The 60,948-nt window shown below is 62.0% G+C and overlaps 4 protein-coding genes and 1 long non-coding RNA gene across 8 annotated transcripts in view; 4 read left to right on the forward strand and 1 right to left on the reverse strand.

The window, feature by feature from the left end:
- The window catches only part of LOC102447046 (septin-4-like), a 25,432-nt gene extending 6,589 nt beyond the window's left edge, over window positions 1-18,843 (forward strand). The window contains exons 6-13 of one of the 3 annotated variants that reach the window (XR_012897113.1): window positions 6,414-6,548; window positions 6,918-7,035; window positions 8,186-8,287; window positions 8,677-8,773; window positions 9,022-9,184; window positions 12,813-15,070; window positions 17,670-17,769; window positions 18,605-18,644. Coding sequence is in view for 1 of the 3 variants with exons in the window: in XM_075904974.1 (XP_075761089.1) it covers window positions 6,414-6,548; window positions 6,918-7,035; window positions 8,186-8,287; window positions 8,677-8,773; window positions 9,022-9,184; window positions 17,670-17,769; window positions 18,605-18,664 (775 nt within the window). In the remaining 2 variants the exon portion in view is untranslated. Of the gene's footprint in view, window positions 1-6,413; window positions 6,549-6,917; window positions 7,036-8,185; window positions 8,288-8,676; window positions 8,774-9,021; window positions 9,185-12,812; window positions 15,071-17,669; window positions 17,770-18,604 lie in introns of all 3 variants that reach the window. The other 2 variants (XR_012897114.1, XM_075904974.1) reach the window with 2 other exon arrangements.
- Window positions 18,844-33,127: 14,284 nt separating this feature from the next.
- On the forward strand, window positions 33,128-43,140 carry VPS37D (VPS37D subunit of ESCRT-I). Its single transcript, XM_075904975.1, has 4 exons — window positions 33,128-33,285; window positions 41,507-41,678; window positions 42,079-42,161; window positions 42,260-43,140. The coding sequence occupies exons 1-4, from the start codon at window positions 33,172-33,174 to the stop codon at window positions 42,746-42,748; spliced, it is 858 nt and encodes a 285-aa protein (XP_075761090.1). The 5' UTR covers window positions 33,128-33,171; the 3' UTR covers window positions 42,749-43,140.
- Window positions 43,141-43,889: 749 nt separating this feature from the next.
- LOC142819277 (uncharacterized) lies at window positions 43,890-44,720 on the forward strand. 2 transcript variants are annotated; one of them, XR_012897115.1, is made up of 2 exons: window positions 43,890-43,982; window positions 44,422-44,720. It is a non-coding gene; the product is annotated as an uncharacterized LOC142819277 (long non-coding RNA). The 2 variants fall into 2 exon arrangements; XR_012897116.1 differs by lacking the exon at window positions 43,890-43,982 and adding an exon at window positions 43,998-44,301.
- Window positions 44,721-50,083: 5,363 nt separating this feature from the next.
- On the reverse strand, window positions 50,084-51,264 carry DNAJC30 (DnaJ heat shock protein family (Hsp40) member C30). The gene has a single exon (XM_075904981.1). The coding sequence runs from the start codon at window positions 51,262-51,264 to the stop codon at window positions 50,722-50,724; it is 543 nt and encodes a 180-aa protein (XP_075761096.1). The 3' UTR covers window positions 50,084-50,721.
- An 87-nt stretch (window positions 51,265-51,351) lies between these two features.
- On the forward strand, window positions 51,352-60,598 carry BUD23 (BUD23 rRNA methyltransferase and ribosome maturation factor). Its single transcript, XM_075904979.1, has 12 exons — window positions 51,352-51,547; window positions 52,517-52,554; window positions 53,290-53,385; window positions 53,977-54,059; window positions 54,203-54,299; window positions 54,555-54,651; window positions 55,576-55,626; window positions 56,134-56,219; window positions 56,457-56,502; window positions 56,960-57,021; window positions 59,639-59,728; window positions 59,951-60,598. The coding sequence occupies exons 1-12, from the start codon at window positions 51,500-51,502 to the stop codon at window positions 60,003-60,005; spliced, it is 849 nt and encodes a 282-aa protein (XP_075761094.1). The 5' UTR covers window positions 51,352-51,499; the 3' UTR covers window positions 60,006-60,598.
- Window positions 60,599-60,948: the final 350 nt, after the last annotated feature.

Below are 60,948 nucleotides of genomic sequence, written 5' to 3' on the forward strand. Positions count from 1 at the left end.
AACAGGAGGGTATGTCTACACTACCCCGCTAGTTCGAACTAGCGGGGTAATGTAGGCATACCGCACTTGCAAATGAAGCCCGGGATTTGAATTTCCTCGTGGAATGAGGAGTTACAGTAGTTCGGAATAGGAAGCCTAGTTCGAACTACCTAGTTCGTGCCGCGTGTAGCCGCGCTGCACGGGGTTCGAACGAGCGGGGATTTAAAAATGGCAGAGCCCCGCTTATGCAAATGAAGCCCAGGAAATTCAAATCCCGGGCTTCATTTGCAAGTGCGGTATGCATACATTACCCCGCTAGTTCCAACTAGGAGGGTAGTGTAGACATACCCGGAGAGATTAAAGAGACTGGGACTTTTCAGTTTGGAAGAGAGGAGACTAAGGGGGGATATGATAGAGGTCTATAAAATCACGAGTGGTGTGGAGAAAGTGAATAAGGAAAAGTTATTTACTCTTTCCCAAAATATAAGGACTAGGGGCCACCAAGCAGGTTTAAAAAAAATTAAAGTTTTCTTCACACAGCGCACAGTCAACCTGTGGAACTCCTTGCCTGAGGAGGTTGTGAAGTCTAGGACTATAACAGGGTTTAAAAGAGAACTAGATAAATTCATGTAGGTTAAGTCCATAAATGGCTATTAGCCAGGCTGGGTAAGGAATTGTGTCCCTGGCCTCTGTGTGTCAGAAGGTGGAGATGGATGGCAGGAGAGAGATGGCTTGATCATTCCCTGTGCAGTTCACTCCCTCTGGGGCACCTGGTATTGGCCGCTGTCGGCAGACAGGACGCTGGGCTGGATGGACCTTTGGCCTGACCCCGTCTGGCCGTTCTTATGTTCTCACGTGTGGCACAGAGAAACGCCAGAGCTTCAACCAAAGGAAGTGACGAAACCAACCTACTAGTTGTAAACAACACCCAGGAGGCAGATCTTCAATTTACAGAGGGGGACCTGAGGTAGTGACAGGCTGGAGGCCACCCAGACCATTCGCCGAGGAAGAGAGCTGCCGTAAAGCCAGACTCGAAACTTCCACAAGCCAGCCGCCCGTGATCGGCCGGGCGCACTCAGCACATGCTGTACTAGGCCAGCCACCCGTGATCGGCCGGGCGCACTCAGCACATGCTGTACTAGGCCAGCCGCCCGTGATCGGCCGGGCGCACTCAGCACATGCTGTACTAGGCCAGCCGCCCGTGATCGGCCGGGCGCACTCAGCACATGCTGTACTAGGCCAGCCACCCGTGATCGGCCGGGCACCCTCAGCACACGCTGTACTAGGCCAGCCGCCTGTGATCAGCCAGGCGCACTCAGCACACGCTGTACTAGGCCAGCCACCCGTAGTCAGCAGGGCACCCTCAGCACACGCTGTACTAGGCCAGTGCTCAGCACACGCTGTACTAGGCCAGCCGCCCGTGATCGGCCGGGCGCACTCAGCACACGCTGTACTAGGCCAGCCGCCTGTGATCAGCCAGGCGCACTCAGCACACGCTGTACTAGGCCAGCCGCCCGTAGTCAGCAGGGCACCCTCAGCACACGCTGTACTAGGCCAGTGCTCAGCACACGCTGTACTAGGCCAGCCGCCCGTGATCGGCCGGGCGCACTCAGCACACGCTGTACTAGGCCAGCCGCCCGTGATCAGCCGGGCACCCTCAGTACATGCTGTACTAGGCCAGCCGCCTGTGATAAGCCGGGCGCGCTCAGCACACGCTGTACTAGGCCAGCTGCCTGTGATCAGCCAGGCGCGCTCAGCACGCACTGTACTAGGCCAGCCGCCTGTAGTCAGCAGGGCACCCTCACCACACACTGTACTAAGCCAGCCGCCCGTGATCGGCCGGGTGCACTCAGCACACGCTGTACTAGGCCAGCCGCCCGTGATCGACTGGGCGCACTCAGCACACCCTGTACTAGGCCAGCCGCCTGTGATCAGCTAGGCACCCTCAGCACACGCTGGACTAAGCCAGCCGCCTGTGATCAGCCGGGCGCGCTCAGCACACGCTGTACTAGGCCAGCCTCCCGTGATCGGCCGGGCGCACTCAGCACACGCTGTACTAGGCCAGCCGCCCGTGATCGGCCGGGCCCACTAAGCACACCCTGTACTAGGCCAGTCGCCTGTGATCAGCCGGGCGCGCTCAGCACACGCTGTACTAGGCCAGCCGCCCGTGATCAGCCGGGCGCGCTCAGCACACGCTGTACTAGGCAGCCGCCTGTGATCAGCTAGGCACCCTCAGCACACGCTGTACTAGGCCAGCCGCCTGTAGTCAGCAGGGCACCCTCAGCACATGCTGTACTAGGCCAGCCGCCTGTAGTCAGCAGGGCACCCTCAGCACACGCTGTACTAGGCCAGCCGCCCGTGATAAGCCGGGCGCGCTCAGCACACGCTGTACTAGGCCAGCCGCCCGTAGTCAGCAGGGCACCCTCAGCACACGCTGTACTAGGCCAGCCGCCTGTGATCAGCCGGGCGCGCTCAGCACACGCTGTACTAGGCCAGCCGCCTGTGATCAAACGGGCGTGCTCAGCACACGCTGTACTAGGCCAGCCGCCTGTGATCAGCCAGGCGTGCTCAGCACACGCTGTACTAGGCCAGCCGCCCATAGTCAGCAGGGCACCCTCAGCACACCTTGTACTAGACCAGCCGCCCATAGTCAGCAGGGCACCCTCAGCACACGCTGTACTAGGCCAGCCGCCCGTAGTCAGCAGGGCACCCTCAGCACACGCTGGACTAAGCCAGCCGCCCGTTATCTGCCCGGAGCGCTTAGCGCACACTCTGCACCAGGCCAGGCACCCGTAATCAAACTAGCGCGCTCAACGCACACTCTGCTCCAGGCCAGCTGCCCGTTATGAGCCCGGCGTGCTCAGCACACACCTTAATAGGCTAGCCTCCTGTAATCCGTCCAGCGCTCAGCACACGCTGTACTAGACAAGCTGCCCATTATCAGCCCAGCGCGCTCATCGCACACTCTGCACCAGGCCTACCACCTGTAATCAACCCGGTGTGCTCAGCCCACGCTATACTAGGCTTGCCTCAGCCTGGCGCGCTCAGCATACACTATACAGCACATTGGCTTGATTATGGGGGGCTGGCCTGGTGTGGAGTGTGCACTGAGCATCCTGCGCTGATTGCAGGTGGCTTGCCTGGTGCAGAGTGTGCGCTGAGCGCTCTGGGCTGATCACGGACGGCTGGCCTAGTTCTTGGGCTGATCACAGGCGGCTGGCCTAGTGCAGAGTGTGCACTGAGCGCACTGGACTGATCGCGGGCGGCTGGGCTGGTGCAGAGTGTGCGCTGAGTGCGCCGGGCTGATCGCAGGCGGCTGGGCTGGTGCAGAGTGTGCGCTGAGCGCGCCGGGTTGATTGCGGGTGGCTGGCCTAATGCAGAGTGTGCGCTGAGCACGCCGGGCTGATCACGGGCAGCTGGCCTAGTGCAGAGCGTGCGCGGAGCACGCTGGGCTGATTACGGGCGGCTGGCCTAGTGCAGTGTGTGCGCTGAGCGCGCTGGGCTGATCACAGGCGGCTGACCTAGTGCAGAGTGTGCGCTGAGCGCGCCGGTCTGATCGCGGGCGGCTGGCCTAATGCAGAGTGTGCGCTGAGCACGCCGGTCTGATCGCGGGTGGCTGGCCTAGTGGAGAGTTGCGCTGAGCACGCTGGGCAGATCGTGGGCGGCTGGGCTGGTGCAGAGTGTGCGCTGAGCACGCTGGGCAGATCGCGGGCGGCTGGCCTAATGCAGAGTGTGCGCTGAGCACGCTGGGCAGATCGCGGGTGGCTGTCCTAATGCAGAGTGTGCGCTGAGCACGCCGGTCTGATCGCGGGCGGCTGGCCTAATGCAGAGTGTGCGCTGAGCACGCCGGTCTGATCGCGGGCGGCTGGCCTAGTGGAGAGTGTGCGCTGAGCGCGCTGGGCTGATTGTGGGCAGCTGGCCTAGTGCAGTGTGTGCGCTGAGCGCGCCGGGCTGATCGTGGGCGGCTGGCCTAGTGCAGTGTGTGCGCTGAGCACGCTGGGCTGATCACGGGTGGCTGGCCTAGTGCAGTGTGTGCGCTGAGCGCGCTGGGCTGATCATGGGCGGCTGGCCTAGTGCAGTGTGCACGCTGAGCACACTGGACTGAACGCGGGTGGCTGGGCTGGTGCAGAGTGTGCGCTGAGCACGCCGGGTTGATCACGGGCGGCTGGCCTAGTGCAGAGTGTGCGCTGAGCGCGCCGGGCTGATTGCGGGCGGCTGGCCTAGTGCAGAGTGTGCGCTGAGCGTGCCGGGTTGATCACGGGCGGCTGGCCTAGTGCAGAGTGTGCGCTGAGCGTGCCGGGTTGATCACGGGCGGCTGGCCTAGTGCAGAGTGTGCGCTGAGCGCACCGGGCTGATCGCGGGCGGCTGGCCTAATGCAGAGTGTGCGCTGAGCGTGCCGGGTTGATCACGGGCGGCTGGCCTAGTGCAGAGTGTGCGCTGAGCGTGCCGGGTTGATCACGGGCGGCTGGCCTAGTGCAGAGTGTGCGCTGAGCGCACCGGGCTGATCGCGGGCGGCTGGCCTAATGCAGAGTGTGCGCTGAGCGTGCCTTGGCTGATCGCGGGCGGCTGGCCTAATGCAGAGTGTGCGCTGAGCGCGCCGGGCTGATCACGGGCGGCTGGCCTAGTGCAGAGTGTGCGCTGAGCGCACCGGGCTGATCGCGGGCGGCTGGCCTAGTGCAGAGTGTGCGCTGAGCGCGCTGGGCTGATCGCGGGCGGCTGGCCTAATGCAGAGTGTGCGCTGAGCGTGCCAGGCTGATCACGGGTGGCTGGCCTAGTGCAGAGTGTGCGCTGAGCGCGCTGGGCTGATCGCGGGCGGCTGGCCTAGTGCAGAGTGTGCGCTGAGCGCGCCGGGCTGATCGCAGGCGGCTGGCGTTACATTCCTAGAGCTCTGAGGGTGTGTCTACACTACAAAGTTAGTTCGAACTAACGGACGTTAGTTCGAACTAACTTTCCTAGGCGCTACACTAGCGCTCCGTTAGTTCGAACTTAATTCGAACTAACGGAGCGCTTAGTTCGAACTAGGTAAACCTCATTTTACGAGGACTAACGCCTAGTTCGAACTAGCTAGTTCGAGCTGCCAGCCTGGCCACCCAGGAGCAGGTGTGCATGAAAATCAAGGGGGTCCACTGAGACCCCCGACCCTGAGCCCTGAGCTTACAATGGCCGTCCTGGGTCAGACCAAAGGTCCATCTAGCCCAGTAGCCTGTCTGCCGACAGCGGCCAACCCTAGGGACCCTGGAGGGGATGGACTGAATACAGTGACCAAGCCATTTGTCTCGTGCCATCCCTCTCCAGCCTTCCACAAACCTTGGGCAGGGACACCACTCCTACCCCCTGGCTAATACCACTCCGTGGACCCAACCTCCATGACTTGATCTCACTTCCCTTTAAACTCTGTTCCAGTTCTAGCCTTCACAGCCTCCTGCAGCAAGGAGTTCCGCAGGTTAACTATTTGCTTTGTGAAGAACAACAACTTTCTCTTACTAGTTTGAAGCCTGCTACCCATTCCTTTCCTTTGGTGCCCTCTAGTCCTTCTTTATGGGAACTCAGGAAGAACTTTTCTGAATGCACCCTCTCCACCCAACCCCTGCTTTTAGAGACCTCTATCCTGTTCCCCCTCCGTCTCCTCTTTTCTAAGCTGAACAGTCCCAGTCTCTGTAGCCTCTTTTCATCTGGGACCTGTTCCCAACCCCTGATCATGTTAGTTGCCCTCCCTTCTCCCAGCCTTTCTCTTCCCCTCTCCCACCTCCTTTTCCCAGTCTCCCCCAGTTTTTTTCAATAAAGACAGAGTCAATGTTGGAAGAAACGTTATCTTTATTTTGTACATCAATAAGAAGGGGGGCTAGGGAAGGGTACGTGGAAGGAGGTGAGGGAGGAATGGGGTACGAGCCCCCGATGGGGAGGACTGGGCTGGCTCTGCGGGCTTCTGGGGGTGGAAGCTCTCCTGCAGCCCCCCAATTGCCCCCTCTCCCCAGATGGCAGCCTGCGGCAAGTGTAGCCGGGCTGATGGCCGAGTGGTGTGATGTGCACAGTGTGGGTACTCAGGGCACTCCAAGCCAGAACTTCTTTGCAAGCGGGGCACCCCTGAGAACTGTCTGTCCGGAGTGGGGGTCGGGACCCTTTAAGCGCAGCCCTCGGCTAGCCTGAGACAGCATCTCCATGCTCTAAGTCCTCCTCTTATGCCCTGCCGGCACTGCTTCTGGCCATCCTTAAGCCCGGTTCAGAGTCCACTCAATGTGGACATGCTAGTTCGAATTAGCAAAACGCTAATTCGAACTAGTTTTTAGTTCTAGACGCGTTAGTTCGAATTAGCTTAGTTCGAATTAACTAATTTGAACTAAGTTAGTTCGAACTAGCGCTGTAGTGTAGACGTACCCTGAGTGTGCCTGGTGTGGGCTCCATGGCTGTCTCTAGCCGGTCTCCTCTCTTCCCAGCTGGAAGCCCGTGGCCGATTACATCGATCAGCAATTTGAGCAATATTTCCGGGATGAGAGCGGCCTGAATCGGAAGAACATCCAGGACAACCGTGTGCACTGCTGCCTCTACTTCATATCGCCCTTCGGCCACGGGTATGGGACCACCCTGCCCATCCCTCCCTCCTTCCCTGGGTGTGCTGAGAACCCCCGCACTCCACATGGGCCCTGCGCCTGCCAACGAGACCTGCTGCTCCTTAAGCCGTTGCTGGCCTGGCGGCCGGGGGCAGAGCATGGTGAGACGCTCCCGGCCAAGCACTGGCCGGCACTGCTGTGGGAATGCTTGCAGTGCCGGGGTGCCCGCTTGCAGTGCCGGGGTCCTAGCTAGGAACTGGCCGGGCACGGCACTGGGACGCTCACGCTGCAGTCCCGGCTGACGCTGCCAGGGCCGTGCTGGGCAAACACTTGGTCGCTAGGGAATTGCAGCCGCGGTTTCCACGGGGTGACTCTGCTCTCTGTTGGCAGCCTGCGGCCCCTGGACGTGGAGTTCATGCGGGCTCTCCATCAGCGGGTGAACATTGTGCCCATCCTGGCCAAAGCCGACACCTTGACGCCCTCAGAGGTGGAGCGCAAGAAAAGCAAGGTGGGAATTTCCGCTCCCCCTGCCCCAGTAATGGGCCGCTCGGCCTTCCCCAGCCAGCACAGCCTCTGGACTCTGCTCGGCACCGTTCCAGCCAGCCCAGAGAGCCGTTGTTTGCTCCCTGGGAGCGTGCCTGCACTGGGGGCCCCGCCTACCCCACCTGTCCGCCTGCACCAGGAGGCCCGTCTGCCCCGCCCACACCGGGAGCCCCGCCCACCCAGCCTACCCCACCTGACCGCCTGCAGCAGGAGCCCCACTTTCCCCGCCCACACCGGGAAACCTGTCTGTCCCGCCCACCCCACCTGACCCACTCACACCGGGAGCCCCGCCTTCCCCGCCCGCACTGGAAGCCCCACCTACCCCGCCCACCCCACTTGCCCCGCCCACCCCACTTGCCCCGCCCACACCAGGAGCCCCATTTTCCCCACCCATCTCACCTGCCCTGCCCACACCAGGAGCCCCACTTTCCCCACCCACACTGGGAACCCTACCCACCCCACCTGCCCCACCCACACCGGGAGCCCCACCCGCCCCAGGAGCCCCGCCCGCCCTGCCCACTCCACCTGTCCTGCCCACACTAGGAGCCCCACTTGCCTCGCCCACCCCGGGAGCCCCACCTGCCTTGCCCACCCTGGGAGTCCCGCCCACCCCAGGAGCCCCACCTGGCCCCCCTGTGTCACCTGCCCCGTCCGCACCAGGAGCCCCGTCTGCCCTGCCTGACTGCCTGGCGTACATGTCCGAGTGCAGCAGGTGCTTTGAGCGCCTCTCTGCCACCTCCCCCCCCCCCCCCCCCCCCCGGTGTCCTGCAGGGGAGCCAGGGCCTGTGGGCACCAAGGGTTCAAACCCAGGCACACGAGTGCCCCCTCCCTAGCCAGGACGGCTTGTGCCCAGAGTCAGGAGAGCTGGCCTGGGGCGAGTTAGTGGCAGGATCCTCAAGGGCACAGTGGGTGGAGAGAGACAGAGGGGAGAGCAGAGGGACCCTGGGGCAGGAGACCGTGGCCTCTGTGCCACGCTGAGGACCGGCCCGTGTGACTCTGTGGCTCAGCGCGACCTGGCCGGACAGACAGCAGGTGCCTGCAGGTGAGCCCAGCGAGGCGCTGCCAGGCCGAGCTGAGCACCAGCGTGTCCCTCGGGGGCTCCTTTCTCGGCCCAGATTCGAGAGGAAATTGACCGTTATGGGATCCGCATCTACCAGTTCCCCGAGTGCGACTCGGACGAAGACGAGGATTTCAAGCTGCAGGACCAGGCCCTGAAGGTGAGCGGGGGTCTGGCTGAGCTCTGGCCTGGGGCACGTGCTGCCAGGCACGCCTTTGCCCACGGAGAAGGGCCGCTTTGTGTCCAGCTTTGTTGGGAGGTCTCACGTGGCAGAGCGCAGGAGCCCTGGGCTGGAAGGGTTACAGGCCACGGGCAGGCAGCAGGGTGGGGGAGGCCGGCACATGGATCAGTGGCCGCGGGAGGGGCTGCTCAGCTCTGACACCCGTGGAAATGCAGCGTGGGGGGGCAACGCGACCGGCGGCTCTGGGACTGCTCTCAGGCAGCCTGGGCACAGCCCCAGCGCCCCGGGGGAGTCAGCCAGTGCACACGGACCCCGGAGACCCAGAGCACCTCTGCTGGGCCAAGGCTAACCCTGCAGCTCTGTTCCAGGAGAGCATCCCTTTCGCTGTGATCGGCAGCAACACGGTGGTGGACGCCAAGGGAAGGCGAGTCCGGGGGCGGCTGTACCCCTGGGGGATCGTGGAAGGTATGGCGACTGGGCGGCTTTCGGCCTGGAGCCCCGGGGCTGCTCTGGCCCCGGCTCTGGGCTCTAGTGCTCACCGCGTGGCCGTCTCAGTGGGGCTGCTCCGGGGCTAAGATTCGTCCCACCTCCCTGTGATGTGGGGCATGGCGCCTGGCCTGCTGCAGGCCCTGCCCAGCTCGGCATCCCCTCACGAGGGGATGTGCCTGCCCACCGGTTCTCCCAGCCGTCTGAGCCGGGCCCCTCCCCTGCAGTGGAGAACCCGGCGCACTGCGACTTCGTCAAGTTGCGCACCATGCTGGTGAGGACCCACATGCAGGACCTCAAGGACGTGACACGCGAGACCCACTACGAGAACTACCGGGCCCAGTGCATCCAGAGCATGACCCGCATGGTGGTGAAAGAGAGGAACCGCAAGTACGGGGGGAGCGGGCACAGTGGCTAGGGGGGCCTGGGGAGGGGGCGCAGCAGCTGTGGGGGGAGGGGCACAGCGGCTCTGGGAGGAGGGGGCACAGTGGCTGGGTGGACGGGGGCGGGGGGCACAGCAGCTGTGGGGGGAGCGGGAACAAGACCTGACTGCTGAGGGACAGTAGGCCGGGGCGGGGGGGGAGGATGGGCACAGGGACAGTGGGTCGGGGCGGGGGGAGGATGGTCACAGGGACAGTGGGCCGGGAGGGGAGGATGGGCACAGGGACAGTGCGTCGGGCCGGGGGGGAAGGATGGGAACAGGGACAGTGGGCGGGGGGGGGGGAGGACGGGCACAGGGACAGTGGGCCGGGGCGGGGGGAGGATGGGCACAGGGACAGTGGGCCGGGGGCGGGAAGATGGGCACAGGGACAGTGGGCCGGGGGCGGGAAGATGGGCACAGGGACAGTAGGTTGGCACGGGGGGAGGATGGGAACAGGGACAGTGGGCCGGCGCGGGGGGAGGATGGGCACAGGGCAGTGGGCTGGGGGGGAGGATGGGCACAGGGACAGTGGGCCGAGGCGGGGGGGGGGGGGTGGATGGGCACAGGGACAGTGGGCCAGAGGGGGAGGATGAGCACAGGGACAGTGTGCTGGGGCGGGGAGAGGATGGGCACAGGGACAGTGCGCTGGGGGGGAAGGATGGGCACAGGGACAGTGGGCTGGGGGGGGGGGAAGATGGGCACAGGGACAGTGGGCCGGGGCGGGGGGGTGGATGGGCACAGGGACAGTGGGCCGGGGCGGGGGGGTGGATGGGCACAGGGACAGTGGGCCGGGGGGGGGAAGGATGGGCACAGGGATGGTGGCCGGGGCAGGGGGGAGGATGGGCACAGGGACAGTAGGCCGGGTCGGGGGGGGAGGATGGGCACAGGGATGGTGGCCGGGGCAGGGGGGGGAGGATGGGCACAGGGACAGTAGGCCGGGTCAGGGGGGGAGGATGGGCACAGGGACAGTGGGCCGGGTCGGGGGGGGGGGAGGATGGGCACAGGGACAGTGCGCTGGGGGGGGAGGATGGGCACAGGGACAGTGGGCTGGGGCGGGGGGAGGATGGGCACAGGGACAGTGGGCTGGGGCGGGGGGAGGATGGGCACAGGACTGCGCCCAGGGGAGGAGGCAGGCCCGGGGGCTGCATGTCATGCTTGTGAGACGCACACAGGACCCTTCGAGGGGAGGGGTCACTGCCACACGTATTGGAAGTAGAGGCTGAACCTCTCTAGTCCGGCACTACCCAGGGTCCAGCTCGATGTGAGTGAGCCGGGCGCCCACTCATCGGGGGGTGGCCAAGTTTCCCACAGTCCCCTGAAGTTTGTTTGCAGCCCCCGGTGCTGGCGCTCAGGGTTCTGGGCTGCTCTTTCGCTCTAGCTCGGCCCTCGGTGTCTGCTAAGAGCCCACTGGCTGCCGCAGTGCTGCCGTGCTGCTGGACACCAGCCTCCCGCGGTTCCGCAAACCCTGGTCCGGCAGCGCTCAGGGCCCCAGGGTGCTGGACTGGAGAGGTTCGGCCTGTGCAGCGGGAAGAGCAGTAGATGCATTGACACACACACACGGGGCGGGTCTGCCTCCCGCGTTCCTGGCCGAAGCCTCCCATTCTCATGCTTGTCAGATCCCATTGGAGTCGATGGGCTTTGCAGCGTCGTGCTGCACCCTTGAGCCGCGAGTGCCGTTAATCTTGGGGTTCCCGCGTCCCGCGGTGGTTATTGGGGGCGTCCCTGTGTGATCTCTCGGTTGTCTCACCTTCGGATGCTCTGCTCATCTCCAAGTTGGCTGGACACGCGATGCCCTTCACACTTCCCCTCCGCTCGCCCAAACAGCGGGCTGGAGGGTGCAGGCAAAGGGTTGCACAGTTGCGCAGCACTTCACAATAGACCTTTATGCAGCTTAGTCTACACTGCAGACAAGAAGCCAGGGTGCCGTGCATGGTGGAATCCTACAGCACGGGGAAGCAAACCTCTTCGTGGGGCCTATGCCATTACTATACTTAACTTAAACCAGCACTGACATACCACGTCCTGGTTACATGGGGGACGGAGGAGGGGGCGCAGGGACTGGGAGACGGGGGAAGGGGGACAGATTGCGAGATGGGGAGGGGGCACAGGGACTGGGAGACGGGGGAAGGGGGACAGATTGCGAGATGGGGGAGGGGGCACAGGGACTGGGAGACGGGGGAGGGGGCACAGGGACTGGGGGACGGGGGACTGGGAGATGGGGGAGGGGGGACACAGGGACTACGGGGGAGGGGACAGGGACTGGGAGATGGGGGAGGGGGTCACGGGGACTGCGGGATGGGAGAGGGGGCACAGGAACTGGGGGACGGGGGACAGGGGGACAGGGACTGGGAGACGGGGGAGGGGGGTTACAGGGACTACGGGGGAGGGGACAGCGACTGGGAGACGGGGGAGGGGGCACAGGGACTGGGAGACAGGGGAGGGGGGTCACAGGGACTACGGGGGAGGGGACAGGGACTGGGAGACGGGGAGGGGGAGGGGGCACAGAGACTGGGGGACAGGGGAGGGGGGTCACAGGGACTTCGAGGAGGGGACAGGGACTGGGAGACGGGGGAGGGGGGTCACAGGGACTACGGGGAGGGGACAGGGACTGGGAGATGGGGGAGGGCGGTCACAGGGACTACGGGGAGGGGACAGGGACTGGGAGACGGGGGAGGGGGGTCACAGGGACTACGGGGAGGGGACAGGGACTGGGAGACGGGGGAGGGGGGTCACGGACTGGGGGACGGGGGATGGGGAGGGGGGTCACAGGGACTACGGGGGAGGGGACAGGGACTGGGAGACGGGGCACAGGGACTGGGGGACGGGAGACTGGGGGAGGGGGGACACAGGGACTACGGGGGAGGGGACAGGGACTGGGAGACGGGGGAGGGGGCACAGGGACTGGGGGACGGGAGACTGGGGGAGGGGGGACACAGGGACTACAGGGGAGGGGACAGAGACTGGGAGATGGGGGAGGGGGCACAGGGACTGGGGGACTGGGAGATGGGGGTCACAGGGACTGCGGGACGGGGAAGGGGGCACAGGGATCGAAGACGGTGAGGGTGGGGACCTGAGGGGAGGAGCTGGAATACTTGTCACGCCATGGTGGCATAACACGACCGTGGGCTGGAATTGGGCCTGGGGGGTGCAGGCCAGAATGGTGAGGGTGATGAACGTGGCCAGGCCGGCTCCAGGGCGATCCGACTGTGCTCCGGGAGGGGTCGTGCGACCTGTGGAACCCCTCGCTGCTGTGCACTGCTCTGCTCGTTTTGCCCACGTGCAGCTGGTGGCCGAGGGCTCGGGGCAGGGCAAAGCAGGCCCGGCCCATGTCTCTGCAGTGCTCTCCCGTCGGCGCTGAGCTGTCGGCCCACAACTTCTGCTGTCTTGCAGTCAGACAGCGGCTGCGCTTTACACCCCCTGGCTCTGGCCCTCGCTGCTGCTTCTCTTCTCCCCCGTGGAACGAGAGCAGCCGGGCCCACTCAGGGCTTGGTGACTCCCAGGGAGGAGCTAATGGGGCGGCTCTAGTGGCTTGTTCATGGTGATGAATCTAAGCGCGACTCTCCGTCTACGTTGCTTTGTGGCTTCGCCCTGGGGAAGGAGAGAGTCGTCCACCGTGGGATTGTGCTGCAGCGACTGCTCCCTGGAGTGACCACACGTCAGATGACACCAGGCAGCACTGTCTCCCAAGGACACCGGCTGGCTGGGAGCTACTGTGGCTTGCTGGAGCCCTGGTCCCTTCCCTCATCGGGGTCTCAGCTTTCCTTAGCGGTTACTCTGGTTTGCTGTCACAGGCTGCAGCTGGCCCTGAGTGTCTGTTCTCCCTGCATTAGTCCATAAAAAGTATTTGGTGTCTCAAACTGCCTTGATCCTATCCATGTCTCCTCCAGACAGTGACCCTGCTGTGACCACGCCAGGCCACGGTCCATGTCTCCTCCAGACAGTGACCCTGCGTGACCACGCCAGGCCACGGTCCATGTCTCCTCCAGACAGTGACCCTGCTGTGACCACGCCAGGCCACGGTCAACGTCTCCTCCAGACAGTGACCCTGCTGTGACCACGCCAGGCCACGGTCCACGTCTCCTCCAGACAGTGACCCTGCTGTGACCACGCCAGGCCACGGTCCACGTCTCCTCCAGACAGTGACCCTGCTGTGACCACGCCAGGCCACGGTCCATGTCTCCTCCAGACAGTGACCCTGAGTGACCACGCCAGGCCACGGTCCATGTCTCCTCCGGAAAGCCACAGGCACTTACCTGCTGAGGCCAGCATGGCGCAGCCACCTGCATTGCAGAGCCGTGGGGACACTGTCTAACTTTCAGGCAACTGGCCAAGCAGGAATTCCGGCCACCGAGAAGTGGAGCTCAGCAAACACCGGATGGTCAGAGCCCAAAACCAGGACTAGAACTCAGTCCCTCAGAGCCCCTGGGATAGTGATGTGCTAACTGATTTCAATGGGACCTAAGCTACTAACCCCCATGAAACCAGCAAGCAGCAGGTGCCAACGTGCACTTGAGAACCTGAGCTAATGCGCCGCGGGCGAGGGGTTTCGTTTGGCTGCGCAGCTGGAGCCATGCCATGTCCAGAGGTGAAGCAGGGCTGCTGAGAGCCAAGGGGGGCTTGTGGCCAGTGTGTGGGCTCAGGGGGCACAGGACAGATTAGCTGCTCAGGCGAGAAGGGAGAAGGGAGAAGGGGGGTTGGGCAGCTCTGAATGCAGCGGCTGCAGTGAAAGTATCAGTTCCCACCGGATTGACAGGGACTTGTTCCTTCCCTGCTCAGTTGTAGCAGACTCCTTGCGGGCAGCCACGCTCCCTCAGCGGCTGGCGGGCTCACTCGGGTCGCATGCAGTAAGCCCAAGACGCCCTCACGCATTCCTGGATGATCCAGGAACGTCGGAATCCACTCTTGCTGTAAGGCGCCCCGCCCCGGAAGGGGAGGGGGGAGGGGGGAACCCCCCCTTTTCACCGTACTATTGTCGGGCGCGCCCCTCCTATTGCTCAAGGATCTCGTAATCCTCGCTAGTCTCGCCGTGCTATGCCACGCACGGGTTACACCGCCGCCGCTTCAGCGACCACACAGTCGGGAAAGGGGGAGAGGAAGGGGGTCCGGGCCCGCCCTTGCTCCGGGCCCAGAGTCAGGACACTGGTCCTCACTCACAATGGGGGGGTCTGCGAACCCTAAACTCCCCCGCTCACAGGTTCCGCGGCGCCGCCCTGGGTCACTTCTTTCTCTCCCCGGTCCGTTCTCCGTTATCCTCGGCCCCCTGGGTTTAACCTCACCCAGGGCCGCCAGTACCCGGTCTCCCACGGCTCCTCCTGGGCTGCCCTGTCCCTCCGCTCACCTCCCCTTACCGGGCGGGCAGCGGCTATTTTTAAATCCCCCGCCCGACGCAGGGCGATGACGTCTCGCCCTGCATCATCTGCGGGCGCCGCGTCTCTCCGTCGCGTTGGTGACGTCACGCTTGGTGCGGGGCCGGGTGGACGCCGATTCTCCCTGTCGCTCGGGCCGGCCGGCCCTACCAGCGTCTCCCCGGGTTCGGGGCGCCCCCGGGCCGTGGCCATCTCCGGAAGTGGCGGGGCTGCCCCGCCACATTTGCCCAGCCTCCAAGGGCCACATTGCCACTGCGGCCTGGCTGCCACGTCCACGCCATGTCTGGCCTTCCAGCTGTGACTAGGAATGGGGCCACGGGGCAGACTCCTACTCTCGCCTGGCACGGGATGCAGCGGAGACAGGCGCTGTGAAACCCCCCATCCTGGATCCTGGTCGTGGTGATTGTCACTGTCTCTTTCCGTGGCATGAGAACAGCCACACGGGGTCAGACCACAGGGCTCAGTGCCCCCGAGGGAGTGAGCAGATTAGTGAGTTTGCACAAGCCATGTGGACTCCCCAGCAATCGTGTTCGTCTCTGTGTCCGACACGTCTGTTCCGAGCTCTCGTTGCAGCCCACATGCCCGGCAGGGAGCTTACACTTGCCGGCCTGATTGCCGGGATCGCCCCACGGCTGCCAGTGCTCTGGGAAGAGCCCAGTTGAGGCCACCGGTCACGCCGCCTGGGTGGGAGTTCCCTTGGGTGATGCTGGCTGCTCCTTATGGGGTTTTCGGAAACCTCATTGCTTGGCCTTGGCCCGGGCCAGTCGTGGGGCTTTGTCACATCTTCTGCAGGGACGGCCAGTTCAAGCAGCTCCTCCCTGGTGCTCCTGGATCGGCTGGGCCCGCTGCTCTGCCGGGCCACCTGCTTCTCTCTCACTTTTGGTCTCTGTTTCGGCCTCCTGCCCAGTGACACTTCCTGACTTTAGGGTCCTTCTCTTTTCCTCAGTGGGATTCGACCTCGGTTCTCAAGGTGCCTTCTGGCCTCTCACTGGCTCCTTGACTCCCGCGTTTAGCCACAGTGGCACCTTTTTGGCCCCCTGCCATATAGTGGGGGTACCTGGCTGGTGGCTGGGCTGGGGTGACCCCCCCCCCCCGGCTGCTGGCTGTACCACGGCCCAGCAGGGTAGCTGATGGGACAGGGAGGTGACCTGTCCGACCAGTTACCTCCCAGGGAGAGGAGCAAAGGGAGGAGGGGAGGCTGCCCCTGGCTGGGGGCAGGGCTGGAAGGGACAGTTTTAGTTTCTGTCTGGGATCATGGAGGAAGCTGCCTAGGCAACGGGCTGGGATTTAGGGGCCTAGGCTCCCCCATCTCAAGGGGGGCTGAGGCATCCTAGGCCTGCCCTGGAACCAGATGACTCCCTGGCTGTGTCTAGACTGCACCCCTTTTGTGGGAAAGGGATGCAGATTAGACACAGCGCAATTGCAATTGAAGCGGGGATTTAAATCCCCCCCGCTTCATTTGCATGAACATGGCTGCCGCTTTTTTCCGGCTCGGGGCTTTTCCGGGAAAAAGCGCCAGTCTAGACGGGATCTTTCGGAAAATAAAACCTTTTCCGGAAAGGTCCCTTATTCCTCTTAAAATCAGGGATAAGGGATCTTCCGGAAAAGGTTTTATTTTCCGAAAGATCCCGTCTAGACTGGCGCTTTTTCCCGGCAAAGCCCCGAGCCGGAAAAAAGCGGCAGCCATGTTCATGCAAATGAAGCGGGGGGGATTTAAATCCCTGCTTCAATTGCAATTGCGCTGTGTCTAATCTGCATCCCTTTTCCACAAAAGGGGTGCAGTCTAGACACAGCCCCTCTATTCGACTGGCTGGCGGAGTCTGTTCATGCCACTACGGGGGTGCAGGAGGCAGGGAGCCCCGACGCGCCGCCACATCCCCTTACTCTGTTTTTTAATTTGGGGTGCACCTTTCATTTGAGCCTCTCCTATGGTGTAGAAGGAGTCCAGTCCAGTAAAGCAAGGGAATGCTGCTACCGTGGTGTGATGTGGTGTCATTACCTTGCTGGTCTCTGTGCTTGGGCTGCGGCTGTGGGTGACCCCCACTGGCCTCTGTCTGTGAGCACGGCCCAGCGGGGGGGGGACGCCTTGAGGGCCCCCGTGACCGTGACTGAACTGGCCCTACCGGCTAAGGGAAGGGATGGAACAAAGGAAGGGGCAGTTTCTGGCTGGAATCATGAAGGAGACAGGCCACGGAGGGGGCTGGAGTCTAAGGGCCGAGGCGCCCCGTCTCCCATCTGGGCTGGGCTGTACCCTGGGGAAGCTCTAAACCCCCCCGTTGTACCAGCCGGCGGAGCTGTTCTTGCTGCTCCAGAGCTGCAGGATCTGGGGACCCCGACGTGCTGTCGCACGTGGCTTCCGCTAGCAACCTCTGCCCAAGTGCCTAGGAGTCAGGACAGGCCGTCTTACCAACCTCCCTGGACAGCTTCCGATCCCCGCTCACTGCCCCGGCCCAAAAGGTGGGAGCCGCCTGGTTCAGGTCTCGGCCCATGGTGAGCTTGTGCGGGAGGTGCCGCCCGGCCAGTCGCACCGTCCCTGCAAAGGCCCCCCTGCTGTGTGGAAAGGAGCCTCCGTCCTCGGGCAGCTCCCGCAGCGCATGGGCTACGCCTGCCTCTGTCCTTCCCCGTGGGCTGGCTGACTCGGCCTGGCTTGGAGGCCTGCGGGTGTCAGTGGCCCTATGTGGGTGGTGACCTGGACGCATTTCCCAAGCCCAGAGCCTCCCCAGCCAGGCTCCTCAGAGGCTGAGGTGGGGCGGGGCCGTGGACCCACCACAAACTACAAAGCCAGGAGCACAGACCCGGCAGAGTCTGCCTTGCGCGCTCCGTGGGGTCGCGACCCCCGTGCCCGCTGGCTGCATGGTGCCAATGCAAATCGACATGAGCCCAGGAGTCGCAGGCCCGCTCCAGCCCCCCTAGCGTGGGCTCGGGGGGGCGGGAAGGGGCGGCCATGGGATGGGCTCGTGCGCCCTCGGGCCTCGCTCTGCGTGTGCGCCAGGCTCCTGCTCGGTCGCTGTTCTCAGCCCCAGCCCCAGCCCCGATGCCTCCTGCCCGCAGGCCCGCTCACTGCCTGTGTCTCTCCTCCTGCCCCCAGCAAGCTGACGCGGGAGAGCGGGACGGATTTCCCCATCCCAGTGATCCCGGCCGGGCCCGACGCGGAGACGGAGAAACTCATCCGGGAGAAGGACGAAGAGGTGAGGGCCGGGCCCGTGTCTCCTGTCCAGGGCTGTGTCAGCACTGCCCTCTCCCCCCAGCACGCTCGGCGCTGGGCTCTGGCCCCTCCACTCCCCAGGGCCCCTTCTCCTTCCTCTCCGGCTGTGCACGGCCTCCTGGGCCAGGGGAGCCTCCCCGCAGGGTGGGGCTTCGGGCGGCCCCCAGGAGTCCGTGCCACCCTCACTGGCCCAGGTGCACTCCTGGCAGGCGGCCCCTCCGCCAGCTCAGTGCAAGAGCCGAGCCAAAGCCAGGCCTGGCCTGGCGCCCAGCCCCCTCCCTGCTCTGCTCACTCCCCTGCTGCTGGAGTGTGCCGGGGACCCCCTTTCTCTGCACTCCTGGCTTTGCACAGCCATGCTGGCCTGGCCCTGCCCCGGCTCCCTGTCACATTTCACCCCGGAGCAGCATGTAACACTCGCTGGGCACGGGCAGACGGAGATCGGGCAAATCAGGCTCCACAGTGACAGAGAACTAGTCTTCTGTGCTGTAACGTCCACTGGGGCTGGCCCACCTGCCAAAGGCCCAAGGGAGCACAGCTGGCACTGCCCCGGGGAAGCTCGCAGCACCGCGGTCCCAGCTGGCACTGCCCCGGGGAAGCTCGCAGCACCGCGGTCCCAGCTGGCAGTGCCCCGGGGAAGCTCACAGCACCGCAGTCCCAGCTGGCACTGCCCCGGGGAAGCTCGCAGCACCGCGGTCCCAGCTGGCACTGCCCTGGGGAAGCTCGCAACACCGCGGTCCCAGCTGGCACTGCCAGCATCTCTGTCCCCAGAGCAGTTGGCTGGGGGAAGCTGGCCCTCCCATGCATTTCTCCCCTTGCAGTTGCGGCGGATGCAGGAGATGCTACAGAAGATCCAGAGACAGATGAAGGACTCCCACTAGCACCCAGCCCTTCCTGCTCTTGCCCCGCTCACAGAAATGTTTACGTCAAGCCCCAGCTGTCAGGGCCAGCTCTGCTGCTCAGTTCCAAAAAGGCACCCACAGCCTTACGCTGATGCAATGGACTCTCGCTGCACTTTCCTCCAGCGACACACAGGAAATAAAGGCTGATCTGCGCCCGAGCTTCTGCAGCTGCCCCTTGGCCCCCCCCCCCCATGCCAGCTCTGGCTTGGACTCAGCCTGCTGCCTCGGCGGGCGCCTGCAACCCCCACCTTGCACATCCGCAGCTGATTCCCCAAGGTCTGAGTCAGGCTCAGCAAGGAGCCGTTTTCCTCAGGTTGAATATGTGGTGGCCGGCTGTCTGCGTGTGGCCGGCTGTCTGCTTGTGACTGGCTGTCTGCGTACGACTGGCTGTCTGCATGTGGCCGATGGCTGGCTGTCTGTGTGCGACCGGCAGCCGGCTGTCTGCGTGTGGCCGGCTGTCTGCTCGTGACTGGCTGTCTGCGTATGACTGGCTGTCTGTGTGCGGCCGGCGGCCGGCTATCTGCGTGCGGCCGGCTGTCTGCGTGCGGCCAGAGGCTGGCTGTCTAGGTGCAGCCAGAGACCGGCTGTCTGCATGTGACTGTCTGTTTGCGTGCGGCCAGCGGCCGGCTCTCTGCGTGCGGCCGGCTGTCTACATGCAGCCAGAGACCGGCTGTCTGCATGTGACTGTCTGCGTGCGGCCAGTGGCTGTCTGTCTGCGTGCGGCCGGCGGCCGGCTGTCTGTGTGCGACCGGCTATCTGCGTGCAACCGGCAGCCGGCTGTCTGTGTGCGGCCGGATGTCTGCGTGTGGCCAGCAACTGGCTGTTTGCATGTGGCCAGCAGCCGGTTGTCTGCGTTCGACTGGCTGTCTGCGGGCAGCCAGTGACTGGCCCCGCCTCCTCCAGGTTGGGTCGTATCGGGACGGCCAAAACTGGTCTGCGTGCGACCGGCGGTCTGCGTGCGACCGGTGGCCGGCTTTCTGCATGTGGCCAGCGGCTGGCTGTCTGCGTGCGACCGGCTGTCTGCGTGCGACCGGCTGTCTGCGTGTGACCGGCTGTCTGCGTGCGGCCGGAGACCGGCTGTCTGCGTGCGGCCGGAGACCGGCTGTCTGCGTGCGGCCGGAGACTGGCTGTCTGCGTGCGACCAGCAGCTGTCTGTCTGCGTGCAACTGGCTGTCTGCGTGTGGCCAACAGCCGGCTGTCTGAGTGCGACTGGCTGTCTGCATGCGACCAGCTGTCTGCGTGCGGCCAGCGACCGGCTGTCTGCATGCAACCGGCAACTGGCTGTCTGCGTGCGGCCAGCGACCGGCTGTCTGCATGCAACCGGCGACTGGCTGTCTGCGTGCGACTGGCTGTCTGCGTGCGACTGGCTGTCTGCGTGCGACCGGCGGCTGTCTGTCTGCGTGCGACTGGCTGTCTGCGTGCGACCGGCGGCTGTCTGTCTGCGTGCAACTGGCTGGCTGTGTGTTGCCGACAGCCGGCTGTCTGCGTGCGACCAGCTGTCTGCGTGCGGCCAGCGACCGGCTGTCTGCATGCAACTGGTGGCTGTCTGCGTGCGACTGGCTGTCTGTGTGTGGCCGACAGCCGGCTGTCTGCGTGCGACTGGCTGTCTGCGTGTGGGTGACAGCCGGCTGTCTGCGTGCGGGCAGCGACCGGCTGTCTGCGTGCGGCCAGCGACCGGCTGTCTGCGTGCGGCCAGCGACCGGCTGTCTGCATGCAACCAGTGACTGGCTGTCTGCGTGCGACTGGCTGTCTGCGTGCGACCGGCGGCTGTCTGTCTGCGTGCGACTGGCTTTCTGTGTGTGGCCAACAGCCGGCTGACTGCGTGCGACCAGCTGTCTGCGTGTGGCCGACCTCCGGCTGTCTGCGTGCGACCGGCTGTCTGCGTGTGGGTGACAGCCGGCTGACTGCGTGCGACCAGCTGTCTGCGTGTGGCCGACAGCCGTCTGACTGCGTGCGACCGGCTGTCTGTGTGTGGCTGACAGCCGTCTGACTGCGTGCGACCAGCTGTCTGCGTGTGGCCGACAGCCGGCTGTCTGCGTGTCAACTGGCTGTCTGTGTGTGGGTGACAGCCGGCTGACTGCGTGCGACCAGCTGTCTGCGTGTGGCCGACAGCCGGCTGACTGCGTGCGACCGGCTGTCTGTGTGTGGCTGACAGCCATCTGACTGCGTGCGACCAGCTGTCTGCGTGTGGCCGACAGCTGGCTGTCTGCGTGCGACCGGCTGTCTGTGTGTGGCTGACAGCCGTCTGACTGCGTGCGACCGGCTGTCTGCGTGTGGCCGACAGTCGGCTGTCTGCGTGCAACCGGCTGTCTGTGTGTGGCTGACAGCCGGCTGTCTGTGTGCGACCAGCTGTCTGCGTGTGGCCAACAGCCGGCTGTCTGCGTGCGACCGGCTGTCTGTGTGTGGCTGACAGCCGTCTGACTGCGTGCGACCAGCTGTCTGCGTGTGGCCGACAGTCGGCTGTCTGCGTGCAACCGGCTGTCTGCGTGTGGCTGACAGCCGGCTGACTGCGTGCGACCGGCTGTCTGCGTGTCCGACAGCCGGCTGTCTGCGTGCGACCGGCTGTCTGCGTGTGGGTGACAGCCGGCTGACTGCGTGCGACCAGCTGTCTGCGTGTGGCCGACAGCCGGCTGACTGCGTGCGACCAGCTGTCTGCATGTGGCTGACAGCCGGCTGACTGCGTGCGACCAGCTGAGTTTCACACGTTTTCCCACAAGGCTCCTGCAAAGAGCAGGCCTTGTGCTGCAGCGCAGTCCTGGGCCGTGGCTGGTTAGTGTGGCGCGTGTCCATGTGACCGCACTGCTCCCCAGTGGGGCTGTGGTTCCGTCCCGAGAGAGCCCGGCTCCCTTCCTGCAAAGCGTGAGCAGAGCAGGTGTATGGGATGGCAACGCAGCCAGGGCAGCGAGTTGCAGGCCCCGTGATTGTCCCTCTAGCTAGTGCGGGCAAAGAGCAGCGATGGCGCCACCCAGCAAAGCTTCCTGGGACGCCGGGTCCATGCTGCCCTAGGCCACATTCACACTTCGCTGGCTGGGCCCTGGGCCCTTGTGAGCTCCTCGCCAGCCCCCAGCTGAGAAGGGACCTGCCAGGCCCGGGCCCGACGGGCCGCGCTCTGGGCTCTCCTGTTCCTGCACTCACAGGCACAATGGGAAACCTTTGTGAGCCTTGGTCCAGACTGAAGACCTACCCCAGCGGTCCATTCTGGGGATGAGCCCTGGCTCACACAAGTAACGGGGCTGCCCTTCCAAACTGGAAGCAGCCTGTCCCAGGCCCTGCTCGCTGGCTGCCTGCGCTGGGCCCCAGCAGAGGCGGACAATGGAAGGAGCGTCGTCCCTGGCGTCTCCAGCCCAGCAAAGACCAGAAATCTCCCGGGCAGCCTGGTTCTCGTGAGTCGTCCCACCCAGCTCCGCTGCCTCGCTCACCGGCTCAGGCTTCCAGCAACGTGATTCGGTATCTCGGGGGCGCTGCAGGACCATTCGCTGTTTTCGGTTCCAGGCACTTTGGATCCATTCTGAGAAGCGGGTCAGCGTGGAGCACGACCCAGGCTCTGGAGGGGATCCCCTCCCTCCCCTGCACCAGCGCCCTCTCATTCCTGTGGGACTCTCCCGTGCAGGCCCTGCCAGCGGCTGCCCGGGGCCAGATCTCTTAGCAGAGTGTGGAGTCCTCCCTCAGGAGGAGCCCATGTGGCGTCCGCTGCCTGTGTCCACGCCGAGGCAGCTGCAACCAGCCCCTTGGAAACGCGGGTCCCCTCACTGGACTCAGCCCCAGGGAGCGGCTGGGAACTCAGAAACGCCCACGGAGGCGACATTCAGGGAGCGGGGGATTTCCCAGACAGAGGGCTCGTCGAAGCAGCCGAGTCCCAGCCAAGTGACACCAGCAGCTGTCCTGTGCGACCGCCGATCACAGCGCCATTGCTCGCAGCCGCAGCCGGACTCCTGGGACCAAGAGCCTCCTGGCTTTGTAGCGCACAGAGGCCCTAGCGCGGCTGCCCTCCCTTCGCTCCTCCCTCGCCGCCACGGAATGCGCCAGCCCGTTCCTCCCGTCCAGACCAGCTGAGAGCAGAGGCCAGTGCTCTGGAAGTCCCCTCCACGCTGGTCTCCTTTCCTCCCTCAGTCTGTCCGACTGGCGCCGCACACCAGGGCCTGGGAAACACGAGCAGCCCAAGGCCCAGTTTGCATGTGCAGGGCCAACCGGCCAAGGCAAGAACTTTCCCCCCCAGGGGCTGGCTGCACGGTTGCTGCTCAGCGCGTCGCCAGCCCGAGCTGGGTTCTGTGGAGGCGTCGTTCATTGGCTGTCAGGGCAGGTTTCTTAGGCCTCTGGGGGCTTCGTTTCCCATTGGGGCGCAGCTGAGCTGTGCTGGGAAGTTCGGGGAGGCGGCCGCTTTCCACAAGCAGCCCCGTCCTGGCTCCGAGCCCGTGCTGGGCCTCCTGCCCCGTGGTGCCGGCGATGCTTTGTCTCTCCAGTGCTGCGGGACGACTGGCTGGTCTGTGAGTTTCCCTGCCTCTTGTGCTGCCTGCCCGGGTCCCCTCAGCGCCTCTCTGTTTGCAGCCCACTCAGCGGCGTGTATCTGGCTCCAAACTCTGGCTGTTTGGGGTATTCTGCTTCCGCACCATTTTCCGCTCCCCAGCGCAGGCTGAGTCCTGCCAGCAATGCTGCTGGACGGGCCAGTCTGCCTCTCGGCCCCGGCGGTTGAGACGGGACCACAGTGGGCAGAGATGCACTTGGAGGAGCGGACGCTCAGCTGGAGCTGACTCCCCGCCGCCCCCTGTAATCAGTGTAGCTCCAAGCAGCTTTTTCCCGGACAGCTGTGCTGGGCAGGGGGCCTGTAGGTCCTGCCACCGGCTGAGGGGACAGGACTGAGGCATGGAGAAAAGCAGGAACCTGTCCCACGGCATGAGTGCTGTGCTCTGCTTTCCTGAGTAGGCCAAAAAGCCAAAGGGTCTCTTCTCCCTGCGCAGGGCAGGAGAGCGCCCGGGATGGTTAGTGCTTCCCGTTCCTTTTTCATCTAGCTATTTTCTTACAGAAATCCCCGTCTTCGCATGATGGCCAGAAAGGCATCGATTAAAGTATAGAAAGAATCTAGGTTTATAAAACCTCACAGCTCTAGTGGAAGTATTTTATCCTTCCGCAAAGCTCTTGAGAAATATGGCTGACGAGACTTCCTGGGGGCTCTTGCAAAGGGTGTGTGTGTGTGTGTGTGTGTGTGTGTGTGTGCACTCACATGGCATGTGCACGCACAAGGGGTGGGGGGGCTTGTGTGTGTTAAGGGGTGTGCCAGTCAGAAGATTCCATGGTAAAAGTTACTGCCACAATGTCCCCAGTGCCAGGCAGATCCCGCCTGTGTGATGTCCCCAGTAGGGATGTTCATGATTGTGTAACTCCTGAAATGTTTACCAGTTACTTTTCAGCCAGCTTCCCATGTGTAGTGAAGTCCCCTGCCCCTCTTACACCTCCCCCCCCCCCAAAAGCAGCAGCGCTGGGGGCAGGCAGCTCTGTGGGAGACAGAATGCGCAGGGAGCTGACTTAAAAGTCGCCTCCCCGCAGGCACCAGCTCCTGCCTCCTCCCCCAGAGGCAGTGAGGGGGGTTGTGCGTGTGTGACGGCGAGCCAGGGAGCCCCCCGACCCTGCGCCCCCGGCTGCAGCTGGACGTGACTCTCCGCCCGCCAGCAGAGTAAATGTGGCGCATTGCTGCTCTGAGATGCAGCCCAGCGCAGGCACAGGACAGGCCGACAGCCCTAGTTCCCCTGGGGGGAGGGGTTCACAGGCCCCTCAATCCCCTACACTGGTTTTAGGCTGCTTCCCCACGCTCAGCCCCCCCCTCTCCAAACCACACAACCCTCCCCCCCAGGTAGCCCCCCCCGCCTTTGTTCTCACCCCTTCCCCTGGCCAGGTGTGAAGTTGCTAGTCATGATCTACGTGCCTGCCCCCAGACACCCCCCCGCGGGGCAGTGCTACACACACCAGCCAGTAGGGGTCACTATAGCCCCGCACAGTAGCCACTGAACGCCCAACCAGAGTGGACCCCCCCCACGTCCCATCTCCCCTCCCTCCGAGAGCGAACTGGTGGCTTGGGGAAGGTCGGGCCCCCTGCCGGGTACAGCACCGCCTCCCGCTCCCCTGGGCTTGGGCCTGACACGCGCTGCCCTGCAGGAGCCGCCTCCCCCCTGTTCGGCTGCTGGACGACTTTGGGGCGCCGGCACGGGCCCCTTCTCTGTGGTCGCACCAGCCCTTCCGTTTCCCTGGGGCTCTTCCCAGGGTCTCTCTGGCCAGGCCCATGAGCTCAGCGAGCCTTTCCCGGAAAGCCAGGACATTTCCCACCCCCAACACTCCATCCGGGGAGGCCTCCCCCTCCCACAACTCTCTCAGCAAGCCCAGGGGGGCCTCCCCCGTCTGCACCCTGGCTCAGTCGGGGAGAACCCGGCAGACCCTCGGGGAGCCTCCCTGTGCAGACAGCAGGGGGGCAGGAACTCGTCCCAGTCCTGCGGGTGCCGGTGCATGAAGGCCTCCAGCATCTGCTTCAGTGTCCCCTGGCACCTCCCCACCAGCCCGCTGGACCGGGCGCCGTACGCTGGGGCCCAGGTGAGCCGGGCCCCGTGTGTCTCCCACAGGCACCGGAGCAGGGATGACATTTAGTGGGATCCCTGGTCCGTGAGGACTCCTGGGGGAACCCCACCTGCTGAAAAGGGCCAGCAGCGCGTCTGCCACCGTGTCTGCCTCGCTAGGGGGGCGCCACAGCCTTGGGGCAGTGGGGAGCCGTATCCACGGCTCCCAGGATGTATTTGTTCCCCGTCCGGGTGGCCTGGCTGACAGGCCTCGCTATCTCTATTGCTGCCTTGCAGACAGGCTCCTCTATGATGGGCCAGCACACCCGGTGCTGGGTGCGTCACGTCCATTTCTGTCCCCGTCACGTCCATTTCCATTCCTGTGGTGCCAGGTGCGTCACGTCCATTTCCATCCCCGGTGCCGCGTGCGTCACGTCCATTTCCATCACCGGTGCCACGTGCGTCACATCCTTTTCCATCTCTGTCACATCCATTTCCATCACCGGTCCTGGCTGCGTCACGTCCATTTCCATCCCCGGTGCCGGGTGCGTCACGTCCATTTCCGTCCCCGTCACGTCCATATCACGTCCATTTCCATCCCTGGTGCCGGGTGCGTCACGTCCATTTCCATACCCATGGTACCGGGTGCGTCACGTCCATTTCCATCCCCGGTCCTGGGTGCATCACGTCCATTTCCATGCCCATGGTACCGGATGCGTCACGTCCATTTCCATCCCCGCGGTGCCGGGTGCGTCACGTCCATTTCCATCCCCGCGGTGCCGGGTGCGTCACGTTCATTTCCATCCCTGGTGCCCCAGTGCTGGGTGGTTCACATCCTTTTCCAGGCCCAGTGCCAAGCTGTTCCTGTTCTAGAACCTGCGTCCTATCCTTCTCTTCCAAAGGCAGAACTCTCTTGGCTGCCTCCCATGACCGGGATGAATGCTGAACCAGAGACATGCTGATGGAACGGCCAGGCCCTGATGCTGCACGGAGGCTCGCTGCCACCCGGCACCACTCCCAGGATCACGCCCTGGCACAGCCCAGCACCAGGGCAGGGGCAGCAGAGCGAGCCGGGCTCTGTGTCTGTTGCTGCTACCATAGAATCATAGCTCTGGAAGAGACCGCAAGTCTAGCCCCCTGCCCAAGGCAGGACCAATCCCAACTAAATCAACCCAGCCAGGGCCCTGTCAAACCGAGCCTTAAAAACCTCTCGGGGTGGAGACTCCACCCCCTCCCTAGGGAACCCATCCCAATGCTTCACCACCCTCCTAGGGAAATAGTTTTTCCTAATGTCCAACCTAGACCTGCCCCCCCTACAACCTGAGCCCATTGCTCCTTGTTCTGCCATCTGTCCCCATCTAGAACAGCCTCTCTCCAGCCTCTTTGGAAGCTCCCTTCAGGGAGTTGGAGGCTGCTCTCAAATCCCCCCTCGCTCTTCTCTTCCGCCGACTAAACAAACCCAAATCCCCCAGTCGCTCCCCGTAGGTCATGTGCTCCAGCCGGTCTCCCCAGGTGCCCCTTGACTATTGTGATGTCAGAGCCAGTGTCCCGCCAGCCTTTATATCCAACTCCATTGACCTTCGCCTCCCCCTAAACTTCTCACTGCCCTTCCACGCCTCCGTCCTGCCATACCGGATGAGCTCACCGCCCCCCCTCTGTGACAGCGCGTTGGGGTTTTCCCGTCTCCTGCACCCCGTAGTGGCACGAACAGACTCCACCAGCCAGTAGAACAGAGGGAGTTTATTGCTCCTCCAGGATACAGCACAGATGTCACCAGGTTACAGGAACTGGGGCTAGGATGCCTCAGCCTCCCTTGAGATGGGGGATACTGGGCCCCTAAATTCCAGCCCCTTTCCCTAGGCTGTCTCCTCCATGATCCCAGACAGAAACTAACTCACCCCCTTCCAGCCCTGCCCTCAGCCGGGGCGGCATTCCACCTCCCTTTGTTCCTCTCCCTGGAGGGTAGCTGGTTGGACAGGTTGAGAGACCCTTGCCTAGTGACTCAGCCCGTCCTGCTGGGCCGTGCTACAGACAGCAGCCAGTGGGGGTCAGCCCCAGCATAGCAACCAGCAAGGCACCAACACTACGTCACACCCTCACTCCATCATAGGTTACAGTGTTAACGTTGGCCACTGCAGTGCTCACATCTGGACCCAGGGCGGCGTCAGGGGCCTCGCGGGGGTCCGAGAGCCCGGCCTGTGTGCGCACTGGAATTGAATTGGTACTTATAGAGCGGCCGGGAGCTGCTGGCCTTGGGCTACTCTTTAGGTCTGGACAATCAGGCCTTATATGGCCAGATCTGCCACAGTGATCGCGCATGGCCTACTTATCCCTGGGGAGGGCACCCCTGCTCTCGGGGCTTCTCTGAATCCCCTCAATGGATTCAGGGTTGAGCCTGCTCCTGAACCCCTCCCTCCGTCTAGACTGGGGGGAAAGGTGCTGAGTCTTCCCCAAGGGGTCTGTGCCCGTCCCGCGCCCTGTTCTGAGTATGGGCGTCTGCAATCTCTGCAGCCTGTAGGACTGACTCAGGCTCCCGATCACACATGGCCGCCCTGACCTGGTCAGGCACCACATTCAGAAACTGCTCCAGGGTGAGCAAATCCAGCAGTTTCTCATAACTCCCATTTACTTTTGCCCCCATCACCCACCTTTTAACAAAGCCCATCAACTTGTGAGCACATTCCAGATAGGAACAATCATTGGACATCCTAAAACTCCTGAACTTAACCCGGTGGGATTCAGGGGTAACCCTGAACCGCTTCAATGCACAGTCCTTAAACCGCCAGTAGTCCAACGCTTCCTCCTCCCCTTGCCAGTCAGTCTGGTGCTCAGGACAGGCATGAGCTGCTCATCTGGGATCCGGTTCACGTTGCAGATGCGCTTGAAGGTGGCCAAAAACTCCTCGATATTGTCATTATCGTTGAAGATGGGACAGATCTTATCCCACACCCTGTTGGCAAGTGGGGCCGGGCTCTCAGGCTGCAGTCTTCCTTGTCGCTGATCCGCTAACCGGATTTGGGCCTCCAGTTCTTTCATTCGACGAGCGTGGTCTTCCTCCTTCGTCTTTTGCTCCCTTTCGGCCTCCTCTTGACGTATCTCAGCTAGGGCTCTCTTCTTTTCTATTTCCACGTCCTTCAATGCCTGTTGCCTCTTGACTTCCTCTGCAACCGCATCCGTGGCACCTGGTGGGGGCCGCTCCTTGGCCCGCAGGTCATTCCGCATCAGCAAAACTGTTTTCTTTGGGAAGCCAATGCCCCTCTGTGAGCATAAGTCCTTCAGAGCATCTCTGTTTAGGCTTTCATATTGGTGCTGCTCTTTACCCAACCAAACTCTCAGTACTAAAAATCAAATTTAGACAGCGTGGGGTCCTGATCCCAAAGCTCAATTGACCAAGTTCTGTGGATCCTGCTGACTACGCCACTGTGACGGACCGGGCCGGGTCTGGGCACAGCTGAGGGCGTCCGCTCAGGGCGAATTGCTCAAATCCGGGGCTCCTTACAGCCCCCAGACTGGTGACCTCTCCCAACAGGCCACAAACCAGTCCCACAGAGCGCTTCAGCAGCCTGCCTGAAGCCTCACGAGCAAAACCCCTCCGACATCCCAGCAATATCCGTGTCCCAGATGGCCCCGGGCCTCATACACCGGTGGGGGGTATGGAACCCAATCCCACCTACCCCAAACAAGTTCTGTCTGTTTCTAAGAAACCAGCCACAGATCCCAGGTCAATTTGCCCTTTGGACCTTACCCACAAATCATGCTGAGCCAATCCTTTAGCATCTAACATCTAAAGGTTTATTACCACAAGAAAGAAAAGCATGAGAGTGAGGTTGTTGAAGTATTGTACATTACATGCATCGAATCTTCCAGTTCTCAATGCAGGCTCTAGCAGAGATGTTACAGCTGCTGGCTTAAGAGTCCTTGTTGCACATCCTAGGATCAGGATGGGTCCACAGGTCTTTCCTGCCCTTCGATCCCTGCACTGCTGCCTCTGGGATGAAGTGCTGAGCTGAGTACCAAGATGGAGTCAGCTACGTGGCATTTTTATACCTCCTTCCTGGTCTCCTCTTGGCTGCAGCAGGTCACCTGGCCAGCGGCCTATCCCTGTGTTCCCTGCTGACAGCCCTTACGTGTCGGTCACCATTCAGAGGTGTGTCCTTGGCCCATTGAGTGCTGTTGTCCCACAAGGCCTCGCTAATTAGCATGTCCATAGGCCGGACTCTGCCCAATGCTCAACCACATTCAGAGAGACGTCCAATCTCCATACAGATTACAGATTCCTAACCAGTAGACCAGGAATCCCTCGGGACGGGGTGGGGGATTGGCCAGAGAACTGGGGAGAGGGGGCTCAGAAGAAATTCAGCTGGGCCCTCGGAGCAAAGTTCCATTCAGAGAGGAGGACGCTGGGAGGGCAAGTGAAAAGGCCAGGCAGGGCCAGCAGTGGCAGAGAGAAGTCCCCTCTACCAGTGGTGTTCATGCAGCCCCCTCATCTGAAGGTCATTCTGTAGCTCGCTGCGACTGGGATTTCCATTCCAGCTCCTCCGATGAAGCGGGTCGTTCCCTCGAAAGCTCACAACCCGAGGTACATTTGTTAGTCTCCAAGGTGCCACTCCTCATTTTGAAAGTTACTGCCTAAGCCATCTTTGTAGGGCCTGAGTGCCTCCCAGCACAGCACCTTGGCAAGGCGGGGCCGGTTTCCACAGAGCAGCGGGGGCACTGAGGCACACACGGACTAACACCAACACAGGATTTTCAAAAGCCCCGGGCAGGTTCTGCGCTTAGGATGCCTGGCTGCATCTTGGAGTGCCGCTAAGTCTGTCCCTGAGGGCACAGCACTGACCTGGGCCCAGTGGCTGCAAGGCCAGGAACGGGGCCATGGCTGACAGTATGGAAAGAAGCACAGATGTCAAATGCTAAAGAAAGAGGCTGAGGCTCAGATGAGCGGCAAGCATTTCATGGCCAAGGGGGGCAGCTTCTGCCCCTGCCTGGGCTGCTCCAGGACAATTTTAGATTTTAACCGAAAGTCAGTTGGGGTATGTCTACACTACAAAGTTAGTTCGAACTAACTTTCCTAGGCGCTACACTAGCGCTCCACTAATTCAAACTTAATTCGAACTAGCGGAGCGCTTAGTTTGAACTAGGTAACCCTCATTCCACGAGGATTAAGCCTAGTTCGAACTAGCTAGTTCGAATTAAGGGCTGTGTAGCCCCTTAATTCGAACTAGTGGGAGGCTAGCCCTCCCCAGCTTGCCCTGGTGGCCACTCTGGCCAACACCAGGGAAACTCTATTGCCCCCCTCCCGGCCACGGACCCCTTAAAGGGGCACGGGCTGGCTACGGTGCCTGTGCCAGGTGCAAGCCTGCCAGCACCTAGCCAGCAGACCCTGCACCTGGCACAGATCGAGCCACCCACCCGATGCCCCCCAGCCCTCCCCCTCTTCCCGGGACCAGGCTGGCGGCTCCCGGGAGCTTGCGCGGGACTGCAAGAGGCGGGCACCCACCTGGTCCAGTGCAGACATCGTGGACCTCATCCACGATCTCCGCACTAGGCACAGGAAAGTGGCCGTCTAGGGCAGGAGAGCTGCCAGCCTGGCCACCCACGAGCAGGTGTGCAAGAGAATCAAGGGGGTCCACTGAGACCCCCGACCCTGAGCCCTGAGCTTACAATGGCCGTCCTGGGTCAGACCAAAGGTCCATCTAGCCCAGTAGCCTGTCTGCCGACAGCGGCCAACCCTAGGGACCCTGGAGGGGATGGACTGAATACAGTGACCAAGCCATTTGTCTCGTGCCATCCCTCTCCAGCCTTCCACAAACCTTGGGCAGGGACACCACTCCTACCCCCTGGCTAATACCACTCCGTGGACCCAACCTCCATGACTTGATCTCACTTCCCTTTAAACTCTGTTCCAGTTCTAGCCTTCACAGCCTCCTGCAGCAAGGAGTTCCACAGGTTGACTCTTTGCTTTGTGAAGAAGAACTTTCTGTTACTAGTTTGAAGCCTGCTACCCATTCCTTTCCTTTGGTGCCCTCTAGTCCTTCTTTATGGGAACTAATGAAGAACTTTTCTGTATGCACCATCTCCACCCAACTCCTGCTTTTAGAGACCTCTATCCTGTTCCCCCTCCATCTCCTCTTTTCTAAGCTGAAAAGTCCCAGTCTCTTTAGCCTCTCTTCATATGGGACCTGTTCCCAACCCCTGATCATTTTAGTTGCCCTCCCCTCTCCCAGCCTCTCTCTTCCTCTCTCCCACCTCCTTTTCCCAGTCTCCCCCAGTTTTGTTCAATGAAGACAGATTCCATTTTGGAAGACACGGTATCTTTATTTTGTACATCAAGAAGAGGGGCTAGGGAAGGGTAAGTGGAAGGAGGTGAGGGAGGAATGGGGCACGAGCCCCTGATGGGGAGGACTGGGCTGGCTCTGTGGGCTTCTGGGGGTGGAAGCTCTCCTGCAGCCCCCCAATTGCCCCCTCTCCCCAGATGGCAGCCTGCGGCAAGTGCAGCCGGGCTGATGGCCGAGTGGTGTGATGTGCCCAGTGTGGGTACTCCGGGCAATCCAAGCCAGGACTGCTTTGCAAGCGGGGCACCCCTGAGAACTGTCTGTCCGGGGTGGGGGTCGGGACCCTTTAAGCACAGCCCTCGGCTAGCCTGAGACAGCATCTCCACGCTCTAAGTCCTCATCTGATGCCCTGCCGGCACTGCTTCTGGCCATCCTTAAGACCGCTTCAGGGTCCACTCAATGTGGACGCGCTAGTTCGAATTAGCGCTGTAGTGTAGACATACCCTTGGTTTCACTCCATTAAGAAGCAGATTTCGCCTGGAGGAGCCGCCCGGAGCTTCTGAGGTTGCTCACTTGCCTTTCCTGCCTGCAGTGGCCCTGAGCTCCCTCAGAAGTCTCTCGTTTTTGTCCAATTTTAAATTGTAGAATGTTCTTGGTGATTGATTTAAATATTCTCCTGTGAAAACTGCAATTCAGTCCCTGTAGCATCGTGTTCAAGGCCCCTCTGGAGAGTCACTTGCCTTTGAGCCGTCAGGAGTCTCAGGATCAGCACCATTGTCCTTAAGGCCCTGGCGCATGGAGTCAAGGGGGATGCGGTATTTTCACCCTTTCATTCTTAGAGAAAAATGACATTTCTAGCTCTTCTGGCTAGGGAGAACATTGCAATGGCTCAAAAAGCAGGATGTAAACGTTAACTTCCACTAGATCTAGTATTTGTACATAATCTCATGATTTTAAAGCCAATTGCATGAGTTTAGGTGAGCCTGATGCTTGAGTTTTGATCATTCGGGATTGGCAATACTAGGAACATGACTCGAAAGTGTCAATTTCACTCTTGTTTAAAGTCACTATCTTATCTGTAGTGGAGTAATACCTGCAGCACCCCAGGCAGGTGCAGGATAATGTCATTGGGCCTTGCCCTAATCAAATGCTTCCAAAAGTCAAGTGATCTCTTCCAACCTGGAGGAGCTGGACGAAAGCCAGGAGATCCTACATTATCTCCGCCCTGTTGGAGAGTTAGTAAGGAGAACACAGGGTGACATTTCAATCCAAGCCTGTGTCCCTTAAGTGACCTGTCGCAAGATGTCAGAGCACGCGAGCCCAAGAGCTGAGCCCGCGATGGTTCTTTCATTTTCTCTTTGCATAGGGACGAGGGGTTATTACCCCGCCCGGGCTGCGAGCTGCAACTCCCCACCCCCAGTTTTCAGGTGCCCAAGAACCCGCTGGAATCACGACCAAGTTGCCTCTTCTAACTCTGACATGGCCCTGGAGCCCCGGGCTGCTCCTGGCGTGCAACGGGCGGTGGCCCCTGCCGCTTGTCCCGAGGCGGGCCCCTTGCTGCGCTCGCCCCAGCAGTGCCCGCCCTCCGGGGCGCGGCCCCTTTAAGAGCCCCCGCGGCGCCCCCTGGCGGGCCGGGCCGGCGCGGCCTCAGCCGGCTCCGCGGACGCTCGGCGGCATGAACCGGGGCCGGGGCTCGCAGGCTCGCGCCGGGGGGCTCAGCACCGCGCAGCTCCGCGCCCTGCTGCAGGACGAGCCGCGCCTGGAGCGCGTCGTGCGGTTCAGCGGCAAGGTAGCGGGGCGACGGCCCCCCTGCAGCCCCCACCGATCCCTGGCCCCCGAGCCCGCCCCCCAAATCCCTCGAGCCTCCCTGCATCCCCCCGTCCCCCGAATCCCCGGCCCCTGCGTGCGTCCCCCTGAGTCCCCCCAGCTCCTGCGCCCCCACCGATCCCTCCGGCCCCCGAATCCCCCTGAGCCCCCCCGAATTCCCCCGGCCCCTGCAGCCCTCCGCTCCCCCGAATCCCCGGCTCCTGCACCCCCCCGAGACTCCCCCGAATCCCCCCGAGCTCCTGTGTGCATCCCCCTGAGTCCCCCTGGCCCCCGAATCCCCCAGGCCCTGAACCCCCTGAGTCCCCCCGAATCCCCGGCCCCTGCATCCCCCCAGGCTCCTGTGTCCCCCTGAGCCCCCCCTGAATCCCCATTCCTGCGTCCCCCTGGCTCCTGAGTCCCCCCTGCTCCCTCCAGATACCCGGCCCCTGCATCCCCCCCCAGACCACCCCTAATCCCTGAGCCCCTTGCATTCCCGCCGGCCCCTGCATCCTCCCCCCTCAAGCCCCGGCCCCTGTGTCCCCCTGGCCCCAGCATCCCCCTGACCCCTCCCGAATCCCTGGGCCCCTGTATGGCCCCCCAGCCCCTGCATCCTTGCTGGACATCTGGCTTCAGCCCTGTCCCCCCTCCCCCCGACTCCTGCATCCTCACTGGGCCCCCGGTTCCAGCCCCTGCATGGCTCTGTGACTCCAACCGGTTTCAGTCCCCCGGTGCACTCCCTTGTCCTCTCTGCCCCTGCGTTTCCCCAGTGTGCCCCCTTCCACAGGCCCCCAGCTCCTATCCTCCAGTGCACCCCTGAGGCCCCTAGCCCCTACATCCCTCTCTGGCCCCAGTGCACCCCCCACCCCTGCATCCCACCCCCTGGTGTGCACCCCGACCCCTAAATTCCCCCCAGGCTCCAACTCCTGGCATGCATTCCTGGCCCCCCCGTTGCATCTCCTCGGCCCCTGCATTCCCCCCCAGTGCACACCCCTGGCTCCAACTCCCTGGCCTCCTGCCTGCTGCACCCCCTGGCTTCAAGCCCCTGGTCCCTCAGCCCCTGCACTCCCCTCCTTGGTGCGCACCCCCGGCCCTACATCCCCCCCAGCCCCCTCATCTGCTGCACCCCCGGCCCTACATCCCCCCTGGCCCCCTCACCTGCTGCACCCCCGGCCCTACATCCCCCCTGACCCCCTCACCTGCTGCAACCCCGGCCCTACATCCCCCCCTGGCACCTGCATTCCCCCCCACAGGCCCTGCATCCTCCCCCCGCACTGCACCCCCCACCCCCATCCTCCTGGCTCTGTATCCCCTTAGCCCTTGAATACCCCCCCACCTGCAGCATCCCCCAACCCTCCTGATCTCACATCCCTCCCCCGTCCGCCAGGACCCCAATGTTCCCCCTCCCGATCGCTCCATTCCTCCCTGCACCTGCCTCCCCCTGTCCCTCACTGGCTGCTGAATCCCCCCCCCCCAGCCCTTCTTCTCCCAGGGTCCCTTTCCCCCATGCCCTGTTCCCCTCCATCCCCCCCATCTTCCTGGCTCTTCCCTCCCCCCCCCCCCCCCCGGTGCTTCCTCATCCCCCTTCCATCCCTCCGATATTCCCCTGTACTGTCCCCGGCCTCCTTCGCTCATCCCCCTCCAGCCCCCCTGGAGTCCTCCCTTCAAACCTGGCCCCTTCCCCCACACTCCTGCTCCTGCCTGCCCCCTTACTTCCCCAGCTCTCTGCCCGTCCCCCCAGGCCTTCTTCCATCCCATCCCCCCCTTCACCCCCAGGGTTCCCCTCTGCTGCATGCCCCATGGGCCATGCCCTTCCCAACTCACGCTGGCCATGCTGGGGCTGCCTGTGGGCAGGGGCAGGAGTGTGCTATGGGGAGGTGGGATCACAGAGGCTGGGCGAGGGGGCTGGGGTGGGTTGAGTCCCCGTGGCTCTGCCCGCAGGTCTCGCAGTGACGTGGTCTCTTCTGGCTGGGATGAGCACAAGGCTGTGGGGACCCTCCCCAGTATAATGGGCCAAATGCTCCTCCCGCTCAGCCCCTTGGCCAGCCCCTCGCTTGCGGGGAGGTTGGGGCAGACTCCATTCTGTAAACTCCCCTCCCCACTTCTGGAGCCTACCCCCTGCTGCCAGAGTGCACCTTGCTAGGGCAGCTGCCAGGGAGGCATGGGGGGTACCACGTGCAGCTCCACACCCCTGGGGAGCCGTGCCCTGCAAGGCGCAGGATCTGGCCTCCGGGGACCTGGGATAAGGAGGAGGCAGGAGCCTGCCAGAGAAGAGCGGCTGTGGGGGCGTAGACCCTTCTCCCCACAATGGCCAGTGCTGCTCGGCTGGGCATGTTGGGGAGATGCTGCTGCTTTGGGCTTTGCACCTCTTCCCAGCGGGCGAGCCCAACCAGCGTCCTTCGGCAGTTCTGGGACACTGCTGTGCAGCCCCTGTGTTAATGCTGCACATGGAAACCTGCTTTGCCAAGAAAGGCAGGAGCTCCCCCCCCCCCCCCCCGAAGCATTTTCACTGCCCCGGCCTGCGTGTGGGGGTCTCTCTGGTTCCTGGGTAGCTAGTAACCGTCGACTTCAAGCTGCACAGGATGTGCCGTACGGGCTCTCGGAGCCGTGACGCTTTCATTTCCTGAGCCTGCTGTGGTTTAATTTTCAACAGCAACTTCTACTAACGAGGCCTTTGCCTTTGGTTTTAATTCATAATCAGTGACCAAGTAAAGTTTGTGCAAAGACCAATGTCAGGGGAATTCTTAAACACCTTTCTTCTTCAGAGGGAAGGCCTCAGGCAAGGGCTTATCAAGAAATAATAGAAGGAAAAATCACTTGAAACTCATCGTTTGCAAAATCTTACTCAAGTCTCAATAAGGCACCTGAATTTGCTCAAATTCATACAAGGCCCCTTGTTACATGCAGATGGGATTTGTCCATTGTCTCAAAAGGATCAAATAATAAAAAATTAACAGCGCTTAATTTTGGAACCCTGAAAGGTTCCCATTGTCACACTCAGGAGACATGTAATGCTTTTGATCTTTGATTGATCCCAGCTTGGCAGGGAGGAGAAAAGAGGGCAAGAAACCAAAAGCAGCCTTAAGCAAAAATAGTTGTTTACGCCTAGCGTGGGTGGCTTTAGATATATTTGGAAAGAGATTTGCTTGTTATCAGACATAATGTTTCCATCCTTTCTTCACTGTGACCATGTTCTTTATCATGAGTATGCAAATACTACACGAATATGATAGAGAGAATATTTTTGTCAAACGTTTCAGTGCAACTGGATATCTGGAAAACCTTACAGGGTTACAGTCGAGCAAAGAATTTTAATAACAGGGCTAGTTAGAAGCTTCCTGTCCTGATATCAGAGCCTAATCCAATATGCTTACTACAGCCTTCTAGATCCATTCTAGTCCAGTGTGGTGCGGAAGTACCTTTAATTAAAATCAGCAAGGTCCTTCTGTGTCCTTAGGTGCCGGGTTTCCGTCTGGGAGTTTTTCCCAGTAACAGTGTTGACTTTGGCACCTGAAGATCGGCTAATTAGATGCATGGGGAGCTGTGGGAAGTGGCCTAAAGTCCTTACTAGATGCAGAAACTTGTTCCAAAGAGAGATGGACTTTCCGCTAGCCCTCTGCCTGCTCCTAGTGCTGACAATGGAGAGGAGGGGGCAGCCAAGGGAGCTTGCCTTGGGCTGGGTAAGTGGCCAGGAAGAATCGCCATCATCTCCACCGAGATAGGGTTGCCAGGTGTCCAGTATTTGAACTTTCCGTCTGGGAAACGAATTGAGAAAATACCGAACATAGAAATGTCGGGTATTTTCTAATTAAGTGAGTTGTATTATTAGCATGAGTGTGTACAGTAAAACTCCAGTGCTCCGGCATCCAGTGCTCCGGCACTCCTGATAGTCCGGCACCACCTGGAACCCGAAAGTGCTCCAGCCAGCCGGACAATTGGAGCTGCTCTGCCCCGGGCTTCCCCAAGTCAGCCACCGGTCAGTTTCAGCAGCGGCTGACTTGGGGATGCCTGGGGCAGAGCAGCTGGGGTGCTGCCGGGTTGGTCCCGCAGCACCACCCCCCATCCCCGCCACCCCGCCCCAGACCCCTCCTAGCCCCCCCTTCCGATAGTCCGGCATATTTGATAATCCGGCACCCTCTGGGTCCTAAAGGTGCTGGATTATCGGAAGTTTACACAGTAGAGAGGTGTGGGGCGGGGCTGGGGCGGGATGGAATCCCTGGGGCCGGACTCACCTGTGCGCCCTGCCGGGCCCTGCATAGGACAGGCAGCACCCCGGCATGTGCCTGGGCCAGCCCTGCTCCCGGCCAGCCCCACTCCCTGCCAGCCGCCCCCCCATTCCCCTGCCCTGGCCAGCCCCACTCCCCCGCGACCCCCTCCCGGCCAGCCCTGCTTCCCACCGGCCAGTTCTCCCTGCCCCCTCCCCCCCCCGATCAACCCTGGCCAGCTCCACTCCCCCACGACCCCCTCCCGGCCAGCCCTGCTTCCCGCCGGCCAGTTCTCCCCCCCTCTGATCATTCCTGGCCAGCCCCGCTCCCCCCTCCAGTTCCCCCCCAATTTCCCCCAGCCAGCCTCGCTCCCCCAGACCTCCTCCCAGCCAGACCTGTTCCCTGTTGGACAGTTCCCCCGGCCAGCCCTGCTTCCCCCAATCCACTCCTGGCCAACCCTGCTCCCCTCCTGGCTGCGCGCCCCCCATCTGAGATCAAGTGTGTCCGGTATTTTTTTGAAATCATCTGGTAACCCTACACCTAGAGCAACAAAACATCTGAGGCCTGGAAAACAAGCTTCAGTGTGAAGGGAGAAAGGGGACCCCCTCCCCAAGCCAGAAGCCTGCTCCCCCAGTTTTAATATATTGATCATGGATTCCAAGTCCAGAAGGAGCATTGTGACCAGCTAGTCTGACTTCCTGTATCACAGACACAGGCCAGAGCCCTGCCCCAGCTAATTCCTGGTGCAGAGCTGCTGAAAAACCATCACATCTTGAGTTCACAGCTACCCAGGTTAGAGACCCCCCCCCCCCCCACGATCGTCGGTCAATTGTTTCCCTGGTTAACGAGGCTCCTTCCCAACCCAGCCTCTCCCTGCCCTGTGGTAAGAGAAGGGCACCGGTTAAAACAGCTCTAGAGGGAGAGCAGAACGGATCTTTGTGCTTTGTGAGTCTAGCAACCCGTGTTCCCTTGGCCGGCGTGTAATGCCTGGAGGAATTACCGCCAAAGGCATTGTCCCCGGAGGGCTGACAGTGCATCAGCAGCTCCTCATGCCCAGCATGTCGCTCCTAGAACAGCCAGGGAACAGTGATTCCTCACCCAGTAACCTCCTCCCGGCCTAGCTGAGAATAGTTCCCGGCTTGCCACCAGCAACGGGGGCATGGCATGCTGTTCCAGGGAGGCTCTGTCCCTGCATTTCCTGTCCGCACGGGTGGTGCTCATGCCGTGCAGGCTGCGCGCTCAGACATTCCACAGCCAGACTCTTCCCAGCGTCCGGGCTGTTTGGGAAAGTGGATTTGTCTCCGTTGCATCAGGGCTTGCAGAATCCCAGGCCCCTGCTCGTCTCCCTGGTGCAGTCGGAGGCCTGCTCCATCGATTCCGGCAGAGTTTAAGCTTCCACTAGCTAACAAGTGAAGCTGCTTATCCTAACCCAGCTGGTGCGGGGCTGTGAGCAGCCTGCTGCCCCAAGCAGGCTTGTCTGTTAGGCGGTGGCTGTTCTAACCCTTTGGGCAGCGGTTTCACTCCGCTGCCGCTGCAGCTGCTGGAGTCTCAGGATAGAGAGGTGGGCGCTGGGAGTAACCGCCCCTTGAGACAGACCAACGCCCCTCCACATCCGCCAGGAGGCGCTCCACAGCCAGGAATCTCCTCCCCCTTCGCACTACTGAGGGGGGTGTGGGCGCGTCAGGTCGATCAGCCCCAATGTATCTGCAGGGTGTCAGCCCTGGGCCCTGCTAGGAATCCCCACAGCCGCCCAGGTGAACAGTCCAGCCTGGCTTGGATTGGCTAGTTCCCTTCCCCGGCTGCGGGAAGGCCAGTGCCCGGAGCTGAGATTATCTGTAGCTGTCTCGGTGTGGTTCCCTTCCCCGGCCGCAGTGGCTGGCTCGTGGCTCTGGGTGGCCTGTTGGCCCTCGGAGAAGCCGTCTGCCCCCCACCCCCAGGCTGTGTGCAGTTTTTGTGGAATTTCCCCAGGCTGGTTGGTGCGGGGGCCTCCTAGCTGTACGGCTGCAGCCTCCCACTGGGCGCTCCCTGCCCGCTGGGTCTGGGGAAGCCGGGGCGTAGGGAGCAGACTGGCACTGAGAGCTGGGGAAGGGGCTTGTTTGAATGCGGAGCAGCTGCTGGACGAGTGACGGGGGTGTCTGGAGAGTGAGCCGGGACTCTGGGGCTGCCAGGGAGCTGAGGGCGGGATTAGGCCCAGTGGAGGGAGCTGGGGGGCTGGCAGGGAGCTGAGGGCAGGATTAGGCCCTGGGGCGGGAGCTGGGGGGCTGGCAGGGAGCTGAGGGCGGGATTAGGCCCTGGGGGGGAGCTGGGGGGCTGGCAGGGAGCTGAGGGCAGGATTAGGCCCTGGGGGGGTGCTGGGGGGCTGGCAGGGAGCTGAGGGCAGGATTAGGCCCTGGGGGGGTGCTGGGGGGCTGGCAGGGAGCTGAGGGCGGGATTAGGCCCTGGGGGGGGGAACTGGGGGGCTGGCGGGGAGCTGAGGGCGGGATTAGGCCCTGGGGGGGGAGCTGGGGGGCTGGCAGGGAGCTGAGGGTGGGATTAGGCCCTGGGGGGGGGTGCTGGGGGGCTGGCAGGGAGCTGAGGGCGGGATTAGGCCCTGGGGGGGGAACTGGGGGGCTGGCGGGGAGCTGAGGGCAGGATTAGGCCCTGGGGGGGTGCTGGGGGGCTGGCAGGGAGCTGAGGGCGGGATTAGGCCCTGGGGGGGGAGCTGGGGGCTGGCAGGGAGCTGAGGGCAGGATTAGGCCCTGGGGGGGTGCTGGGGGGCTGGCAGGGAGCTGAGGGCGGGATTAGGCCCTGGGGGGGGAACTGGGGGGCTGGCGGGGAGCTGAGGGCAGGATTAGGCCCTGGGGGGGTGCTGGGGGGCTGGCAGGGAGCTGAGGGCGGGATTAGGCCCTGGGGGGGAACTGGGGGGCTGGCGGGGAGCTGAGGGCGGGATTAGGCCCTGGGGGGGGGAGCTGGGGGGCTGGCGGGGAGCTGAGGGTGGGATTAGGCCCTGGGGGGGGAACTGGGGGGCTGGCGGGGAGCTGAGGGTGGGATTAGGCCCGGGGGGGGGAGCTGGGGGGCTGGCGGGGAGCTGAGGGCGGGATTAGGCCCTGGGGGGGGAGCTGGGGGGCTGGCGGGGAGCTGAGGGCGGGATTAGGCCCTGGGGGGAGCTGGGGGGCTGGCGGGGAGCTGAGGGCGGGATTAGGCCCTGGGGGGGAGCTGGGGGGCTGGCGGGGAGCTGAGGGCGGGATTAGGCCCTGGGGGGGGGGCTGGCGGGGAGCTGAGGGCGGGATTAGGCCCTGGGGGGGGGGGAGCTGGGGGGCTGGCGGGGAGCTGAGGGTGGGATTAGGCCCTGGGGGGGGAGCTGGGGGGCTGGCGGGGAGCTGAGGGCGGGATTAGGCCCTGGGGGGGGAGCTGGGGGGCTGGCGGGGAGCTGAGGGCGGGATTAGGCCCTGGGGGGGGGGAGCTGGGGGGCTGGCGGGGAGCTGAGGGCGGGATTAGGCCCTGGGGGGGGGATCTGGGGGGCTGGCGGGGAGCTGAGGGCGGGATTAGGCCCTGGGGGGGAGGAGCTGGGGGGCTGGCGGGGAGCTGAGGGCGGGATTAGGCCCTGGGGGGGAGCTGGGGGGCTGGCGGGGAGCTGAGGGCGGGATTAGGCCCTGGGGGGGGAGCTGGGGGGCTGGCGGGGAGCTGAGGGTGGGATTAGGCCCTGGGGGGGGAGCTGGGGGGCTGGCGGGGAGCTGAGGGCGGGATTAGGCCCTGGGGGGGGAGCTGGGGGGCTGGCGGGGAGCTGAGGGCGGGATTAGGCCCTGGGGGGGGGAGCTGGGGGGCTGGCGGGGAGCTGAGGGCGGGATTAGGCCCTGGGGGGGGGGAGCTGGGGGGCTGGTGGGGAGCTGAGTGCGGGATTAGGCCCTGGGGGGGGGGAGCTGGGGGGCTGGCGGGGAGCTGAGGGCGGGATTAGGCCCTGGGGGGGAGCTGGGGGGCTGGCTCCGCCTGGGCTGCCCCTTCTGAGCTGTGGTGTCCCTGCAGTTTCAAAGCTTGCAGCTGGAGCGGGAGAAGTGCCTGGCCTCCAACTATGCCCTGGCCAAGGAGAACCTGGCCCTGCAGCCCCGGCTGGAGAACGGCAAAGCCTCGCTGGCCATCAAGTACCAGGAGCTGCGGGAGGCCAGGGAGGCGTGTCAGGAAAAGCAGCAGCGAGTGGGTGAGTGGAACTGCCCCTTGCCCAGGCCTGCCAGTGGGGGCAGCTGCCCTGGGGCCCAGTCATTAGAACGGGCCCGGGGCTCCTGGCTGGCACCACCGCTACTGCAGCAGCGCCAGAGCCCCCGGCCCTTTCGATTGCCCCTGGAGCTCTGAAGGGCCGGCTGGGGGAGGCTAGTCCCAGCCCCGCCCCTGTGCACGAGGCCCTGCTCCTTCCAGGGGCTGCAGTGAGCCGGCCCCCACCTTGCCCAGGCCGCCCTGCCTGCGGCATTGGGGCTGCGGCCCCCAGGCTCTGGCTGGGCCCTGCTTCCAAGCGCTCGGCTCCGCAGGTGGCAGGCCTTGGACCCTGCTGCGGGGCGGGTTGGTTCCTGTGCACCTGGCTGAAGCTGCTCTCGCCCAAGCAGAGACGTGCCTGGGGAAGCGGAGCCCGAAGCAAGCCCTGAGCCAGCTCCAAGCCCATCTGGATGCAGCTGAGGCGGAGTCGGAGGTGAGTGGGCAGGGCCGGGCTGACTCCTCTCCCTGGGGCCCTGTGGGTGAAATCCTGCCTCGGCTGTAGCCAGAGCCCATCTCCTCTGTGCCCCGCAGGCGCAGGTGGAGCGCTTCCTGGGCCGGGAGCTGCCGCTGGAGGCGTTCCTGGACCTGTTCCAGCAGAGCCGGACGCTGTCCCACCTCCGCAGGACGCAGGCGGAGAAGCTGGAGGAGCTGCTGCGGGCGGACAAGCAGCCCCGGCGGCTCCCCCTGCGCTGCGAGGGGCAGCGAGCCGCCCCGCCCAGCCCAGCCCGAGCCCAGCCGGCCCTGGTGCAGAACACAGCCTCTCCCCAGGTGCTCCAGCTCTGCTATGGCTGCACACCCGCCCTGCTGGTCCCCTCGGACGCCGTCAGAGCCTTCCCGGTGCCCGTGGCCCCTCCCGGCCGGAGCCTGCCTCCCCTGGCATCTTGCCCTGGCCAGTTGCCAGCGTCTTGCTCCAGCTCCCCTCTGCGCCTGATTGGACACATCCCCCTGCTCAGCCCGCGGCCCTTCCGCCTGCAGCATGCACCCCTGCCGCGCCCACAGAAGCAGGAGCCCCACCGGTAGCTGTGGGGGATGGGCTGCCCCCCAGTGCCCCACGCTTCCTGCTAGCAAACGCCCAGCACCGAACATGGCCCCGCCAGCTGGCACTCCGGAGGTGCTCAGGCAGCCTCCAGGGGGCGCTGCTGTGTGCTGGGGGACGCACTCAACTGCTCCAGGGTGCAACCAGCGGGTGGCTGCCCCAGGGACACGCGGGGTGCAGGGGAGGCAGCCTGGCAGCACTGAATTCCATGGGGAGTTCCCAAGAAGTTCTGGCAGGCGCTGCCCAGGGCACGGCCAGCGGGGGAGGGAGGGGAGGCAGCTTAGGGAAGCAGTGGAGCAGGGGGTGGGTTACAGGGCACGGCACCCCAAGCTCCTGTGTGGGCAGAGGTGGGTCCCAGTAGGTCCAGAGAGGGGAATGCAGATGGGGGGGGGGTCCCAGTAGGTCCAGAGAGGGGAATGCAGATGGGAGGGCGGGTCCCAGTAGGTCCAGAGAGGGGAATGCAGATGGGAGGGCGGGTCCCAGTAGGTCCAGAGAGGGGAATGCAGATGGGAGGGCGGGTCCCAGTAGGTCCAGAGAGGGGAATGCAGATGGGGGGGGGTCCCAGTAGGTCCAGAGAGGGGAATGCAGATGGGGGGGGCAGGTCCCAGTAGGTCCAGAGCGGGGAATGCAGATGCGGGGGGGGGGTCCCAATAGGTCCAGAGAGGGGAATGCAGATGGGGGGGGTCCCAGTATGTCCAGAGAGGGGAATGCAGATGGGGGGGGGGTCCCGGTAGGTCCAGAGAGGGGAATGCAGATGGGGGGGGGGTCCCAGTAGGTCCAGAGAGGGGAATGCAGATGGGGGGGGGGTCCCGGTAGGTCCAGAGAGGGGAATGCAGATGGGGGGGGGTCCCAGTAGGTCCAGAGAGGGGAATGCAGATGGGGGGGGGTCCCAGTAGGTCCAGAGAGGGGAATGCAGATGGGGGGGGGTCCCGGTAGGTCCAGAGAGGGGAATGCAGATGGGGGGGGTCCCGGTAGGTCCAGAGAGGGGAATGCAGATGGGGGGGGGGTCCCGGTAGGTCCAGAGAGGGGAATGCAGATGGGGGGGGGTCCCAGTAGGTCCAGAGAGGGGAATGCAGATGGGAGGGCGGGTCCCAGTAGATCCAGAGAGGGGAATGCAGATGGGGGGGGTCCCAGTAGGTCCAGAGAGGGGAATGCAGATGGGGGGGGGGTCCCAGTAGGTCCAGAGAGGGGAATGCAGATGGGGGGGGGTCCCAGTAGGTCCAGAGAGGGGAATGCAGATGGGGGGGGGGTCCCGGTAGGTCCAGAGAGGGGAATGCAGATGGGGGGGGGTCCCAGTAGGTCCAGAGAGGGGAATGCAGATGGGGGGGGGGTCCCGGTAGGTCCAGAGAGGGGAATGCAGATGGGGGGGGTCCCAGTAGGTCCAGAGAGGGGAATGCAGATGGGGGGGGGTCCCGGTAGGTCCAGAGAGGGGAATGCAGATGGGGGGGGTCCCGGTAGGTCCAGAGAGGGGAATGCAGATGGGGGGGGTCCCGGTAGGTCCAGAGAGGGGAATGCAGATGGGGGGGGGTCCCGGTAGGTCCAGAGAGGGGAATGCAGATGGGGGGGGTCCCGGTAGGTCCAGAGAGGGGAATGCAGATGGGGGGGGTCCCGGTAGGTCCAGAGAGGGGAATGCAGATGGGGGGGGGGGTCCCAGTAGGTCCAGAGAGGGGAATGCAGATGCGGGGGGCAGGGCTAGGAGGCTACAGTGGCAGAGTAAGAGCAGGGCCATGCGGGCTGGAGAGGACTTACAGAAGGAGGGTTGCTGCTGGCTCTCTCCCCTCCCTGTATGTGGGGCAAGGCCAGGGGAGGCCGGCCGGCTGGAGGAGAGGACAGGGCAGGGCCCTGGTGCCAGGCTGCACAGGGCTGAGGCCTCCCAGGTGGATGTGACGGTTTGTCAGGCTGCCCCACAGATGGGGGGCACAAAGGCTGTTTTCCAAATAAAGGCGCTTTCCAGGATCTCCCTTTGCCTGAGGCTGCTTGTGCCGGGGGTTGGGGGGCTGCTCCCCAGGAAGCTCACTGTGCCTCTTGCAGCTGGCGGAAGCCCAGCATTCTGCACTGAGTGGGCAGGGAGCAGGTTCCTCTGTGGGAGGAGGCTGCAGGGAATGGGGGGCTGGGGGAGAGCGGGGCTGCGAGAGGCCCTGGGACACAGCGCTGGGGAATGGCAGGCATGCTGGGTTGGGAGAGGGGCGTGTGGGGAGGGGGCAGGGCAGGTTGCTGGGAATGGGGGGCAGGCGGCGGAGGGGTGTGTGGGGAGGGGGCAGGGCAGATTGATGGGAATGGGGGGCAGGCGGCGGAGGGGTGTGTGGGGAGGGGGCAGGGCAGATTGATGGGAATGGAGGGCAGGTGGCAGAGGGGTGTGTGGGGAGGGGGCAGGGCAGATTGCTGGGAATGGCGGGGGCAGGCGGCGGAGGGGTGTGTGGGGAGGGGGCAGGGCAGATTGCTGGGAATAGCGGGGCAGGCGGAGGAGGGGTGTGTGGGGAGGGGGCAGGGCAGATTGATGGGAATGGGGGGCAGGTGGCGGAGGGGTGTGTGGGGAGGGGGCAGGGCAGATTGCTGGGAATGGCGGGGGCAGGCGGCGGAGGGGTGTGTGGGGAGGGGGCAGGGCAGATTGATGGGAATGGGGGGCAGGTGGCGGAGGGGTGTGTGGGGAGGGGGCAGGGCAGATTGCTGGGAATGGCGGGGGCAGGTGGCGGAGGGGTGTGTGGGGAGGGGGCAGGGCAGATTGCTGGGAATGGCGGGGGCAGGCGGCGGAGGGGTGTGTGGGGAGGGGGCAGGGCAGATTGCTGGGAATAGCGGGGCAGGCGGAGGAGGGGTGTGTGGGGAGGGGGCAGGGCAGATTGCTGGGAATGGCGGGGCAGGCGGAGGAGGGGTGTGTGGGGAGGGGGCAGGGCAGATTGCTGGGAATGGCGGAGGCAGGCGGAGGAGGGGTGTGTGGGGAGGGGGCGGGGCAGATTGCTGGGAATGGCGGAGGCAGGCGGAGGAGGGGTGTGTGGGGAGGGGGCGGGGCAGATTGCTGGGAATGGCGGAGGCAGGCGGAGGAGGGGTGTGTGGGGAGGGGGCGGGGCAGATTGCTGGGAATGGCGGGGTAGGCGGAGGAGGGATGTGTGGGGAGGGGGCGGGCGGAGGAGGGGTGTGTGGGGAGGGGGCGGGGCAGATTGCTGGGAATGGTGGGGCAGGCGGAGGAGGGGTGTGTGGGGAGGGGGCGGGCGGAGGAGGGGTGTGTGGGGAGGGGGCGGGGCAGATTGCTGGGAATGGCGTGGCAGGCAGAGCAGGGGTGTGTGGGGAGGGGGCGGGGCAGATTGCTGCATGGGACCCTGTGGCAATGCCGGGGCAGCGGCCGGCCCGGGGCTAGGAGGGGGCCTAGTGGACCAGGTGAATGGATTTTTCAGAGTGAACTCTTGAAAATCTGCATGTTCCTTGCCCCGCCCCCTACTCCTGCCCTGTCCCAGGCCCTGCTGACGTAGCCAGGCTGCTGCTCCAGCAGGTCACTTTCGCTGAGTGCTGCTCTGTGCAACCCGTCACCTGCCACCAGGGCCAGGCCCGGGGCCAGTGGGGAGAGAGGCTGGTCTGTGGCCCAGTCTGTCAGAGGGAGCTCAGGTCCCCCTAGTTGTGGTGCCTGCAGGCCCTTTGGCTGGCTCAGCCTCTGACCCTTCACTCAGGCTGCGTCTAGACTGGCAGCTGCTTTGCAGAAAAGCTTGCCAGCTGTCTACACTGGCCGCCTGAATTTCCGCACGAGCACTGACTTCCTGCTGTCTGAAATCAGTGCTTCGTGCGGAAATGCTGTGCTGCTTCCGTTCGGGCAAACGTCCTTTTGTGCAAGAGGACCAGTGCAGACAGCTCAGGACTGTTTTGCGCAAAAAAGCCCCGATGGTGAAAATGGCGATTGGGGCTTTTTTGCAGAAAAGCGCGTCTAGATTGGCACAGACGCTTTGCCGCAAAAAGTGCTTTTGTAGAAAAGTGTCCTGCCAATCTAGACGCGCTTTTCCGCAAATGCTTTTAATGGAAAATCATGCCAGTGTAGACGCAGCCTCAGGGATTGTGGTAACCAGAGAGCCCTGCTCTCCTGTGAGCCTCAGGGTGCGTGGGGAGTACCTAGGCAGGGCCTCCTGCCCCTGCTGCCACCTGGGCCACTCCCTGGTCCTTGTTGCCATGGGGGTCCCTGGCAGCTCTCACCAAGCCAGTGGCTTTTAGCTCCACTGGCCTCCTGGCAGCCCCCTGCCGGGGGAGGGAAGAGCTGTGTGATAGGACTGTCCTGGCTGAGCCCCCTTAAGGTGAGTGTGCAACACCTTTGGGAGCCTTCGAGCTTGGGGCCAACTGGGTTTGAGCAGGGCCCGGACCCTGACCCTGGGCCCCAGTGATGGTCTTTGCCTTAGACGTGCCCAGCCCTGCCCCCGCTCACATTGGGCCTGGCACTGCCCCAGGCAAGACCCCTCTGCAGACTCAGAAACTGGGCCAGGGCCTAGGCTGCGGCTTCTGAACCGTGAGCATCTCGTCTGCCACCAGCTGGTCACAGGTTAGTGCCTGAGGGGCTGACCCTAGTGGTTTGATCAGCGCCAGGACATGACTGGAGGGTTTTCCCAGGGGAGAGTTCTGTGGCCAAGATCTCGAGAGCTGAGTTCAGCCCTCCCTGTCATCGCTAGCCCGGCTACGCTGAGCTTGCTGCAGCCAGGGACTTGCCTCCCACCCAGGTGCCCTTCCTGCCTGCAGCCCCGGCATAGCCAGCCATCTCCAGGCTAGGAGCCGGGCTGGGCCATGCCCCCTTGTTAGGCCCCAGGGTGCCAGGGCTGGGCCAAGTGGCAAGCTCAGGTCAGTGCTGCGTGGGGCAGAGGGAGGTGGGACTTCGGCTGGCCCTCCCGTGTGGGGTTACTGGGTTGCTGCCAAGCCGAGGCTGCTTGGACCGGCACACAGGGCCCTGGGCACAGCTGGTCATCAGGCTTCCCTCAGCCCTGTCCCTGTTCCATGTGTCAGCAAAGAGGGTTAACCCTTTCCCTGCCACGCAGTAGCCCTGCCTCCAGATTCCTGCATTGGCCTTTGCAGAGCCCTTCCCAGGGACTCCTGCATTATTGATGTGCCAGCCAGCAGCAGCACCTAGAACCAGAGAGCTGGAAGAGACCTCAGGAGGTCATCAAGTCCCACCCCCTGCCCAAGGCAGGACCAATCGCACCTGTCCCCTGCAGAGCCAGTATGAGGGGGTATGGAAACCCCGTCCCAGGGGTCACAGCAAGCTCACCATGAGAGGAACAGCAGCTGTCAGCCCACAGCAAACCCACCCCCCCATCAGACCGAGCTGGGAGATGTGTTACTCGGGACCGGGCCTGCTTCTGGCCATCCCATGATAACCCCCTGCCCTTGGGGAGCTCAGAGCCCCTTTGCAGAAACAGGCCCAAGGAGACAGGCAGCTAGTGGGCAAACTGCTACATGAAGCAGAAGGGACCCAGCCATCACCCTGGCAGGCACTGAGCGGGAGACCTGCTGTAGGCACTGAGGGCTGGATTTCTCACAGGCACTACTGAACACCACTGGCTTGTGTGCAGATCAGCGGGGAGCAGAGCTATCTCTGCTTAGCTCATTCTTGGCTCCCACTTTCAGCCTGAGTTTGCGAGATCCCCCTCTCCCCCTTGATTTTTAGAAGCAGGTCACCTTTCATGTGAGAAGCCACCTGCCCCTGGGCCCACAAGGCGATGGGGGGAGCCAGTGGAGAGAGCCAGCAGTAGCAACCATTGGGTACAGCACTGAGCTCCTGCTCTGCTTGAGAGCTGTCTCAGCCACACAGGTCCAAGTGCCTGGCCATGCCACTCAGCCTGCAATACAGCACACAGCCCCCTAAAGCAAGGTGCTGGGGGAGCCTGGCAGAGTAAGGGAACCAGCCGCATGGCTCTGAGCAGGACTGGGTCTAGCACACAAAGTCTTTACCCCCTGCCAGTGCTGAGCACAAGCAGGGAGACAGCCCCTGCCCCAGCGGGATCTCTGCTTGTGCTCAGCAGGAGGGAGGGCTCCATCTTCAGCACCACAAAGGAACAGCAGCTCCTGAAGCCATTTGTTATCAGGGAGGTGGATCAGCCCTGGATGGACTGGGGTGGTATCCCACTTTCTGCCAGCCTGGACCAGACCCAGGCCCCCTGCAGTATGGAGCAGTCCCCAGCTTCCTGCCAGAAGGATGCAAACAGTCCTGCGGCCCACCTCTTGCCATGCTGGGTTAGCTCACGGTGGAATGGATCAGAGAGAGGGGTGTCCTGGTCACAGGTCTAGTGCACCCTGCTCTCCTCCCTGCCCCTTCACTTTCAGCTGAGAATCCTCTGCTTCTCCCACTCTTAGGTACCTCAGGGTGCAGCTGGCACCCACATCTATATTACCCACAGGTTTAGACAAGTCTAGCTTCGTCCAGACTCCACTACCTCCGAGGATGGGGGGATTCCTTTGGTTCCCTGGCCTCCTTCCCCATTTTTCAGGTCTGTCCTTTCGGCCACTTCAGTGTTCTTAGTTCCCTTTTCCCACCGGATGCCCCCCTTCTGCAATTATGGGCCAGACTGTTGAACTCAGCACAGCTGGAGGCAAAACTTCAGAGAGGTCACCCAGCCGATCTTTCAAAATATCCATAACAGGCTGTCTGAGGCTATTGTCCACTTTTCTATGTATATGCAGTCAGCCCTGCTGGACTCAATGCCCTGTAATCAGAGCACAAGCAATACAGGGGGGCTACGTCTAGACTGGCATGATTTTCCGCAAATGCTTTTAACAGAAAAGTTTTCCGTTAAAAGCATTTGCAGAAAAGAGCGTCTAGATTAGCAGGATGCTTTTCCGCAAAAGCACTTTTTGTGGAAAAGCGTCCGTGCCAATCTAGACGTGCTTTTCCACAAAAAAGCCCCGATCGCCATTTTCGTGATCGGGGCTTTTTTGCGCCAAACAAATCTGAGCTGTCTACACTGGCCCTTTTGCACAAAAGGACTTTTGCCCGAATGGGAGCAGCATAGTATTTCCGCAATAAGCACTGATTTCAGGCAGTAGGAAGTCAGTGTTCTTGCGGAAATTCAAGTGGCCAATGTAGACAGCTGGCAAGTTTTTCCACAAAAGCAGCTGCTTTTGCGGAAAAACTTGCCAGTCTAGATGCAGCCTAGCAGTAAACAGAATTCTCTTCTGTTCATGTTCTTATCCTCTGCGCAGAATTGCTGTATCTGAGCCCCTTCCAGTAATGCATTAAGCACGCGCACTGGTCTCTCAAACTTGCCCCCAGCAGAGACCTGCAGTGTTGTTTGATATGGGGGGGAGGTGTTATTCTGAGCTGGCATTAGAGAAAGCAGGACAAAGAAATGCACCTGACAGCAGAATGTGAGGAGGATTTAATGACACTTAGTACCTGAGCGAGTTTATGCCACAGAACGTGTCATATTTAGGGATGTGATAGTGAAACCGGCTTAAAATCTGGCTCCCATGCAACCCAGCTCCTACCACCTGTCCCCGCTGCTGCCTCTGTATCTGCTCTTCTGTTCCAACAAATCCAAAGCTTTCACAAGAATTCAGGCAGGAAAGCCCAGCTCAGTGACAGACATTTGCCAGCGCTGAAATACATCAGAGTGGGGATATGAACACCCAAGTGCCGGTACATAGTGGAGATAGTATCTGTCACTTCTCAGTCATTCAAGAGCCATCCCAAACTACTCCTCAGCACCAGGCAACTCACTCAAAAGTGCAATACAATAGCGTGGCACCAGCCTCTGCCTAGGTAGGCTCCCCTGCAACCAGATTTTAAGCCCGCTTGCGGCATGTAAAACTTCCTCACTGGGAGAGGCAGCGGAGTTCCCTCCTCAGCCCAGCCACTGCTCTCCCACCGACGTGCGGCGTCTACACGGAATCCCTGCGCCGCTTTAGCGTTCGACGTGTAGCCGCAGGGAGGGGCCGGTGCAGGACTCTCTCCGGGTTGTGCCGGCTCCGGCGGGTGTCCCCGGGCGCGCTGAACGGCTCAGTCCCCGGCCAGCAGCAGCAGCCCGGCCAGCAGCAGCAGCGCGACCGCCGAGAGCTCCGCCAGCCGCTCGCCCCGCCCGCGCCGCGCCGCCTCGTCCAGCTCGCGCTGCCGCTCGCGCTGCAGTCGCCGCAGGCGCTGCGCGCGCTCCAGCTGCGCCCCGTAGTGCGCGCGGTAGAAGGCGTCGAAGTCGAAGAGGGGCGCGCGCGGGGCCCCGGGCGGCGGGGGCGCGCCCGGCTCGCGCCGGCCCAGCAGCCCGCGGTCGTAGCGGCGGCGCAGGGCGGCGCGGCCCAGCACTGCGTAGGCCTGGTGCAGCGCGGCGAAGCGCGCGGCCGCCTCGGGGCAGCCCGCGTTGCGGTCCGGGTGGCAGCGTAGGCTCTGCGCGTAGTAGGCCGCCTTGATCTGCGCCTGCGTAGCGCTGGCCGGCACCCCCAGCAGCTCGTACAGGCCCGCGGCCCGCGCGCCCCCCGCCGCGCTGCTCAGGCGGGCGCGGCCCAGCAGGCGGGGCCAGCCGCGGGCGGCGAAGGCGGCGGCCGGGGCCATGGCGGGCGGCGGGGCGCTGGGCTCCGCGGCGGCCGCCGGCACCGCTCCCCTCAGGCCCGCTTCCGGCCGCGCGGCCAATGGGCGCGCTCGCGGGCAGGGGCGGGCGGAGGCGGTTGCGGCCAATGGCATGAGGCCGCTCGCGGGGATAGGCGGAGGCTTCCGCCAATAGCCGCTGCCGGCGTCTCGCGCTCATCCCTGCGCGCCGCGAGCCGGGAGATGACGTCAGAGCGAGAGCATGGCGGGAAGCGGACGCCGGCCGGAGCACCGCGGCCCCCCGGAGCTGGTGAGGTCGCGGGCGGGCTCGGAGCGGCGGGGTCAGGGTGGAGTTAGGGGGCGGGTTTAGAACGGGGTTCTGGGGGCAGGTTAGGTGGAATTAGGGGGCGGGGTTCTGGGGGTAGAGTTAGGGGCGGGGTTAGAGCGGGGTTCTGGGGGCGGGGTTAGGGTGGAGTTAGGGGGCGGGGTTAACATAAGAACGGCCGTACTGGGTCAGACCAAAGGTCCATCCAGCCCAGTAGCCTGTCTACCGACAGTGGCCAACACCAGGTGCCCCAGAGGGGGTGGACCGAAGACAATGATCAAGCTGTTTGTCTCCTGCCATCCCTCTCCAGCCTGTGACAGACAGAGGCCAAGGACACCATTTTATCCCCTGGCTAATAGCCTTTTATGGACCTAACCTCCATGAAATTATCCAGCTTCTCTTTAAACTCTGTTATAGTTCCTGCCTTCACAGCCTCCTCTGGCAAGGAGTTCCACAGGTTGACTACGTGCTGTGTGAACAAGAACTTTCTTTTATTAGTTTTAAACCTGCTACCCATTAATTTCATTTGGTGTCCTCTAGTCCTTATATTATGGAAACTAATGAATAATTTTTCTTTATTCACCCTCTCCACACCACTCATGATTTTATAGACCTCTATCATATCCCCCCTCAGTCTCCTCTTTTCTAAACTGAAAAGTCCCAGTTGCTTTAACCTCTCTTCATATGGGACCCATTCCAAACCCCTAATCATTTTAGTTGCCCTTTTTATTTCTTTTTAGTGGGGTTTTGGAGACAGGGTTAGGGGTTAAGGCGGGGTTTGAGGGATTAGGGGGCAGTGTTGGGGTGGGGTTCAGGGCGGGGTTAGAGTGGGGTTCTGGGGGCGAGGTTAAGGGAATGGGGTTAGGGTGCAGTGTGGGGGCAGGGTTTGGGGTGAGTTCTGGGGGGCTCAGTGGGCTCATTCCCCGCATTTCACGCTGTTTGTTTTTCTTGTAGTTCTACGATGCGGCCGAAGCCCAGAAATACTCCCAGAAGTAAGGGCCTCTCTCCTGCCAGCTCCCTCCCTCCTCTGTACACGGCCAGACCCAGTGGACCAGGGGGAGATAGGTCTAGTCCCATCCTTGTGCTGATCCCCACAACATCAGGCTGCCCTGTGCTCCCAGAACACATCGCTGTGCCCCTGGAAGTGCAGTCTGACCCGAATGACAAGGCGGAAGAGCTCAAGCTGCGCTCTGGAACAGTTGCTCTATTGATGTTAATGGGTGTGTTGCACACTCCTGAGCAGATGGGTCTGTTCCCAACAAGAGTTCTCCAGTTGTACTGGGGTTTGCACAGGTCTCCCCAATGAGCATAATGTGCAGTTTAATATCTGCCACTGTGCTCTTAGCTAATCACTCCTGAGGAATAGTAGAGCAGACAGCGTTGGGTGCCTGAGTTTTGTCTTAGTAATTGTGTGGAGAGTTGTATTGACCAGTTGCAGTCAAAGAAATGTCTGAATCCAATAGTATTAAAGATCAGGCAGCTTAAAAAAGCCCAAATCAATTCATGCAGGGCCCATGGGCCCCCAAAGGAGTGCAGGAATTCCCACCCCAAAGCAGGTTCCTATTTTAGGCCGTTTCTTGTGCTGTCAAATACTCCATTGTCTTCCTGAATGACAAAGATTTGAGCTGGTGTTCACCATTCTGTGACTTTTTTTCTTGATAGCAGAAGCTGCTTGTATCCCTCATTCTTGCTTTCACATGATTAAAGGAGGATTCTTTCCTTCTCAGTTCTCGAATGATTGAGATCCAGACGCAGATGTCAGAGCGGGCCGTGGAACTTTTGGGCTTGCCAGACGATTGGCCATGTTTCCTCCTGGATGTTGGGTAAGACCCTGCATGTGAGCCATATAGAAGTGTATAGATACTGCTTCCCTCCTCCCACCTAACTTCTCTGGCAGTCAGGTGTAGTTAGAGAAGGATGAAGTTCTGAATAGGCAGTGTAAGGAGTTTAGGTTCGTTCTGCAAATCAGAGCGATGCATCTCCTGAGTTCCATGGATACCATGATGATAACCAACGAGGAGTCCTTGTGGCACCTTCTAGACTAACAGATTTATTGGAGCATAAGCTTTCGTGGGCAAAGACCCACTTGGTCAGGTGCATGTCACATGCATCTGATGAAATGGGTCTTTGCACACGAAAGCTTATGCTCCACTAAATCTGTTAGTCTGTAAAGTGCCACAAGGACTTCTCATAATCTGAATCTGCAAAAACAAACACAGCTATCCCTCTGATACTTGATAATGACCACGGCTCAACTATCTAGGAGAATGTGGTGTCCAAGTTCTTAACTTCCACTCTTGTGGCTTAGAGAGGAAAAAGAAGATCATTGTCCTGAAAGGGCTTGCACACTGACAGCCAAAGGGCAGGATATTGGGATTGATGCACATTGCTAAGTCCTGTTCTTCTGGTTTTAGCTGTGGCTCTGGTTTGAGTGGAGACTACATCTCTGAAGAGGGACATCACTGGGTTGGGATGGATATCAGTTCTGCCATGCTGGGTAAGCAGATCCGTTTCCCCTCCATGACCCAGTACGCTGAGTATATGGGACAGCAGGAGGGCTGGAAATATCTGAAATGCAGCCCTTGATACTAATTGGAAGATTGGTGGCCAACTTCCCGAGCTGTGTTTTGTGCTGTGCAGATGTTGCTGTGGAGAGAGAGGTGGAAGGAGACCTTCTCCTTGCAGATGTGGGGCAGGGGATTCCCTTCAGGCCAGGCATGTTTGATGGATGTGTCAGGTGAGACGTTGCTCTTTGTTTTCTTCTCTTAGTTCCCAGAGACTTTGCCTAGCCAGACCATACCAGCACACCTGCCCATATTCACTGGCTCTACCCTGGTGCAGAGTGATTCCTGCATTACATGGCAGGCTGTGGACATTTGGAAAGGCTTTGAATTAGAGGGTGCTTCTTGCCATTCTTGGGAGCAGCTGCTGGAAAATGACCTATAACTCTCAGAATGGCTCAGTATCCCTTAGCTCACACATTCTCTTTCAGTATTTCTGCAGTGCAGTGGCTCTGTAATGCTGACAAGAAGACACATAGTCCCCCAAAACGCCTGTATCGATTCTTCTCAACTCTCTATTCTGCCTTGGTAAGTGGTGAGTGACGGACCTGGTCATGTCCTGCAATGTCCGTATTGTAGTAAGTATGTGTTGTTTTGTGGGTGGGACTGTACGTGATCAGATGTGACGTGGGGGGCCTGGGAGTTCCAGGATGGTACTGAAAGCGTGCCAGACAGGAATGGGCCTTGGGGACAATAAGTGTGAAGTGGATTTCCTGGGGAATCTCCAGGAAGAGATTGATACAAATTTCCCTCTGTCAATTATGCAAAACTGTTCCCAAAAGGCCCAGACTGAGAGAAAAAGCAGCTGAACTGCCCAGTCTCAGCTCTGGTTTGGAAGGTGAGACAGTTGTGAATTTGTAACCACAGTGCAAACCTGTTGAGAAGGCCTGTCTCCTAAGGCTGTCATCCCAAAGGCTGGAGTTGGGGAGTTGTAGCCTGTTCTTTTGTTTAATGTGTTTTCTCGGTATATCAATAAATGCGCTGACTTAGAAAGGGCTGGGCATGACTTGTATCTGCTGTTCACAGCCTTTGGAGTGAAAGCAAAGCTCAGGTACTGGCCTGATTAGGCAGCTGGCTTGCTGGGACTAGAATTGTGTAGGCAGTGGACTGTGCAGCCTGGAAAAACTGTAGTCAGGAGGGAGAGAGACCGGGGAACTTTGGGGGCCCACGCTGGATCTCAGTGGGGGAAGCAGGTGCAGTTACCCTGGGACTATCAATGTTCTTGGCCCGTTGTTCTGGGAAGTGGTGTGCTGCCTCAGCCATCCAGCTTCCCTTCCTTCTCCCACATGGCTAGTGAGAGCATGGTGATGTTCCCTGCCTGAGGTGGGCAGGAATGTCTGTGCACCATTAGCCAGAACTCTTGGCTACAGTCATGTTGGCTGGGACTGGGAGACTGTGTGCTGGGGAAAACCTGGTCTGGGACAGGGCTTCTTAACCCCTTGTTTCCTGCAGGCCCGAGGATCCCGAGCTGTCCTGCAGCTTTACCCTGAAAACTCTGACCAGGTGACTGGCTGGTGGGGAAAGGAGCTGCAGAGAGGGATGAGTGGGGCTGCTTGCGGGGCTTGGAGCTGCCATTGGAGTGTGGGGGTGGGCTGCGTTAAGGGCCCAGCAGAACAGCCTTTGTTTTGTTTGCCAGATTTCCCAGTGGTCTGTTTGCTGGTATCAGGGGAAGCTGGATGCTCAAGGAGCTTTGGGCAGGCAGCTGGGCTCAGAGCTAGTTAGTGTGTATGTAGCACCAGAGCTCGGCAGTGCTGCAGATCCATCCGCTGCCCTTGCCCTTAAGGCCTGTCGCTCAGAGCTAGAGCATGAAGGCACCAGAGAAACGGCGAGAGTGGGGAAGGAGCGATGAGCTGCCTGGGGTTGCATTCAGGCTTTGCTGTTGAAGGGGGGGCAGCCCTAGGCTGGCTAGACCTGATGGGGAGCTGCACTGCTAGTGTGGGCTGGGCCTCGGGTGCTTGGCTGTCTATTGTCAGCCTGGGAGGGCAGCTCCTGACATGTTTTCTCTGCCAGCTGGAGCTCATCACGGCACAGGCCATGAAGGCGGGCTTCACGGGAGGCGTGGTGGTGGATTATCCCAACAGCGCCAAAGCCAAGAAGTGAGTTCTGTCTCCTGAGCCAGTCCCTTTAGGAGGCTGACACCGCTGGCTGCGTCCCCGGCAGGACCACTGCCCCACGTTGGTCAGGAGTTCCTGTCGCCCACCCTGGCGCACGCTGGTCAAGGAGGCGGCCTCAAGTCAGCTTCTGGAAGCTGGGACCGAAGCTCAGGATTAGGCCTCAGAGTCCCAGCCTCCAGGTCTCAGGCCACGATCCTCATCTCGCTGTCGCTCTTGCAGGTTCTTCCTGTGTCTCTTTGTGGGGACGGCTGGCGCGTTGCCAAAGGTAATGAGCTGCATCTCGGTGGTGGGGATACACCCCTGGCAGGAAACCTGAACAGCGGGAGCCAGGCCATGGCGGGGGGTTCTGGGATCATCGTCCCGCCTGGGGCAGCACTGGGCTTCACAACCAAACCTCGGGGAAAGGGCTCTGCCAAGAGGGCCTAGCATCCATCACTGCTCAGGCAGCTCTTGTGGCTGATGTGCCTGAAGTCTGATGGTGCTGCTAGGCCTGTGTGGCCTTAATTCCCGGATTGCCTTGTCCCAGCCTCCCCTCCAGCCAGCCTAGGGCTGGCCTGATTTTGCCTCAAGCGCTGGAAGGTTAATTTACTCCTTCCCAAAGTGCGGCCCATCCCTGAGACTTGCTGACTCAGGCCTCGCTTCAGTCCTCGCTCTTGCAGAGCCCCATCTGCCGGGGCGGGCGCTGCTCCCTGGCTCTGAGGCTCATCGCTTTGTGCTTCCAGGCCCTCGGTGCTGCGGGCACTGCTGCAGAGGAGTCTCAGCAGGCCAAGTTCACCAACGAAAGGTACCGTGTTCACCAAGCTGCCTGGGAATGACAGTGCTTCTGGGGGCCTGGCTAGTGGGGAGGGGGCAGCACTGACATTGGACTCAGGGAGCTGGAGGGCCAGGACCCCGATGTGGGAGAGCTCTGGCTCTGGGCGCTCTGTTTCAGCGTAGCCTCCCCGCCCCACAGCCTAAATTCCCCCTACGCTGCATGGCTGTGCAGCTGCCCATTAAACCCTGTGCAGTGGTTTGGGCTGCAGTGGGGGGAGAACTCTCTCCCCAAGCCCTGAAGCTGCTGTAGCCGGCGGGGGACATCTATGCCCACTGGCCCAAGCACCAAACTTCTTTGTCTTGGGGAAAGGGACCCTTCTGTACTTGCGCCAGCGTAGAGCTGCCCAGGTAAGCCTAAGCCCTGGTCCTCTGCCCCACCTTGACCTTCCCCCTAGGGGTGTTAAGGACTAGTCGACTATCTGGTAAGCATTTGCTTTTCGGATAGTCTGTCGACTAGTCGATTTATGAGATAGCAGCAACAAAGGGGGGAGGGATACTTCAAAGGGGCAGCCACCACACAGCTGAGCCTGGGCCTCTGCTTTTCAAAGGGGCAGCCGTGGAGCCCAGGCTGTATGCAGCATGGCTTTGAAATGTATAGGAGCCCCCGCTGGGACTTCCTGCTGGCCCCCAGCTGTAGGTGGAGTTCCGCATTCCTCCTTTGAAATGCACAGAGCCCTGGTGGGGGAGGAATCTGGAAGTGCCTGTCGACTAGTCGATGGAAATTCCATCGACTCCTCAACGAGTCAGTTAACCGCAATTTAACATCCCTGCTTCCCCCAGCCTCGAGTGGCTTCCTTCGCTCTGAAGATCTCATCCCTGGCCCCATCCCAAAGCCCACGCTCCCAGCCCAAAGCCCCTCCCCAAACCTGGAGCCCTCTTCAGCACCCCCAAACAGACCCTGCAGCCCCAACCCTCTGTCCCATTCCTGAGCCCCTCAACCCCAGCCCTGCCCTACTCTCCAGCTAGAGCCCTCACACTTTTGCACCTCCCACCCTCTGGCCCAGCCCTGAGCCCCCTCCCAACTCCTTGGCCACAGTCCTGGCACATGAATTCTGTGATGTCACATCCCCATCATATTGGTGCACATAAGAACATTCATTCCGCTCAGGGGTGGGAAAACCTAGACCAGGGCTACTCAACACGTGGCCCACGGGCTGCATGTGGACTGTGGCTCGTTTCTTTGTGGCCCACGGTGCAGTTTGGGTTTCCGGGGGCTCAACACACGGCCCGCAAGTGGGAGTCCTAGAATCATGGAGCTGGAAGAGACCTCAGACGGTCATCAAGTCCCGCCCCCTGGCCAAGGCAGGACCAAACCAACCATCAAAACAAAAGAGTAGTCAGTGTAAAGGTCTTCTGTTGATGCGCGTTTTACTAGTTACATTCAAAGTGCAGTCACATGGGTGGAAATGGGGTCAATGTTGCATTTTTATTGATATCAGCTGAACTGACTTCAATGGGGCCAGTGTGTTGTAGTCTAGCCTTAATCTTTGTATTCATGCCCATCAGCGTGGAAGACGCGGTTTGCATCTGTTTGCATGTATATTTGTGTGTACATGCAACCACACGTAAGCATGTGCTGGGAGTGTCATTGTGGCCCCCGGGGCTTCCAGAGTTGAGTAGCCCTGGTCTAGAGGGAACCCTGCTCAGGGCTGGTGCAGTTTAGGCCACCGCAGAGTGGCAGAAGAGTTTGCTACTTTATGGCATGTGAAGAGGGCCCAAAGGGTCCCATTCTGCTTGTTTCTACCTGAGATTGGCTAGCCTGGTCTTCCCTGGCCTTGCTGGGTGAATGCTAGGAGGGGGGCCTGGGCTGTGGGGCTGTACGAAGTCCTTTCTCCCCAGTGTCTGTGGAGCTCAGTTCAGGCGGGCTGGCCCAGGGCTGTCTGCGTGGGAGCACTGGCACTATGTGCACGGGGTAGTTGCACTGGTAAATTGCCTTGTGGAGCCCTGTGTTCCCTCCCTTCTCTGCTGCTTGGCCGGGTCTCTTGGGAGGCCGGGCTGCCAGCAGTCTCCTCCTAGGTGGTGGTGCAGGGCAAAGCTCCCCTTGCAGCTGGTAGGAGAGACTGAGAGCACCGACCAGAGGATAGTCGTGGTGGTTGCCAGGAGCTGTTGGCCGCCATGTTTTCCTGCCTCTGACACTGTTCCACTCCTTAATGTACCCAGCATATGGCTCCTACCATTGAGGCAGCTTCCTGGCCACCTGCAGCTGCCTGTCCCTGATGGGGGCTGTCCCCCACCGAGACCCCAGCTGGCTGTCAGTGTAGGCAGCTCAGTAAAGATGGGGCCTGGCGGGATCTCAGCCCAGGGGTGCGCTCTTGCTGCTGAGGTGGGGCTGAGGCCTGCCTGTCTCCCCCCGGTGCTGCTGGGCCAGGGCTGCTGCAGCTGAGGGCTTGGCAGGATTTTCCTGGCCTACCTCTGCGTCCTGCTTTCCCAGTGCTGCTCGCTCACACCGCTGCTCGCGCCTGGTCGTCGCTGTCCGGGCTGGCAGTACCTGGCCAGTGCTCGCTGCTGTGCCCTAGGGACTGAGTCCGCGCCCCCCAGAGGCAGCGATTGCCTGACCCTCCAGCACCGCTGTGCATGTTTCTCCGCAGAACGCGGTTCAGAAATGCCAAGGGCAAGTCTGTGAAGAAAAGCCGCGACTGGGTCTTGGAGAAGAAGGAGCGGAGGCGGCGGCAGGGCAAGTAGGTACCATGGTGCCTCCCTTGGCGGGGGGCAGAGTCTGGGCTTAACCCACTGCCTGGGGCTCCCCTGCAGACCATGGCTGGTAACATTCCTGTCATGACCTGCCCTGGGCGGCGTGGCCGCAGCCTGTTCAATGCTCCAGCCCTCCCTACTTGTGGCCTGATTCGCCCTCAGCCCCATTCCTCCCTCCAGTGCGCTCTGTTCTGTGCCTTGCTCTGCAGGGATGTGAGGGCGGACACGAGATACACCGGCCGCAGGCGGCGGCCTCGCTTCTGACCTGTGCTTCCAGGCAGCTCCGGGGAAGGCATGACACCTCTGGGGAGCGTCCTTGCAGCGCCGCCTGGCCAGAGCGGGTCGCAGTGGAAGGCAGAGCTGTCTCCAATCCCATTGGACGCGCCTGGAGACGCTGGCTGGGGACAGACTCGCTGCATCTGTTCTTCGGGGCCGGTGCTGACGCCAAGCCAAGGGGAGGGGCCAGAGACGCTGGTGTGCAGCCTGCCCCAGTATCCAGCCTACACGGAAAATGGCCCTTGGGCCGGGCAGGGCAGACCTCTCTCCAGCCAGGGGCCTTTGTGCACAGCAAGGGCTGGTGGGTCCCCCCCTCCCCCCGCCAGGGTATTTGTGTGCACAGGGCTGTGTGCGCCAGGAGCCCGCTAGGGACCGGGGTAAGCGCTGCTGCAGCGCTGCTGGGTTGGCAGCTAGAGGTGGGGGGCCCATCCCTCACTGAGCCAAGGGAAATTCCTGGAGCTGCCGCCTGCCAAAGGTGCCTCCTCTTTGTCCCTCCCCTCCCGGGCAAGGGAGTGATGCGGCCACTGCTCTGCTTTGTGGTTACAAATGTTTATTCTACATAAAAATTCCACCGGTGGGAAGCTGTTTTGCACCTGAAGCTGGGGGTGGGGCCGGAGCTGGATGTAGAAAGGAAGCCACGTACAACGCCCTACCCATGGGAACAGCACATCAGGTTCAATATCCACATAGAAAACAAGGACACTTGGCTCACGGTACAGCGACGGTACAGCTCCAGGGGTTCTGAACTTCCCCAGCCGGAGTGACAGCTGCGTGTGTCCCCATGCTCCTGCAATACTGGCTCAGGCCCAGCACGGGGAGCCCCGGGGCATGGGGGAGAGTGCTCCTTTCCCCCAAGCGACCCCCCCGCACCAGGGAGGGGGGGAATGGATTGCACTCTTGCCCTAAGCCATGGTCCCTCCTTAGCCCTTGG

This window comes from Pelodiscus sinensis, chromosome 21 (genome assembly GCF_049634645.1).
Source record: "Pelodiscus sinensis isolate JC-2024 chromosome 21, ASM4963464v1, whole genome shotgun sequence".
Classification (NCBI taxonomy): domain Eukaryota; kingdom Metazoa; phylum Chordata; order Testudines; family Trionychidae; genus Pelodiscus; species Pelodiscus sinensis.

Bases quoted from the DNA above. Each gene is read 5' to 3' on its own strand.
- VPS37D (XM_075904975.1), top strand. From the start codon at position 33,172: ATGAACCGGGGCCGGGGCTCGCAGGCTCGCGCCGGGGGGCTCAGCACC. The intron at 41,679-42,078 runs GTGAGTGGAACT...TCGCCCAAGCAG, and splicing joins GGAAAAGCAGCAGCGAGTGG to AGACGTGCCTGGGGAAGCGG. The intron at 42,162-42,259 runs GTGAGTGGGCAG...TGTGCCCCGCAG, and splicing joins CAGCTGAGGCGGAGTCGGAG to GCGCAGGTGGAGCGCTTCCT.
- DNAJC30 (XM_075904981.1), bottom strand. From the start codon at position 51,264: ATGGCCCCGGCCGCCGCCTTCGCCGCCCGCGGCTGGCCCCGCCTGCTG.
- BUD23 (XM_075904979.1), top strand. From the start codon at position 51,500: ATGGCGGGAAGCGGACGCCGGCCGGAGCACCGCGGCCCCCCGGAGCTG. The intron at 51,548-52,516 runs GTGAGGTCGCGG...TTTTTCTTGTAG, and splicing joins ACCGCGGCCCCCCGGAGCTG to TTCTACGATGCGGCCGAAGC. The intron at 54,060-54,202 runs GTAAGCAGATCC...TGTGCTGTGCAG, and splicing joins TATCAGTTCTGCCATGCTGG to ATGTTGCTGTGGAGAGAGAG.